Raw genomic sequence first — 72,089 nt, 5'->3', positions numbered from 1 at the left:
AAGAGTCACAGAAATAATTTTCCAAACATATGTCCGACAAATGATTCAAATACAGAAAATATATGAAACTCCTGCATATCACTATGAAAAAGAAAAAGAATCTGATGAAAATGGGCAAAAGGTTGAACTGGCACTTCATATTTCAAAAGACGATAGTCAAATGACCAATGAACACATGACATTTTGATCAACCTCATTTGTTACCACGGAAGTACAAATTAAAACCACATTGTGTTACAATCTTAAAAGGAATGACTACAATTTAAAAAAGGAGGTTTTTGCCACTGTTGGCAAAAATGTAAAATAAATGGACCATTCATATATTTTAGGCATAAGTTAAAATTGATACCAACCACTTTGGAAAATTGTTTCTTTTTCTGATACACTAGATTTAGGCATTCTCTATGGCCTAGTAATTCCAATCTTAAGTATATATAACTAAAATGCATATACCTGTGTACAAAAACACATGCTCTAGAATGTTTATAATTGGATTATCCATATTAGCATCAATCTGGATACAACTAAAATAGCCATTCAAAGTAAAATGAATAAACAAATTACGTTATTGTCAAACAGTGAATATTATACAGAAATGAGAAAAAATTATTGCTAACTTCTATGATCTATATAAATCTTATAAGGTACTGTTAGACAATTGAAATCAGACATAAAATATGATGTAATGTAAGATTCCATTAACTTGTAGTTCAAAAATTGTGAACTAATCCATGGTGGCGAAAGTAAGCAGAGTGTTGAGTGTTGTGAGGAGTAATAACTCAGAAGGAGCACAAGAGGGACTTCTTGAGAACGGCCAATATTCAAACATTTTATCAGAGTGGTAGTTTCATTGATGTGTTTACTTTTTAAAAATTCACCAAAATTTGCACTTAGAAATTTTACTTAGAAACAAAAAGGCAACCTTGGAAAAAAGTTAGCAAAAGCACATGAAAAATGAATGACCTGGCAGTAAAAGATGAATGTAGCAGTATAGTTAATAAGTAATTTTTCTGAAGATGGATGATTACTTTGTTTCTTTTGGCCATATCCTCTGAAAACAGTGACTCGCTATGTTTCGGCATCTTGCCACTTCTTTTTTCAATAATGTCTGTTCAATCTACGGCTGTTAGAACTGGAAGATAAATTTTTCTTGTGAGATAAGAGAAAGGAGAGTGCAGATGATATAATTTCTTTGGAATTTAAGATATATTTCAGGTTAAGGTGCACAAGATAGAATGAAGCACAGCACAAATAGCTCAAAGATTCAACAAATATTGACCAAAAGTGTATTGAGAAGCTAATATTTATGAGGCATTTTTATTGGCAAGCAGAATTTTAGAAGAGTACAGTGAAATGTAACCATTTCCTTTCTGATTCGCATGTCCCTAAGGAGAGTCAAAATTTCTGAAGCTCAAAATCTCTCCCAGTTTCACATCAGGTTAGATAATACTCAAATTGCCTCCAGAATTGAGTGTAAATGGTTTTAAAATACCCTACCACAGACATGGTGATAATACTGCCTGCTGTGACAAATGATGTGTCCCAAAATCTATTTTTCTTGATTCTTGATTGGAGATCTATTTAAACCATAACAATTGAAGTTAACAGTTTCTTTTAAATAATTATAGCTACACTATTAATTCCACTATTTGGCAAGTACTTTTAATGCTCCTTTTATGTCATACGTGCTGTCTTGTGTACTGAGCATAGAGAAATAGGTAAATTACGACTGTAATCAAGAAACTCACATTCTCCTGAGAAGTCACATACAGTGATGTTTATAATGGAAAATGGGAACTTTAACCATCCTGGGGAAAAGCAGATGGGGTATAGGAGGATTTCCGGTTGAAAGATGAAAATTGAGTCTTGTAGATAATTGGGGAATGACTGAGTGAATTTAAGCAGGGAATTAACATGATCAGATTTGCATTTTTAATATCTTACTCTGCCAATTGTAAAGAAGATGAATTTGAGTGGAATAAGAAAGGTACTGGGAAACCAGCTAGAAGGCAATTGAAATGAAGTAAGAAATAAGAGTCCTAACCTGAGAGGTGGTAGAGATAATGTGCCTAAGTGAGCAAGCTCATTCAATATTTCTTTATGTGTTTATTTTGATCAGATGAATCTCAAACAACACTTGCCTCCCCCAGACTGGCCATTGCATCAAAATAGCTGGAGCTGGATAAGATGCACAACTTTCTCCAAAGTGTGTGGTGTTGCAATGGTTGTCTTAGACTAATGTGTTTTCTTCCCGGAGGCTGTAGCAAATATCACTGTTGATGCAAATAATCCATAATCAATCTATAAATCGAAATTGAGGTGAGTATATTATGATCCAATTTGAGGACTATAGCCTGGGAGAACTTTTCCACCAAGGAAGGAAGCTCTCTGAAGAAGTGGGGTGTACAGAGTGGTTATACACTATCTTGGAACAAAGAGCATCCATCACATATGACAGGACTATGTCTTTTACTACAATCACAAGATGCTTTGCTTGCACAGCAGGTCAGTGGTCACAAGGTGAGCACAGCAAGTCGGTGGTCAGCAGGTCAGTGGTCACAAGATGAGGTGAGGCAGGCCAGCAATTAATCCTTAGTTTCTGGGATGAAACGCTTATCCTTAAAGAAATGCTGATAGGCGGGAGGCAACATCCCTATCTTCAAGGGCATCATTCTTGGCTTTGGGACATCATAAATGTTTAAAGCAGATATACAAGGCATGCTCAACAGAACATGTCAGGCCTTTCTGGAAAAACAAGGTCAAGCCAAATTAGTTTTAAACTAAATGGCTTCCTCATATACTCCAATATATCCTACTGCTTTTCGTTTCTTCATCATCACCGTCTCTGAACTCACCTGTGCCTGACCCCTGAGCAATGCTGAGTTTCTGCAAGATTAGAAATGGGGGCTAGGGAGGGACGGCCGCTGGATAAGTTACAAATAACGTCTTCTATATCACTGAAAAGCTAATGATTTCTTAAAGTACCTTCCTAAACTTTTAACTAAACTCAAGGTTGTCTCAAAGTTGAGGCAAAAATTAACCATTTCCTATTTAGTTTCAAAGTGTTCATACTCTCAGTACTTGGAATGAATTGAAATGGAATTAATATCATGCATATAGTCTAAATAAATTTATATGCTCTTATTAGTATTTAATGTTTCTCAACTTTTAAATTTTTTTAAATTAAAAAATTTTCTCTGTACCTGACTTCATTTTAATTAATGGTTTTCTCCATATGTCAGAGGACTACATGATCACTTTTTTAGTTAAGCAAAATAATTTGTGCGTCAAATTACATATTTCTACCTGGCTAGAATTCCTAAGATATCAAGCAAAAATATCGTATTTTTACATCAAATTACACATTACTAGGAGCCTAAAATTCCAGAAAAAAACGAAATGTTTTAATGATCTTTCATTTCTTTCTTTTTTTTTTTTCTGGTGAGGAAGATTGGCCCTGAGCTAACATCTGTGCCTATCTTCCTCTATTTTGTAAGTGGGATGCCACCACAGCATGGCTTAATGAACAGTGTGTAAGTCCGCGCCCAGGATCAGAACCCTCGAACGCTGGGCCGCCAAAGCACAGTGCGTGAACTTAACCACTACACCACAAGGCCAGCCCCTCATTGTATTTAATGAAGGCAGAAGACCAGCTTATAGATCGGTAGTAACTCATTCATGTTTATGCACTAAGTTTGTGTTAATTTGCCTTGATGCACACTGCAGTTGGAAAAAACTTCCACTCCAGCTAGCCACAAAATTGATAACTAACTGGAAGTATACACTGTGCAAGCCAAGAGTATGTTTAAAGGAAATGTGGTGAATATAAAAGAAACTAACAGTGGAAATTTAATGTGTGGCATACCTCATGGTCCATCTAAAAATGTCCCCTGATCTATTAAACTAAGATTTTTTTACCCAGTCACAATCAGGACACTCATGTGTAGCACAGAGAGCTTTGCAGAATTTAAGCAACTCTGGAAACAGCTTCCATTTAAACTTTCACTTTCCTACCTCAAAGATTTCTTCGCATATCATGGTAATTAACAATGACCTCCCAGCAACCTTACTTTCTTTCATTTTCTTTGAAGGTGGTTTCTCAATAATATTATCAACAGGTTGCTATATGTCAGCAATTTCCAAACCTATGGAATACTATAGAGACATTTAATTGGTAGTCTTATTGACTAAGTGACAAAAATTACATTTGTCCCTGGGTCATATATGTTCACTGCTGTAACAGAATGAACTTCCAATATGTAAGTTACATCACTTTCTCTTGCTCTAATACATGACTTACTAGTGTAAAGTTTAACCATGAGGATAGACAGTCATTTTTATGATTGTGTCTTCAAGAAATTGCAGGCTCTTTTACCTGAAATATCCTAATAAAGAAGGAGTTGAGATATTTTTCAAAAAATCACTCAGGAAATAGAGTTAACATAAATTTGAAACTTAGTTTTATAACTTATATTTAGTTACCTAATAATGTATTCACATAATTATAAATATACAACCTAAACTATAGAAATTTTGTAAACAACAAACTAATTATGGAAAATAGGTAACATGGGTAAGTGATATGGAAGGAAAAGAATATAGTATTATTTTCAAAAATGTACTGTTTCAAAATTCTATTTAAATATCACTTCAAATTTTCCTGTAAAAAGAGACATTTGCACAGTAAAGTTAAAAGTATGTATACGGGTAAAGGCAAAATTAAGGCTTTGAAATCAGTGTAATTTCTTTGCTACATTCCATGTCTGATTTCATTATTCATAGTTCTGCTATTTTATGAATATTTGAAGCACTCCCTGTCTGGCTTCCTCGGTGCACAGTTTCTGATGTTCTAACAGGGCCTACAAGACTTGCAGGGAGTGGTTGTTCCATCAAAGTCTCTGGTTTTAATTGATGTCAGCATGAACCACTGATTTATAACAATCTCCCAAAAGGATATGTGATGTGCTGACGACTTAAATCTGATACTGCTTGCTTCATCCCAATAGTTATATTCTTGCCATTTTCATTAGTCTCCTCATATCATATTTAATTTCCTTAATAATTATCATGTCTTGACAAGCATGGGTCAATTTATTGTATTAGAAGCTATAAATAACGGTTAAAAAAATTCTGAAGTGTATCCCAAAGTATCAACATATTTTAATCTGCTTTCTAAAACTCAAGGGTGTTATAAGTTATTATTTGAGATAGTCTTAGATACGACTATGGGAAAAATTCACACTTTTTTGAAAATAACACAGAAATTGATTATCTTTATTCTAGTAAATTTTGATCCACTGAAGAGTGGCATACAACCACTCACAACATATGCACATAATTACAGTGTATGTGTATATTAGGCACCTGAAAAAAAATTATTGCATTTTTAAGCCATTTGTAGATGTTAGCATTTTCAAAACCTCAAACCCTCCCTGTCTCCTTTCCCCTGTCTTCATCCCTAGAACTCACAAAACATGAAGTTTTGGGGACAATTAAATTCCTTTACTCTTACATTATCCATAACTGAATTCTTCTTCATTTGCTAGCCCATATTGTTTGATTTGGACTTTTAAGCATTCTATTCCTTTTTATTTATTTATTTATTTTATTGTGGTAACATTGGTTTATAACATTATATAAATTTCAGGTGTACCTCATTGTATTTCGATTTCTGTGTAGATTACATCATGTTCACCACCCAAAGACTAATTACAATCCATCACCACACACATGTGCCTAATCATCTCTTTTGCCCTCCTCCCTCCCATCTTCCCCTCTGGTAACCACCAATCCAATCTCTGTCTCTATGTGATTGTTTATTGTTGTTTTTATCTTCTATTTATGAGTGAGGTCATATGGTATTTGACTTTCTCCATCTGACTTATTTCACTTAGCATAATACCCTCAAGGTCCATCTATGTTGTCACCTATGGCTGGATTTCATCATTTCTTATGACTGAGTAGTATTTGCATTTCCCTGATTGTTAATGATGTTGAACATCTTTTCACGTGCCTGTTGGCCATCTGTATATCTTCTTTGGAGAAATGTCTATTCAGATCTTTTGCCCATTTTTTAATTGGGTTGTTAGTTTTCTTCTTGTTGAGATGTATGAGTTCTTTATATATTTTGGATATTAACCCTTTATCAGATATATGGTTTGCAAATATCTTCTCCCAATTATTATGTTGTCTTTCCGTTTTGTTGATGGTTTTCTTTGCTGTGCAGAAGATTGTTGGTTTGATGTAGTCCCATTTTATTTGTTTATTTTTTCTATTGTTTCTCTCACCTGGTCAGACATAGTATTGAAAATATGTTGCTAAGACCGATGTCAAAGAGTGTACTGCCTATGTTTTCTTCTAGAAGTTTCATGGTTTCAGATCTTACATTCAAGTCTTAAATCATTTTGAGTTAATTCTTGTGTTTGGTGTAAGACAATGGTCTACTTTCATTCCTTTGCATGTGGCTGTCCAGTTTTCCCAACACCATTTATTGAAGAGACTTTCCTTTCCCCATTGTGTGTTCTTGGTTCATTTGTTGAAAATTAGTTGTCCATGGATGTGTGGGTTTATTTCTGGGCTATTGATTCTGTTCCATTGATCTGTGAGTCTGTTTTTGTGCCTGTACCATGCTGTTTTGGTAAGCATTCTATTCCCTTAGTTAGTAAACTTAATTAGTTCAACCTTTATTTTACATGTATTTTGGTGTTTGGGTAAAGAACTGCTGCTTGTATTTACTAATTGTAGTAAATTATTAGCTTATAATCACAGTGGATATATGAACAACTCCCTGTCACATTTTCTAACAATGAACATGGATCAATGGAAAATTCAACTTCATTTATTCACAGCAGAACATCCATGTTGACAATCAGTCAAATGTTCATTAATTTCTCTGGGAAGCATGGCATTCTCATGTTTTATTCTTTGTACAGGATTAATAATAGTTTTAATGATGAGGAGTTTCTGCTATGTAGGTATTGTAAAAATATAACTGGGACTTCGAGAAAGCCTTCCTATACAGATTCATTTGTAAAAGGAAAATATTTCTACCCGATCACTATACTTAAATTCTCAGAACTTCTTGAAAAGACCATTTTAATATCTCTGTATGTTTTCAATGTGTGTGTTAGCTTTGCCAGGTGAATTTAGCAGTTTCATTAGTGAATACTACATTTAAGTCTGGATTTATGTTTAATTGGGAATAACAGTTCTTTCCTTCATTGCATTCCTGAAATCCCGTTGAGTTTAATTTACACAGAGTTTTGATAAATTTCAGAATATGCAAGTATTTGAATCACTAGTTTATTGAATGCTAATTAACAGTGAACTCTTGTTTGCCCACAGTTCCCACAAACAATGGCACTCAAAGAAGGCTAGGATAAAAGGAAACAAACATGATATTTCCATATTTCTAACACTGGCAAATAAAAGACGAAGAATCATCGCTTTTGATAATTTGATGAAATACATAAGCAATCAGAGTGGCAAAAGAAATATTATAACCAAACAAAAAGCAATCAAGTTCTCCAGGGTCATAGATTTTAAAAAGTCAACTAATATGCCTTTATAAACTCATTTGAGAAAAATAATTCAAAACCTTCTGAGTAGTCTCTAGGGAAGCCTTTGATAGGGCTCTTTAGTAATGTTCCTACAGATTAGAATCTTGTAGAAATCACATTTAAGATAAAGACTAAAGGATGAATAGAAGTTAGACTAGTAGAGTTATCTATATAAAGTCTGGGGGTATGGAGGGCATGATGGTGAGATATATGCAGAGAGAGTTCCAGGCTGAGGGATCAACATAGAAATGAGGTGGAATGACACAGGTCATTCTGTAAACAAAAAAGGTAGATCTACTAGAATGCAAAAAGTGAGAGGTGTACCTTTTAAATTTTGCCTTAAATCACATAGAAAGTAAAGGATAAAGATGTTTGAAAGTGTCTTACTAGATACGCAGCGGAAACATACCTTAGTAACGCTAAATAAATGACAGTTGTAAGAGAATCTGAACTCTTAGGTGCCAACACAACCACGAAGTGCAGAGACCATCTCTATGTTTGACTTCTCAGGATATTTCAGATTGCTTTCATGGCTAATTCCAGTAATTATTTCTAGATGACTTATATGTTTCACACAGATAAAGACACTATCACAACCTGAGTTTAAAACAAAGAAGAAGCTTTTTTATCATATGTGTAGAAAAAAAGGAAAATGAAGTCCCCCTCCACAAAATTGCTACTAGAAGACTCATAGTCTTTTATAAGGCGGCCAGTGTAGGCTTTCAGGAAAGTAAGAAAAAATCTTAGAAACTGGAGGAAGGGGCTCATTGTTAAGTAGTGGCAAAATTTAGTAGCATTCTTATCTACTGGAATGGGTGAAGTAGAAAATGTGTCTACATCCTAGAAGCCACATCTGCACCTAGACCTTATTTAGATAACAAGATTCTGGACATTGAATTGATCTTGAATGGGATTAATCTATTGTGGCATTTGGAAGTATTGCCTGAGAAGGATCATTGAGAGGCAGAGAGTAAATCGTGGTGTCAGCCTCCATTATTATTCTCAATGATCCCCATCTCTTGTATATTCATACCCTTGTGTATTCCTCTATCGCATTGTCCTATGATTTGTCTGTGTGATTAGAAGAATGTGGCAGATGTGAAGTTATATCACTTCGGAGGTTAGGTTATGAAAGTCATTTTGGCTTCTGTGTTAGCAGCTTGCTTTTTCTCTTTCTTGGATTGCACATCCAGGGGGAATTCCTTCGTCATGTTATGAGTGACTAGATGGTAACTCCACATGACAAGGAACTGAGGCCTTGTGTCAATAGCCATGTAAGTGAGCTTGGAAGCAGGTCCTTAAGCCCCAGACAAGCCCTTAGATGACTATAGTCTCAGTTGATAACTTGACTGCAACCTCAAGAGGGATCTTGGGCCAGAAACACCAGCTAAGCTGACTCCAGATTCCTAACCTTCGGAAACTGTTTAGATAATAAATGTTTTTTGCCTGCAGCTGACATGTCCTGGAGTAATTTGTTATACAGCAATAGATAACTGTATCATTCAGGGCTCTCCAGAGAAACAGAACAAATAGGATATACAAGAGGAGATTTATTATGGGAGTTGGCTTACTAATTATAAAGACTGAAATATGCCATGATATACCCTCTATACTATCATGATATACCTTGATAGCCAGGAAAACAGATTGTGTAATTCAGTCCAAGTCTGAAGGCCTGAGAACCAAGGAGGCCACTGATGTAAGTCCTAGAGTTCAAAGGCCCGAGAACCAGGAGCTTCGATATGTCAGGGCAGGAGAAATTGGATGTCCCAGCTCCAGAAGACAGAGAGAGTTCACCTTTCCTCCATGATTTTATTATATTCAAGCCCTCAATGAATTGGATGATGCCTACCCACACTGGTGAGGGGGGATCTTGTTTACTCAGTCTACCAATTCAAATGCTAATCTCTTCCAGAAACACCCATACAAATATACCCAGAAATAATGTTTTACCTGGGCAACCTCTAGCCCAGTCAAGCTAACACATAAAATTAACCATTGCAGTAACTATTACAGGTACCAATATGGCCAACTACAGGAAAGCCAGAGCAGTAGAACCGTCTTGATGTGTTAGCAAAAGGGCACTCACACATGGAGCTTCCTTACTTTTTCTTCTCTTTTCTTTCTTACTTCCTTCTTTCATTTCTTCCCCCTCCCTCCTTCCCTTCCTTCTTTTCTTCCTTCTTTTTTTTATTTCTTCCTTTCTGAAAGCGCTTTTTGAACTTCTTCCATGTGTCAGATGCAGGAAATTCAGTAATAAACAAGGCAGAGATGTTTTAAGCTGTTTATATTCTGGTAGGAGAGATATAAATGTGGTGCTTTCATTCTAGTGAAGGATATGGGAAATATGTGTGTGTGTGTGTATATATATATATATATACACATATACATATACACACACAATAATTAAAAATTTGAGTTTAAGTACTAATATGAAAATTAATATAATGTGAAATGTTTTTTATGATGGGGCACCTAGACAAGAAGATTTAGATAAGGAATTCAGAAATACCTATTTTGATAGGTAACAGATGAATCTATACCTGAATAATGCAAAGAGAGGGAAATGTGACAGCCTCGGGAAAGAGTACTCCAGGCAGAGGGATCTGCACGTACAAAATCTACGATTGTAATTCTATCCCTTTTATGTTTCTGTGGCCATCAATGACCTCCAGGCTTTCCTTCGGGTAAATGTTATTGGTCCAGGAGTAAAAATATGAATTAGCCCCAATGAATTGGAGTCTGTTTTCTCTTGGGCATGAACAAGAAAGCACATTGTCTCCTTCGTTGCTGGCAGCCTTTTTAAAACCATGAGAGAAGTCAGGCTGGGAACAAAGCCAGCATGGTGGAAAAGCAGAGGCCACATAACACAGAAAAAAAGAGAAGAAATCTTGATGGTGTTATACTTAAAACCTACATACTTCTAATGTTCTATTTTGTGAGATAATTAATTATATTATTTTTCTAAGACATGTTTCTATAATGTGGTCAAAAGCATCTATATCTGATTCATTTTTTGTCCATTTATTCTATATCTATAAACTTATCACATGAAAAGAATGATTTCTTAAAGTATATGATTATAAAAGATATGCACAGAATACCAAGAAAAAATTTTAAATGTCTAAGTAGTTTAAATAAATACAATTATGAGAACAATTTAAATATATTCAAAGTATAAATGAAAGTAATTTAACTGGTTATAATTATATTTTTTATTGTTATTATATTATTAAAAATATTTTTTAAGAGCAGTTTAAGGCTCACAGTAAAATTGAGAGGAAGGTAGAGAGATTTCCCATATACTCCTTGCCCTCACACGTGCACAGCCTCCTCCTTTATAAACATCCCCACCAAAGAGGTACATTTGTTACAATTGATGAACCTACATTGACACATCATAATCCTCCAAAATTCATAGTTTACATTAGTGTTTACTCTTGGTGTTGTGCATTTCATAAATTTGAACAAATGTTTAATGACATGTATCCATCACTGTGGTATCATACAGAGTATTTTCACTGGCTTTATATAATTATATTTTCAAATAATGTTTAAAGACATGAAAGAAGGCTCATGATCTAATGCTTTAAAAAAGGATGCAAAGTACTATATATATATACAGAGACATATACACACACAGACACAAAGAAAAAATATTGAAAAGAAATATACAGAAATATTTATTAAGGCAATCCATGGGCCGTGCTTAATTTTTATACTGGGTATATTTTCCATACCTTCCACTTGCCCAATTAGCTCATATAACATCATAATCAGAAAAATTCAATATTACGTATAAATAGAGAATACTCCATTCACCAAACCCAACACAATGTTTACTTACTAATTATCCAGTTTAGTTGCAATTATAACGGATGCCTTGCTAATGGTAACAAGCAGGCTTTTTTCTAATGCTCTTGTAGTAAAAGTAAAATTAACTTTGTTCATTCCAACACTTACAAATGAATGGTAGTCATGACAAAACCCATCCTTTATTTCGAGAATTATTTAATCACTTTGTATTTTATCTTGAATAAGTAAACACAGTCAAACTCTTATAACCATATTGAACATAGAATAGTTCAATATAGGTGGAAAATGGAAAGAGACAGGATTATTTTCAGGATTTTACTTAACATAGAAATATTAACTATAAAAAATCTTAACAAGCTAACAGAAAATGAATCAGCACATTTCTGAACATTATGCATATGTTTAGACCTCTCATCCTTTGACTAATATTAAATTAGGATTCTTTAATGCTTTAATTGCCTGAAAATTCCTTCTGGGGAATTTTTGTCCCAGTTTTCTAAAATGATTTGGGAATATAAATTTATAATTACTTACAATTTTGCCTATTTCATGGTTATAAAGTAAACTATATCAGAGCCTTGAAGTTGAAAAGAGGAACAAAGTAACGTCAAAGGATTAAAATGTTAATTAACATAGGACAAAAACACAAAGACTTTTCAAAAATTCTTTAACACTTATATTTCTTTGACCCCAAAAGAGAGTGATTTGAGGAATATGGTGAATTAAAAGTAGTTGCCTTCCGAAAGTAGCTTTTATATATTGTTCCCCTTATTCTCTCTGTCATTTTATAATAAATTCCACCTTCTCTCTCTCTCTCTCTTTTATCACACACACAATCTAAAGCACAATTTATAAAGAAAAATGAATAATAATTATAAAGTTGTTTGCACCAAATAACATGACAACTAAATAAATATACAAAACAAAATCATTCGGAAATCAAGGATGATTGGAATAAAATGCAACAACTTTGGAAAACATCTTTCTATGACTGGTACAGACCTACTAGACAAGATTTAATATTAGAAAAATTGGGTATTTCAATCAATGCATTTGATGTTATAAACTCTCACATATCCATAAAATTGAGATTCTCTTATTAAGACATCTTTTCCCACCGCAGCTTGGTTTAGTATCATAAGGTATGGAAGGCAGTAAAGCCTAAAAGTCAGCCCTGCTTGCATTGAATCCTCGACTTGTTGCAAAAACCTTTCCTTTTCTTGGCACCATTCAAAGCTGGTAGCCATCTAGCTCATCCAGTAAATAGGTCAGAACTGTATTCTCAAGTTTGGAATATGCTCCAGAACACAAGTTGGCCCTTGAACTACTAAGTTTCCTTCTTAGAAGAAGTTAAGAGATAAATTAACTGGTTCCATACTTTGGAGGGGATGTTAAGCATACCCCAAACCACCAGACCCCTAAAAACTTCACTAAGGTGATATGTTGCTGAATTAAAAATGTTTATCTCCCAACTTCTCAAACATATATGTCTTACCAAGGCTTCCAGTGTACTTCCCAATTCTTGTACTCTGGTCTGATTGATGATCAATGTGATTTTCTGTGAATTGTCCATTATAGCCCAGGTCTGTTGGGATATTTTGTAACATTTTCCTAGACCAAGACTGTGAATTCATTCTACTCTCCATCATGTGTAAATGTGAATTGCTCCTTTTCCTCCTTCTTGGTAGGAATGGGAAAGATTGCATTTGCCAGATGAATTTCAACATACTATGTGTGAAAGGCTAGGTTAAATTGTTCTTTAAAAAGATAGCACTTCTCATAAAACAGCTAGAATTAGGGCCACTGCCTGGTTAAGTTTGATGTAGTCCCTGACATTAACTACCAGGCACTCATAGGCTTATGTGTGACATATGACTCTAATCGGAGATCCAAACGGCACCATGAGTCCTAGGTAACAACGTCAAATTAATATCTGCCCCCCAATAATTCTTGAAAGATCTGAGTATTCTCTCTTTCCTCAATGCATGACTACCTGAGTAAATGTCCATAGATCCCTTTGTGGAATGACAAAGGTAATGACTTCTCAATGTACTTGCCATGGTATTGCAGGGTCCTTCCTCAAAAGAGTCTGACTTTTTCTCAGTCCAAATGGTTCCAGGTCAGAGACATAACTCGAATCTAAAAACTTGGCAAGAGACAGTGACTTTTCACTGGGGCCCCCAGCTTCCTGATCATCCATCTTTGAATTCTTTTCATTATGTAAAGTAAATACCTTTGTTAGCTGCCTGTATATCCTGCCTCTGAGGGTTGCCATGCTCTTTTAACTATTTCCATGGCACTCTATGTAGCAGCCCCTACTGGTTACCCTCTGATTTTGCTGCTTATTATAATATTTGTACCCATTTTGCTTTTGATAGATAAGTGCCACCGCCTGGATTCTGTTATTTAGAGTCTTATCATCTCTTTGGAAATGAGATGATATCTCATCTGGAAATCCAGTTTTATAACAGCACCCCCTATTGTCAGCCATGGCCTACAATAATGGTGGTGAGAAATGATGAGGTGATGAGTAGTGGTGAGAAACTACTCAACACTGAGCTGCTCCATGATACTGGTGTATTCCTCATCATTTTGGTAAATTGATGCTCCTCTAGTCTTTCTTATAGAGCTTTGACAGCTGGTGGTTTTTCCAGCCTTCAGAGTGTTTCTGCCCTGGCATGCTCACCTCTCTGAGTTTTTTGATCCCTTCCTTCACCATCTACCACAGCATTTCTGATTTTTCTACTTTATTTACGTGGCCCATATTTTTTCCAAGTTTCCAAGATCCATCTTCTCAGCTTGCAAACACTATTTCCAGGTCCTTGTCAAAACATCAAATCCTGTTTCGTCGAATGGTGTTTTCATGATGATAAATTCTTCCTTATCCAACTTGATTTGCCCCCTTCTCTATGATTCAGTATCTTTAGGATGCAGCCCCATGTATAATTTCCTTTCTCCTACTGGCACATAATAGCTGTCTCACAGCACCCAGCCTGGCACAGTCTGAGTAAGGCAGAATTTGAAACTTGTTTGAATTTGAAACATTATTGCTCTGGTGTCCAAGAGTAAGGAGGTTACCAAGAGAGGAAGTAGAAGTAAGTGCCAGGAGGTTAACAAGCATTTTCTTATAACATTTGTTTCCTCATTTATTTCCTAACAAATGTTTTCTTGTAGCATCCCTAACTTATACACCTCAAGTATGGAGGGGCTTCTACTATCTTTTAAGAAGGGAGAGTGAACCATATCTGCAGACCCCCATATTCCTGGAGGAGTTCGAGGTTCTCATTTGGATCTTTCCAGATGTCTCCAACACAACTCTAAGAGTTTCATTTCTTCCCTATTATATCTTGATCTTGACATCAGAGACCTGCTAGGACTGAGAATTCTAAATTCTCTGAAGTTTTTTTACATTTACAATTTAATTCTGCACCAAGCCCTTCTCTCTGCAGAAGATTGCGGCTTCCTTATTTGATACAAGGAGGCCCTTGTGCTTTTACTTTTTGCCTTGAACTAGTGATAATCTCCCTTTGCCTGTCATTTTCTCTCTTCAATATATGTATGTTGCTTGGCAACATTCACCTAGTCAATTTTCCTTATAGGTAACATTTCCCTCATGGCTATCAAGAGCCTGTGATATTGCACTAACCAGTGTATCCCCTTATACTAGTATCCCATCACAATTCACCCCTGAGCAAAGTTTTAACAATTGCTAGGTGTGATTCCCTCTCCACCAACCAACAATATCAGATCCTCATTGCCAGATCGCCAGCTAGTGATCTGTCTCCAAACCCCATTTTAGGTTCCATTTCTCAGGATCACCCCAGGATCCAAATGTCTTAGACTGAACTCCCAGAAACAAACTCTGGGATTGAGAGTTGTGCCCAGGTGGTTCATTAAAGAGTGTCTTAGAATATGCAAGTGCAGGAAGTGAGGGGGACAGGAGGCAGTGAAAAGAAGGAGAGGCTGAATCATAATGCAGTTGCCACTGAGGCTGAAGCCAATCCTACATGGAGCTATGAACCTGGGAGGGTCCTTTGGAGGTGTCCAGAATCAAGGCAAGGCGGCTGAGTCTTTGTTTCCCTGCTTCATCCCGGTGTTGGCCTTCTACCGTCTCACGAGAGAGGACACGGACTTCAGCAGGGCAACTTCCTGTGTCTGAAGGCAATTCATCATGAGGGAAATATCTGTCAACTGTTAGAACGTGCTGGGTGAGTTTGTTGTCCCAGAATAAGGGGACTGGTTGGAGCACCACACATATCACTATAGCAAGGAATTTGAGAAACTAGTGGAAAGATTAGCTTCATAGCAAATGCTAATAGATAAAATTAACCCAAAAAGTGGAAAACTTGTTTAAGGCAGCCTAAATACAGAGGGATTTAGAAAGCTGATTTAAAATGTAACACCAATGCGTAAAGATACATGCACCCCTGTGTTCATTGCAGCGTTATTCACAATAGCCAAGACTTGGAAGCAACCTAAGTGCCCATCAAGGGATGAATGGATAAAGAAGATGTGGCATATACACACAATGGAGTACTATTCAGCCACAAGAAACGATGAAATCCAGCCATTTTTGACAACATGAATGGACATTGAGGGTATTATGCAAAGTGAAATAAGTCAGAGGGAGAAGGTCAAATACCATATGATTTCCTTCATTAAGTAGTAGATAATAACAACAATAAACAAACACATAGAGACAGAGATTGGATTGGTGGTTACCAGAGGGGAAGGGGGCAGGGAGGAGGGTGAAAGGGATAATTCGGCACAAGTGTGGTGATGGATTGTAGTTAGTATTTGGGTGGTGAAGATGATGTAATCTATGCAGAAATAGAAATATAATGATGTACACCTGAAACTTATACAGTGTTATAAACCAATGTTACTGCAATAAACAAAAAATTAAAAATAAATAAATAAATAAAATGTATCATTGAAAGACACCAGAACAAGCGGTTTTAGAGCTAGGTTAAAGAACATTTTAAAATTTTTTTTTACAGAAAAATTGGTGATAAAGAATAGCCATAAAAAAGTAGGAAAAGGGAGGGGCCAGCCCCGTGTGGTAGCGGTCAAGTGCACAGGCTCCACTGCTGGCGGCCCGGGGTTTGGATCCCGGGCGCACACCAACGCAGCACTTGGCAGCCCATGCTGTGGCAGTGTCTCATATAAAGTGGAGGAAGATGGGCATGGATGTTAGCTCAGGGCCAGTCTTCCTCAGCAAAAAGAGGAGGATTGGCACGGATGTTAGCTCAGGGCTGATCTTCCTCACAAAAAAAAAAAAAAGTAGGAAAAAGGAGGCAGTGAAGGAGCCTATTTAATCCAATTAATATTGCATTTTTATAGAATATCAAATATATAGCAGGTCAGTAGGATATAATAGAGAATTAAGAAATATATCTCAGAAAATTTAACATACATATACATCTGTATATCTATGTGTGTATTTTAATTCAGTAGGCAGAGGATGGATTGGAAATAATTTGTGCTGGCACATTGGTTACCTAACTGGAAGAAAATGGGAAATGTGTAACCACTTATAATAGAATGAAATCCTTGTGTATTAAGTAGATAAATATAAAAAGAAAATTAAATTCTATCAGGTAAATTTAGGAAATTACATTTGGAGAAATTATCCAAGATTAAGCCTCTGAAATTATAAAGTAAAAAGTATTTATATATGACTAAAGTTTGAGAAAAACTTTATATGTTTAAGTATATACTGCATAAACTAAAAAGACAAGACAGCATTTGAAAATATAAATGTGTAATGTAGATGGCAGAAAAAAGAATTGCCATCTACAATATAAAACACTTGATCACATATTTTCAAGAAAAAGACAAAAACAAAAAAAATTGTTAAGGATATGAATAGACAATTCATAAAAGCTCAAGTTAGAAAACATAAAATAGAGCCAGTCCTGATGGCCTAGAGGTTAAAGTTCAGCACTCTCACTGCTTCAGCAGCCCGTGGTTTGTTTCCTGGTCTCGGAACCACACCACCCGTCTGTCAGCTGCCATGCTGTGGTGGCTCACGTAGAACTAGAAGGACTTACAACTAGGATATACAACTATGCACTGGGACTTTGGGGAGAAGGAAAAAAAGAGGAAGATTGGCAACAGATGTTAGTTCAGGGTGAATCCTTCCCTGCAAAAAAAAAGAATTTAGTGTTAAAATTTGACTGAAGCTAACTTTTTAAAAAAAGAAAAAAACATAAAATAATGCATAATTGAATTCACATTTATTATTAGAGAAGTACAAATTGAAATAGCAAAGATGTAATTTGTACCCAACAAACTGATAAAAAATTAAGAGTCTGAAGATTCTAACGATTTGGGCTTCTTCAGATATCTTTATGGAACCAGGTGACTAAATGGTCTGATTAAGTGAAAAGAATATCTTTTCAGAGATATCATTTATCTCTTACTCATCATGTCTGGGCTCTTCTAACCTATACTTTAACATTTTCCATGGCTTGTCTCAATCTTTTGTGATTTTGTTTCATAGAGAGGTGAGGGAAATAACTTGAATTCATGTCAGTTTTTAGTTTATTAGATGATTTTATTCTGTGCTTATTCTTCCACACAGTAATATTTGTCAGTGCATTGTAAATATTTTTACCAAACAGTCACCAGTTTATAATTTTTTTTAAATGATGACTTAATTCTAGAAAGCAAGTAATTGCTTAGATGGTCCTTTCTGAACCTGGAAATCAGGAAAAGCTCTCCGTAAACTTCCTATGTTTCATCACTGCATTTACATACATATCTCTATCTATCTTCATCTATCTTTTAATCTATCCATCTATTTATCAACATTGATTTTATTCTCTTAAGAGTCAAAGGGGAGAAAAATTTATTCATGTCATTTGATTAATACTATTTTGACCAGAAACCATAATTTTACAGTAAGTTCAATTAGTTCATCAATTTTACTACGTGAGACATAACTATTTTTTGTCCAACATGTACATACAAGTTTGTTCGGCAGAGATCAATGCAATACTTTTTCTTTTTTTGAAGTCTTAGTAGAGGGAACATATGGCCTACAAATATTTGTATTATTACTTATATATTTACATTTTTAACACAACAGGATATTCAAGAGAGTTGTACACTGAGTCCATGGTGCCATCCACAACTTATTGTTAATCCAATGGTAAAATAGGTATTCTTTAGGGCAAAAATCAATTATTTTTAGTGTTATATTTATTATTTTCTGTTTCTATCCTTCTCCTTTAATCTCTTTCAGTTATGGGAGATTGATAGCTAACTTGGATAATCTCCTTTAATAGTTTTCTTAACCTTTCTTTTCTGCTCAAATTTGACCTCCGATTTCTTAGCAAAACCTGTCCTTCAATTCAGCAAATTTCCATTAAAACAGCATTTGTTTAGACTCTAGTATTTTTTTCAGCTTTTTAGAGGTATAAATGACAAATACAATTGCAAGATATTTAAAGTGTACAACATGATGATTTGGTACACGTTTACATTGTGGAAGTATTCCCTCCATTGATAAACTCTAGTATTTTTTTTTGACTGTGACGTGTCTTATTTAAAAATGCATATATGATCATACCATCCAATTATTTAATGTTCTTTAATGATTCCCACTATCTATGGAGAAATTTCCAGACTCTCTGGCTTGATATAAAAGATGCTCTGAATGACCTGACGCTTGTTTACCTTCCCCTTGGCCTTTCTGACCAATCTTCATAGGGAAGCAGACCAAGTCCAATGCCACTTAAAAGTTTTTTCTACTCTCAAACCACGGTGAGTTTGCCGTTATCGTTTCATATTCATGCAGCACTTATCTCCATACTTGTTCTTTGAGGCATTTCCTCCTCTGAGAAACCTTCTCTGATGACTCACTTCCCTTTCGCTGTTTCAGATGCCCTTCTACCCCACAGCTAGGCCACTGTGTCTCTATCTCTATCATAACGATTGTCATACTGTATTGCAACATTTTGTTTACTTGTCTGCTTCCCCCATTAGACTTGGAATTTTTATTTTTATCTTTATATTACTGGTGTCTGGCACAATGCCTAGAAATTGAAAGGTGCTCAATAAGTATTTTGAGTAAAAGGATGAGAAGAAAAAAATAGCGTATCTGATAGCACACCTATAATGTCTTAAATGTATACCTTGTATATATCCATTCATTTTAATCATTCTGTTATATATTTCATATATACATATGCCTATGAAGAGTAAACAAGAAATAATACTTAAAGGCTATAATTATTAATGCTAATAGCTACTTTGTGTTGATTTTAAACTCATTTTTTTATTTTTTACATCCTAAGTATTCTTTTTTATATTTAAAGACTAATAAAATGAGGTTCAGTGATATTATATGCTTAGCATAGCGCTAACCATGTACCACCCATTCAGAGAGATTAAGCTGCTTCCCCATGGTCACACGTTTAGTTTATGTTTCAAGTGGAACATGCTTTCTTTAAATTTGAATCTATAGTCTAATGTAAAATTTGGAAAATGTAATGAACAAATTTTGTTTGGGAAGAAATTTTTATAAGCAGTCAGAGTTCTAAGTTAGCCACACTTGACATTAATATAGTATCAGCTAATTTGGAGCTGAAATTGAAAAGTTTAATAACCAAAAATGATTATATACTCTTTTACATGTGTTTTACCTCTTGTATTTTTGCTCTAGGCATGTACTAAGGAATATACTCCAGGCTGCATCATCAAAAAAGCAAATGATAAACGGAGGATTCTTTCTGCTTCTAAAAGATATGTGCTAAAAATTATATAGGTATTGGGTTAATGCATGCAGTATAGTATATGTGTACACAAATACCTACACACACACACTTATGAGAACACATAACTCTCAGAGACATCCAGCGATCTGGAACATTGTAGATTTATCTGGAGCAGCTAACTTGGATTAAACTAAGATTTCTCTTCCTCTAAAACCCAATATTTTGGATTATATAAATTCTTAGATCCAAATTATATAGTAAAATAAGTGTATCAATTACCCAATTGACTTCTAGGTATAAAAGAAGTTTGAATTTCTTCGGAATCTTCCTTTATAAGGACATTAAATATGTTTTTTCAGCATCTTTGAAACTAATAGAAAAAACGATGATCAGACAGCAGAAATTAAAAAATAATTTTTGTAGTTCAAAAATTTTGGGAAAATTATATTCAAGGATAACAATAAAAAATATTTCTCTGAACTTTTGATTTTGTTGTGTACTGTCAATCTATTAAGCATGAATAAAACTTCATTTCTTTCTTATTTTGAGGAAATATATTAATAATAATTCTTATATTTTATTATTACTAATAATAGCTGTCATTTGTTGATTCTGATTCCTATTTTCTTATATTTTCTTATATTATATTATATTATATTATATTATATTATATTATATTATATTATAGCAATAGACCATATGGAGATTAAAGCCTGTGGTATATTTACCCTAACTCTTCACACTGTTTTTCTTACTACCTTAGGTGTCACCATCCTTAGACGAATTCACTATAAAGTTAGAAATTTTAACAGATGTTTAGATGGAAAAAATGAATGGCTTCCAATCCACGAAATCTTTAAAACCAAGTATAGAAAAGCAGTAGATCAATGGACATCTTGTTATTGTTTATTTCCTCAATAAAATTATGTAGAATTTTTCCTGGTTATTAAACAGTCAACTTCCAGCATGCTACACTATCTGTCAATCAAAAATATTTTTAAGGGTCCAATATATTTATAATATTAAGCATAAAAGCAATACATAAAGTAACTACAGCATATTATAAATTCTTTGGGTCACTAACTGACATTGACATTAAGATTTCAATTCAATGTCTTTTTTAGGAGTATATGTATAACTAATTAAAGACCAGGGGCATACATCCTCATTCTCCTTGAAGGTTACAACATGCCGTAGGGTTAACATATATCCCAATATGTAGAATGGCATTCTAGTTCTCCTTGGACTCCTCACTGTTTCCACTTTTCTGGTACTTGATACAAGCATATAGCCAAAATTTGTAATTATTAGAACAGTTTTATAAATCAATATCTATTTATATTTTTTAGATAATCATGTACACGTAGGTAAATGCTTTTTCATATAGGAGGTTTAAACCTTTATTCAGTTAAAGCACACATGTTGAAAAGCACAGAAATCATAGGTGTACAGATTGAAATTGAATACATCCTTGTAACCAGTATCCAGGTAAAAAACAATGAAACATAACACAACAAAACATCTAAAAACAAAAACAGTAAAGAATACTACTAGCATCCCAGAAGATCCTCCATACCACTTTCTAGTCACAACCTTCCACCCAAGGTAACCACCCTCTGGATATATTATAATAGAATAGTTTGCTTGTTTCTGAATTTTACACAAATTGAATCACACAGTTTTCTCTTCGGCTTCTTTCATTATCATTTTGTTTTTAAGATTCATCTATATTGTTTTATGTAGCTGTGGTTTTCCACTGTCATTGGTGCACGGCATTCAATTGTGTGGTTATACCAAAATTTACTTATCTCATCTACCACTGAGGGACATTTGGGTAGTCTCAAGTTTGGGGCTATTATGAATACTAAGTTTGTGAACGTTCTTGTACTGTCTTTTGGTGACATTTTTGTTAAGTATATAACCAGGAGTAGAATTTCTGGGCTATAGGGTTTGCGTATAGTGAGTGTTTTTTTAAATTTCATCAAAATATTTTTCCAAAATGTTTGATAATTTTACATTCCCTTTAGCAGTATAGGTGAGTACTATTTGTTTCACATCACCTGAATTTGGTATTTGGGGCCATAGTCTTTGAGTAGGACTTCCACAATGAGTAATAAAATTTAGTCCCCACCCCCCCCCAGGATATCCTGTTTTGTGAAATACCTATACAACTATTTTGTCTATTAATCTGTTGGGTTACCTGCCTTGTTTTTAGCTAAATTTGTAGTAGTTCTTTATATATTCAAGATGGAATCCTTTATCAGATGCATGGATTGGAAATATCATCTCCATGTCTATCACTTGCCTTTTCATTTTCTTAATGGTGTCTTTTCACAGTTCAGTTTATAATTTCATAACCTTTGTGGGTAGTGTTTATTGTATCCCGTACAATATCTTTGCCTGCCTTATAATTATGCAGATTTTCTCCAGTGGTTTCTTTCTAAGCCTTATTATTTTACTTTTACATTGAGATCTGCAATGCATCTCTTATGTTTATATTATGAGGTAGGAGTGAAGATTCCCTTTCTTTCTTTTTACATGAATATCTATTTGGCTTGTACGACTCACCACAAATTCAATCCATCCCACATTCCAATGCATGGTCACTTTTGTCATTAATCCCATAATCACATTTTAACTCAATATACATTAAACATCTGAGATGACCAATTCACTACTGTAGATGATAGAAGGGAAAGTTATAAAGATGAAATAATAATCCTAATGAGGAGAGAGTCATGTTAAGAAGTAAATTTAATATAAGACAGATTGATCAAGGCTATAATAGAATCATCACAGGAGTGCTAAAGAAGGACTGCAGTCATTTCTGGTAGATAAGAAAAGAAGTCCTTTTGGTAGCCATTGATGTGTCAGAATGGAGGAAAGCATGAAACTAGTTTCCCATTGTACCTTGAGTAGGGTTTGTCTAGCAGGAGGTAGAAGTCCTTTTGGTAGCCATTGATGTGTCAGAATGGAGGAAAGCATGAAACTAGTTTCCCATTGTACCTTGAGTAGGGTTTGTCTAGCAGGAGGTAGAAGAGCCACTGGGAATAGAAGATTGGATATCACTGATAGCAGAGTATCAATGAAGTCAAGTCTTTTAGATTTAATTCTATAAGCTATCTTTGAAATCTTTTCACAGTAAAAATATTGAGAATTATGTTTTAAGAGTAATTACAGTGGACGGTAGATTTCTAAGAGAAGATAGTAGAAACAGAATGATCAGATAGAGGGCTTTCCAATTGACAAGAAGGAGCGAATTGGCCAGGCCACAGAAGGAGAATGTAAAGGGACAGGCAGATTTTTAGAAACATTTTAAGGTCTTGAGGACTTGCTGACTGATCATTTGTGAGAATGAGAGTGGTAGAATTTCTGGCTTGAGCAAGCAGTAGATTTAATGTCATTAACAAGATACCACAGGATTAAGAGAAGTACGGAATCACAGAAGAGTGAATAGGAAAACAGTGACAAACTCATTGTGACATTGTAATATGAATTTCATATTTAGAAGAGAGCCTATAGTCATAGTGGCAAAGTTTGAAGTCATCTTCAGAATTGATTCTGAAAATTAGCATGAAAGCACACAATGTAAGAGTTTACATTTAAATTCAAAGAGTAAGGGTTGAAGCTTTAGGAAGCCCATAATTCTTGTAGCTTTTAGTCACTAAGTTTTAGAGTGGTTTGTTTTGCCGCAAAATATAAACAGAACAGTTCATTTCTGAGGAAAATAGATTGGTGCATGTTTACGGAATAAGGGGAAGGATGGAACTGAGAGAGAGAAGAGAAAACAGTTGTTATCTCACAAGTAGAATTCTTAAGGATCCTATCCCGGTTATTTTCCCGAATGTTCAATGGTTATCAGTACAAAAATACATAAAACTTGTGGATAGGTCTCAACATGTTGAATTGGGATCTGCTGTCATTTCAGTCTAATGGGAATTTCTCATGCTGATTCATTGCAGTGATGGAGCAGGTGCTGCTGTCTCCACATTAATAGATAAAAGGCTTTCTCCAATTTAGTTATGACCTTTTCACTTCCATTATAGAATGACACTTAATGGGCCCATATTCTTTCTGCAAGTGGATAAAATGTAAACTTAATTATTAAAAAAAGATAGCATTTGATCCAGTAGCTCTTGAAAAAGATGCTATTTAAAATGTTCAGGGTAATTATTTTATTCTGCTTATCACTAATTGTTTCATTTTGCTTATCACTACTCTTTGCTCTTGAATTGGGGTAGTTCTTGTCAGTACCACGTGTGTAAATACTATAAAGTGGAAGTTGAACTTGTGGCTTTCTTAAGAAATTTGAGGTGAGGGTTTGAAGAGATTTAAAAGGAAAACTGGCCCTTATCCAAGAGAATCTTACTTAAATCTGAATCATCTTTGGGACCATAAATTTGTAAGGCATTATTCTGATAAATACATTTTTCTGACACAAATTGTTGAACATCGTGGTAATGCATTTGTGTCTATATGTAGCTCACTTTAAGTTGTTTATTTTCTTTATCCATGAGTAATTTTAAAATAGGGTTATGTTATCTTATACTTTTAAAAAAATGCAACATAAATACATAAATTAGAAGTGAGTGTTCATCCCTTTCCTCTTTCCCTTCCCTTCCCTTCCCTTCCCTTCCCTTCCCTTCCCTTCCCTTCCCTTCCCTTCCCTTCCCTTCTCTTCCAGAAATCAAATCCAAAAGCATTAGATGGAGTCGAGTAAAGTAGGCATTAGTGCGTGAGGGTATGGGGAGCAATGCTGGTCCAGAGCTGGATGTGAGAGTCCAGGCAGGCTGAGAAAAGTGTCTACATGAGGGGTGGAGTTGGGGGACAGGGGTTGGAGCACAGCTTGGCATGGAGTGTCAGATCATAAATTGAGTGTACAAGGCTTCCACTCTGGAGACAGCCCAGTGGGTAGTATCAGAGCCTGTACAACATAAAATGACATTCTTATAAGTCCAGATGGCTGCCCAGCACTAGCAGTCAGATCTTGAGTGGGATGAGAAAAGGGTCCACAATGGTGTTGGGGGCAGAGGGGGCACTGGCACAGGGTGTAGGAGCCTGAGAGGGGTAATGAAGGTGAAAATACAGGGAGGTAAACCGTGCAGGGTCTCGGAGCTTAATTGTGTCAAGAAGGGCATTGTGTGAGAGTGGCAGCTGGCTTGGCTTGTTGGAGTCAGAGAGGGCATTAGAGTGGGGTGTTAGAACCCAAGTGAGGTAGGAAGGGCATCAACGTGGTGAAGAGTTGGCCTCGAGGTGGACCATGGAGTCCAAGTGGAGTGAGGAGGGCTTTCACATAGGCGACAGTCTGGTTTGAGATGTCAGAACTCGTTAAAGATTTTAAAGGATATCAATGTAAAGTATCAGAGCCAATCAGCTTGGAGTGTTGGAAATAGACCAGGATGGGATAAGAAGGCAAATGGCATAAGACGGGTGCCAGTTTCCAGTGTCGGAGACTGAGAGGTGTAGTAAGGGCATTCACACAGTGGGCCAGCCCAGTGCAGAGGGTCAGAACCCAAATGAGATGAGGAGGGCACTCATGTGGGGTCAGCTAAACATGAGGTGTCAGACCACGAGTGCTGTGAGGAGAGTATCTGTACAGGACAGTGGATTGCAGCAGGATGTTGGTGCACAGTAGGGAAGAAGAGGGAAAAGCCTGACAGAAACTGAATTAAGTGATCTAAGGGGATATCTTTAGTAATGGGAAAATTGAAGCAGTGCCACATAATAGGATAAAATGAGAAGAACCTTACTGCCAAAGATGTATAACCTAAATATAAAGGGACATTCTACAAAATAACTGGCCTGTAATCTTGAAAAATTGTCAAGGTCATTAAAGTCAGGTGAAGTAAAAAACTGTTCCAGAATGATGGAGCTTAAATACAACTAAATACAACATGTAAGTCTGAACCAGATTTTTGCTAGAAAGGACATTACTGGCACAATTGGAGAGACTTGAATGGGGTCTTCGGACTAGATGTTAGCAATGTATCAAAGATAATTTTCTGATTTTGATGGTTGAATTGTGGTTATATAGGAGAATCTACTTCTTTTAGGAAATACACGTTGAAGACACCAGAGAAGACGCAGCTTCCTGTCAGTAACTTTTCTCAAATGGTTCTGACAAAAAATTATTCTTTGAACTGCATTCAACTTTTTGGTAATTTTGAGATTGTTTCACAATAAAACAAGTGAAAAGTAAGTGAGAAGCAAAGAGAAAACATGTATAACAATAAAATATTGTGCTAAGCATAAAGGTATTTCAAAAATTCATCACTTAATATGTGTATCTCTCAAATATGGTTTCATTCTTCTAGCCAGAACAAAAAATGAATCTGATTGTTTTAAGCATATTCTAAGGTTTTTTCAGCTCTCCTCAATTTGTCTTTGTTTCGCTAAAGTGCTGTAACATTGTGTGAGCAAATATCAAATTAATATTTCAGGAAATTTCTAAGCAATGTTGATCCAATGTATAGAGGCGTAATTTGTTCAGACTCTTAAATCACATTTAAGTGATATTAGGGAATTTTTCAAATAATTCTTATATTTCTGAATAAGTAATTAATGCCTCAAATATATGATTTTAAATGTGTGTTAGTTTCTATTCTTTATATGTTCATAGATAGTCCCTAGACTTAAGAATAAGAAGTTTGGTATATTTTGCTTTCCCTTCATTAAAAGATTGTGATTTGTATATAAGGAATAGGAGACACAAGACCACGTAGTAGAGAAAATGCAATAAAATCATGAATGCAAATGGACAAAGTTTGAATTCAAATACAACTGTTTTCTTAAAACTCTGCCTTTGGACAAATATTTTATTGTCACTTATCTTTCATTTTTTCCATCATAAAATGGGAATAAAAATATCCGTCTTGCAGAATTTTAATGATAATTAGCTATGGAGATCCATATATATGGATCTGTAATGTGGATATATGTAGATAGATAGATGTGTATGGATATATCCATCTGTATGGATCTATATACAGAGAACCTCTAATATGATATGCCAGGGGATGGAGATAGAAAATAGATAGATACAGATATATAGATATAGATACATATCTAGATAGATCTCGAGAGAGGGAGATATCCATCCCCTGGCACACCACATCACAAGTTTCCATAGCTCATATTAAATTGTTGCTATTTTAAAGCCTTGAATTCCTAAAAATACTGAATGAGACTACATGCAGGGTAACAGACAATTCTGAGATATTATCCAATATCTAACCAAATATTTAACCATTGTTAAAACATCTCCCTGGAGTCTGTGAGGCTGTGTACAGGAGGTCTTGTACAAGAAGGTGGGATTGGAATGACTAATACTCCCAGTGAACTGCCAAACATGCTTTCCTGGGGAGAGAACTTCCATGCTGCTAGCCATGTAGACTTCCTCTAAATGTCATTTTGATTTGTACATAACTGAATGGTCAGAGTTGTGGAGTCTATGGATAAAAATAACACTGACATTTATCTGAATATATACTTATCTCTGAAGATATATGCTTCATATTAAGGTGAAAGTATTTTGCTAATAGGTAACATATTAGTCAAGGTTTTTTTTTTTTTTGTGAGGAAGATCGGCCCTGAGCTAACATCTGTCACTCCTCCTCTTTTTGCTGAGGAAGACTGGCCCTGGGCTAACATCCATGCCCATCTTCCTCTACTTTATATGGGATGCTGCCACAGCGTGGCTTGACAAGCGGTGCGTCTGTGCGCACCCGGGATCCGAACCGGTGAACCCTGGGCCGCCACAGCGCACACTTAACCGCTTGCGCCAACCGATCCGGCCCTAGTCAATGTTTTGAAAATTAACTCACATATTCAATTCCAACATGGTAGTTTGTTTTGAAAAAATTCCTTTGTTTGAAGTCAATAATGAAGTCTTAAAGCATCTAATGCATAACATAAATCCAGACATTTATATACTGAGTTCACATAAAGTGATTCAAGCCAGGATCTATTATATTGTGTTGAAAAGCATTTAGTTTCAGGACATTAGACAGAATTAGATACTAAGCAGATTATTCTTTTTACTATTAATGTATAATACAGTTATGAATTTGAAAATAAACAATTGTCCATTCTTCTTTTTATTCATTTCTTATTCGTGTACAAAATTTGATCAACTTTAATTATATGCCAGGCACTATGGCCTTAGGGTACAATGATGCAAAGTGCGTCTGCCCTCAAAAAGTTTGCTGTGTCCTGGAGAGACAGTCCAGTGGACAGATGTAGAACCAATATACGTTGGTTAGAGAGAGACAGACATGGAACATGCATAAGGTGCAAGAAGGGTCTATCAGAGATGTCACCACTGACCAGGAATAGATAGACACTTAGGGAGACATGGCAGGGAAACTTCTCCTTGAAGAACTGATAAGAATCTCATAAAAAAGAGAGTGGTGAGTAGTGTGTTCCCTGGAGAGGGAGCACTGAGTAGGGTGACAATAACAAGCAGTTCAGTTTAGCTGGATTACTGAAAGGCAAGGGGGAGTGACAGAAGGTGATTCGGAAGCACTAGGCAAGGCCAGCTCATCACAGGTCTTTTATGGCACAATAATAATGATGGCCATATCATTTCTCATCCAAACAAGGACACATCTTAAGAGTAAACAGGGGCACAATTAATGATAATGCTGGCGTAACAAGCTTAAATCAAGACAGTCTTTATCCAACGAGACAATGATCACCAACCTGTTAAGAAGTTTAGGCTTTATCCATATGTGAAATTTTCTGAGGTTTTTATTTGGGAATTAGATTTTTAAGGAGTATCTTGTCTACTCTTAAGACAATAATTAGGCTGGATAATATGTACATAGATCTTAGACCTTTTAAAAAGTTGCAATAAACTGGAAGGTATCTGGAGAAATTTTATAGAAGCAAATTCTCCAGCAGCTAAAAGGCTGATTGGACTCGTGCCTCCAAATTTAAGAAAGTGAGATATACGGGAAAGCGTTGCCTTTTAGGTCACCAGAGTACCATTGGGGAAATTAATCCACTGAAAGAGTTAATGCAGCTTTCAAACTTGCTTAAAAGGACTGTTTTGGGTAGTTAGACACTGGGAAAAGCTGGCTTATCATCACTATGTCTGAAAAACCCTCAGACCCCAGAAATTGAATCACATGAGTGAAATCGTAGAGCCCCTTGGTGTATGCTAGAGATGTCCTGTCATTGCTTTTTATTTTATTCTGTTTTGCCTGATTAGCACTAAAAACTCACAAAAGGCAAACCAGAAAGTCAGTTCTTCCTATGTTTCTGCCGATATTAACTGCAACACCTTTAGGGTTTATTTTTAAAGGAAAGAGAGAATTTGACTTACAGTTTTGCACTGGCAGCTTTGTAGTGCTCCGTATAGCCTATTTCATCTATGGTGAATCTTGATTTTAACTTTAAGCAGTTAAACAGATTGTGGATTTTTCAGTGTCCTTATATGAAAAGTCAGAGAATTCAGTACTGTTTTCCCATTTATTCTATAGGCACATTTATTCTGGCTTTCAGATTCAGTTGGTAAGTTGGCTGGCTTTCTAGCTGGACAATCTCTCTGTAAAGAAGGTTGACAAATTTACTGGATATATGATCAGTAAACAGTTTATAGATCTGCCATATTCTGTTTCATGTATCAAGAATTGTCAGACTGGAAAATTTTCCAAAGGCTCTTACAGAAGAGAAGCAGCTGGTGACCCAGAGCTCTGTTTCCCTAATCCAAGTGTAAAGCAATTTGAAGAAGCTCCTTTGGGTGTATGTTTTTAAAGAAGCATGCTGCAGATAGTTGCCATTAGAGGTTGTTACAGGGACCCCTGTTGCAACTCTCAGGAGGAGCTGCTGGAGAACTTCTGGTAAGAGCTTCTGAGATCTGTGACCCCCAGGGAGCAATGCTACTGACAGCTGCTGGGAAGTGTCACGAGTAACAGAAAGACCTAGTGAGTGACATCGGGAATAGTTACAGAGAACAACTGATATATTTGCTGAAGTGAATAAAGGAGCTGATGAAAACTGCCATCAGTGAAAGAAGAAACTTGGGTAATCAACTGCTTAAGAGACAATTTTGGTTAAACACTTCACAGAATCTGATGGAGGATGGGGATAGAAACTCTTGCTGGGAACATATACAAAATAAAGTCACTTGACTTCTTGTAAAGCATGAGGCTCTGGTAAAGAAGGAAGGACAGTGGCTTACATATAAGCATTACTTTATCAAAATTATTGCCCAGTTCTGGAAAATTCTCCTATTTTGGCCTGTTCAATCTAATTAACTATGTCTGTGAAATCATTGCTGAACAATCAGATAGCCAGGTATACCAAAGAATTTATATATGAAGGAAATAAATCAGTATTTAAATGGTGGTGTAACTCATTTTTACTTTCCAAATAAATAGCTTTAATAATTTCAAGCATATAAACCATTAAACTTAATTCAGAACTATAGTAATGATGATTCAGTTATTCTAATGTTCTAAAACCCCTTCTTGTCTCATGACTTTCATACTCAGTACTCCTTGCATCTAGAACATTCTTTTTCTCTATTCTTTATTTGGTTAATTCTTATTCATCCTTCATGTGTCTGCTTAAATAACACCTCAATATTCAGTGAATATTTCCCTCACCATAATTATTGCTCAGCACTCTTTTATTTCCCCTTGAAGCACCTATTAAAAATACATAATTATATACTTATTTATATCTTCTTTCACTAGATTGGTAGCTGTATAAGGTCAGGCCCCTATCTCTTTTGTTTGACAAAGTTTACTTAATGCCCAGCAGAGTGTTTGCCCGACTTGGTCCTCGGTAAACATTTATTTAACATGTGAATAAAATCTGTTGAGAGAGATGACATAGAAATTAAAATCATCTCTAGAATTTTAGAAAAAAATATTTGAATGGTAAGAATATCATGTTTGGGCCGGCCTCGTGGCTTAGTGGTTAAGTGCGCTTGCTCTGCTACTGGCGGCCCAGGTTCGGACCCCGGGTGTGCACCGACGCACTGCTTCTCCGGCTATGCTGAGGCCGCATCCCACATACAGCAACTAGAAGGATGTGCAACTAGACATACAACTATCTACTGGGGCTTTGGGGAGAAAATAAAAGGAGGAGGATTGGCGATAGATGTTAGCTCAGGGCTGATCCTCCTCACAAAAAAATAAATAAATAAAAAGTTAAAAAAAAAAAGAATATCATGTTTCTTTGTCAAATTGAACATCCCGGACTAAAGGACTATGGGAAGGTAAAGCATGTAATGGTTAACAATCTTGGTCTCCTCAGTCCTCAAATCCACCATTATCGCCAACAGCTGGGCTTGAAGAGACTTGTGTCTAATTGAAAGGGAGATAACTGTTAATAATTGGACTAGACCTTCCTATGAAGATGGACCCTGTTAAAAATATTTACCTCAAGCAGGTCTGAGCTCTTTGGGTGACACCAAGCTTTTCCCTTATTAAAATCTCCTTATTCTAGCTGAGGAAGAGACAGTTGGAGGACACAGGGTTTGATCCTCCACCTTCAACATCCTCTTCTAAAACTCCAAAATAAATACCATGTGCTAAGAAAAAAATAATTTAAAATTAATTATTTTTGTTTGTTTTACTAATATATTTAATGAAGATCTGTCTTGAGAGAGGGTGAAACACAGCTTGGTATGGGACTCTAATCTTATGCTAAATCTCAGGGAACTGTGAAATTATTTCTTTTCATGGGTTTTTATGTTCTCTTTTCTTAACGCTCATATTTTCTCAGAAGAGCTTTGAGATTGAAGCACTCGGTTGGAATTGAGAGCATTGAAGAGCTGAATTATTACTGACAAAATATGATTACACTGAAACCACTAGAAAAAACATACATAGAAATGTATAAAAATAGGTCTCTACATTTATATATTGGGGATGTGTCTGCCTGAAATTTGATCACAAAACTTAGTGAAGGTTAAAGAGAAGGAAAAGAGTGGTTTTTCTGTTTTATATTATTTTCATCCTGAGCTAGAGTTATTGTTTAAGTAATATTTTGAGACTCGTAAAAGTAGGAAAATTTATGTAAAACAACTTCAATTTAATTCTCCTACTCCACCTTTTTAAGTTATTTATTTTGTCAAAATACTACCTTCGTCACTCAAACAAGTTAATCGCTTCTATAAAAATTAGCAAAGAACACACACTTCAAGAAGATTTTCTTAAAAGAAAAACAAAACAAGACAAAAAAATCTCAACCTTTTATCACTGTTTCTTTATTTCACATTTCTCTAATTATAATTACAAAATGGAATAGAGATGATGCTAAATTACTTTGCATTAGCTGGTATGAATGTTCATATGAATGAGGTAATTGAAGAGGTTCATAACAAATCTGAAAATCACTGAGGCATATTGAATAAATACAATCAATATTCAAAATTATCTACTACACTAATTATCGAATTATACAAAATTTTAAGCCATCCAATAATATACAATTATAAATAGAAATTTCTAGATTTTCCATACATTTCAGGTGGTCACTTAACTTAGCAATAATCCAGGAAAAGAAGACCTGTGTTTATAGCTGGTAAGATTAATATGAAACATGAATGTGATTTAATGATACAAATGAAATATACAATTAAGGTGCATTAATAGAAGTATAATGTTGAGATTATCGGAAATATATTTCTGCTTATTTTTAGCACCAATCAGCATACATCTAGAATATTATACTTATTTGAAATTCCACATCTTTAAAAATTATACTGCACAAAAACGAAAGCAATATGGATGATAGAGGGTTAATAAATTTCAAAGATTCAAGAATTATTAACTTTTAGAAAAGACTGAGGAGAGATGGCTTTTTTCATATATTTGAAGAGCTACCATATAGAAGTCTGCAGCAACTCATTATCTATTATCATTATCCATTGTCCATTTGTATTATCACTTCAAAGTACTTAGTATAGTGCTGTATACAGAGCAGGTGATAAGTATGTGAATGAATTAGTGGATGCTAAATACTTGGGGATTCCAGTACTATTTATGATAGTGTAGATCAGCATCAAAAAGGATACCCTTATGTTTCTCTTGATGCCCACAGAGCTTAGCAAGGTCCAAAGACTAAGTGGACTCTTAATAAATACCTGTAATATTGGAATCCCCTTTTTCTGCTTTACCATTTTGAATTAGACATTTGTGGGAGAGACTAAAAAGACAATGGGGTAAAATGACTAAAAAGATGATGGGGTAAAATTCTATTAGAGACAAGGGAAGTTTTCTTAGAACTGGAGTCAGGGTTTAACAGCATACTGAAAGCTTGATAAGGCAGGAGGCAATAAAGTATCAGGCCAAATGATGACACACTTATGAGAGAGTATCTTAATCAGAGAAAGAAAAGGGCAGGATAGTCTGAGTGGGAAAGGAAAGAGAAGCCAAAATATAAGAAAGCCAAGGATTAGGGGGAAAAATTTAAATCAGTGAGAGAAAATGTGGGATATTATATTTTCTTCAGAAAGCTATGACACCATTTGATATGTTATCTAAATCTGCAGAAGGAGATGAAAGTACTTTATAGATGTGTGATATTGATAATAACACTAAAAGTACTTAAGAAAAGCTGCTAGTATGATTGATAGTAAAGAACACTAGATTTAACCACACCACTGAGCTAGCTGAAAGTCACAAAAATACATAATTATCATTCAGGTCTTTAGACTCAAAAGTTCTTAGGCAACTGTGTGAGTGTGCATTTTGGGCAAGATGAGCCCTGCTATCTGGAAATAAAAGATTTTGCTCAACAGCAGAACAACTAAAATTTCTTTATTACTCAAAATAGGCATTTTGCCTCATTTTACTGGAAGTCTCAAAAGGAAGGGAAATTGACTAAGTGTCTTTATATTTTATATCATTAGCAGCTCTATGAGTAAATTTTGTTTGGAAAAAAAAGCAAAAGTTTGACAGTGTGAAATTGAATGTGAACGTCTTCCGTTAAATATTGATTGAATTGATTGCTGATTTCCTACATACTGACAAGACAGAATTTACAGTTGGATTTTTAAAAAATGTAGCCTGCAGATTTATATCTGCTTGAACGTCATAGTTTCAGATTTTCTAACAGTTTGGAAAATTACTTTTCTTTACTTTTAGCCACTGGAAATGGAGTCTGTAAAAGGTCTAGTATAGAACTGCCCACAGTAAGAGTACATACAGTCTTTTTACAACCACGTATTTGAAATTTATTTAAAAGTGAAATATACAATGACAAAATGCTCTTTTAAAGCACTCAGTTCTTAGAATAAAGAAGGAAAATGGCTGAGGCCAAGTGAGGATTCAATTGAATTCAAAATAGCTTCAAATCTGAGAAATAGCATCATTTATTGAAGCCACACCTCGTAAGTATTTGTATTGTGTTGGAGAAAGCACTTTTAACTTGGGATGTAATTGTAAAGACATAACCTTTTAATAACTGTTTTTCTACCTCCTTTCAGTGGCTACACTAAGAAATTGATGATGCAAAACAACATGAACGTAAGAAAAAGCCTAGTACACATGATTATAAAATATCGTTCCTCTACCCATTAGCCACACTAGCTGAGAAGATCTCAACTATACAATTTTCCCCATTATGTTCTTGGTTCAGTCACAAATATAATATATGATTGTGAGGTAATTTAAGTGAAGAGAAACCAAGTGAGGTCCAAAATGGGCTTGGAAATACCCAAGAAGTTACTTGTACTTATCATATTGAAAGGGATACCATGAAGCCACATACTTTCATTATCACGGAGAATGTAGCTATAATATAGTTATAGTAAGAATGACTATATACTTCCTCTATTCAAATGCTAATGAAGATACACAATTCTTGCAGTGACAAAATTTTTACATAACACTTCACTTGAAACTTGCTTAATGTAAACATAGAAAATACATTCACTTAAAAGTAGGCTTGTGGTGTAGCATGAGGGAGACCGTGGTGATAGAACAGTTGTGTTTCATGATTATGGTGGTAGTCACAGAAAACTACACATGTGATAAAATTTCATGGAACTATACACACACAAGTGGATGAAAAATATGCACATGGAGGCTGAATAAGCTCTGTGGATTAGAGCAATGTCAGTGTCTTGGTTTTGACGTTATACTGGAGTTCTGCAAGAGCCTAACATGGGGGCAAGCTTGGTGAAGAGTACATGGGTCCTCCCTGTACCTTTTTTTGCATCTTCCTTTGAATCTATAATTATTTCAAAATGAAACTTCAAAAAAGAGGGAGAAAGACTGAAGATAATAATCATCAGAAGCAAAAGTTTGACCTTGTTAAGAACCTGACTAAAACCAACTGGAAAAAAAGAAAAAAAAACAAAATTATGTGAGTGATCGACAAAATTTAACATTGATTAATTTGCTATTATAGCATTGAGGTTAATTTTTTTAAGATATAAGTGCTTTTGTTTATTTAAAAATGCTATTACAGGGGCCGGCCCTGTGGCGCAAGCGGATAGGTGCGCGTGGTCCACTGCGGCGGCCCGGGGTTCGCTGGTTCAGATCCCGGGCGGGCACCGATGCACTGCTTGGCAAGCCATGCTGTGGCAGCGTCCCATATAAAGTAGAGGAAGATGGGCACGGATGTCAGCCCAGGGCCAGTCTTCCTTAGCAAAAAAAGAGGAGGATTGACAGATCTTAGCTCAGGGCCGATCTTCCTCACAAAAAAAAAAAAATACTATTACATAAAGCAAATCATAATTAAGCATTTTTTTCTGTGAAATTAAAAGCTAAAAATCAAACAAAGAAAAAACCCCAGTCCTTTACGTATTTGAAGATTCATCAAGTTCCCCTCAAAAGTTTCTTTCAGGGGCCGGCCTGGTGGCGCAAGCAGTTAAGTGCGCGCTCTCCGCTGCGGCGGCCCGGGGTTCGCTGGTTCGGATCCCGGGCGCGCACCGACGCACTGCTTGACAGGCCATGCTGTGGCGGCATCCCATATAAAGTGGAGGAAGATGGGCACAGATGTTAGCCCAGGGCCATCTTCCTCAGCAAAAAAAGAGGATTATTGGCGGATGTTAGCACAGGGCTGATCTCCTCACCAAAAAAAAAAAAAAAAAAAGTTTCTTTCAGGCTAATTTAAAACTTGGCCGACCCATGTTGATTCCCATATATATGACATTTCAAACCATAACTTGTTTGTGTGTTTGGGGCAGCTTGGCAACAATTGGAGGATCTCTCTCTCTCTCTCTCTCTCTCAGGTTTTGGCAGGTTTTTCCTACATTTTGTTTATGGACTTGAAATTTGTTTTGGATATTATGGTTTATTTTTTTACTTCAATTCTCTACTATTATCCTCTAACTTCTTAAATGGAAACATTGACATCTCATTTATTTATTCTTACCTAAATGTAATTCATTGGCTGTTAAGTGCCTTTTAAAGAGGAAATTATGAGCTGGCAACTTTAAAACCTTTATCGATTCGCTCTGCGGCAACTTCTCGTCAGCTATTTCGCTCCCTGTGTGTGAGGCTGTCATTGGCTGTCATTGTCAATCTAGACTCTCCTCTGGATATGAGTCAGTACTAAATTTAATGACAAAATTCTCCTCAGGGTTATAATCAACTGTTTTATCCAAACCAACACTTAAACTCATTTTGTTTGTAATAAATCTATCATAGATTTCTGAAGTTGGACAGATACAGACATAAACCTGAGCTCAGCCACTTAATAATGGTGTAACCTTGGGCAAGTTACTTAGTATTTGTATCTTTAAATCTAGAGTTTTCCGTCTGTATATTGGAATGACAAGACTACTTACATTATATTTTCGTTATAATTTATGAGGATTAAAGAAAATATTTCATATAAAATGCCCAGCCCAAGGACTACAATATAGTGTGTGTCTGTGTGTGTGTGTGTGGGTGCGTGTAAGGGCAATTAAGTTTCAGTATACTATGCAGAACCAGTTCTCATCAGTCCTGGATATTTAGAGTTAGTGGGTTTGTCAACACAGAACAGAAAGAACCACTGACCTAAAATAGACAATCATTTCTATTGGCAGATGTGATGGTTAAGTTTATGTGTCAGATTGCCTGGTGTAGGGGTGCCCAGATAGCTGGTAAAAGAGTATGTCTGGGTGTATCTATGAGAGTGTTTCTGGAAGAGATTAGCATTTGTGTTGGCAGACCAAGTAAAGGAGATCAACGCAAGCAGGCATCATCCAATCTGTAGAAGGCCTGAATAGAACAAAAAGATGGAGGAAGAGAGAATTTGTTTTCTTTGCTTGAGCTGTGACATTTGTGTTTTGCCCCCTGTCAGCGCCCCTGGTTCTCAGGCCTTCGGACTCAGATTTAATTACACCATTGGCTTTCCTAAGCCTCTAGCTTGCAGATCGTGGGACTTCCTGGCCTCCATAATGAGCCAATTCTTATAGTAAATCTCCTCTTATATATATCTCTATATATCCTGCTGGTTTTGTTTTTCTGGAAAACCCTAATACAGCAGAGAATAGTAATGGTGAATCTAAACTATTTATATTACTATGTCTTTGCTTGAGATACCAAAAACAAATAAACAACAACAACAAAAAACCCATTATTGCTATGCAAGGAAGCTCTCAGCAAAACATTCAATAAGGGTAATTGATATAACTAAAATCTTACAAGAAGTAAAAGTAAATTCTAGCCTTTCTTTTAGTCTATAAAAATGATATATGCACAAAATAAATAGCTATAGCAAGGTACTATACCGGGATATGGATTCTGGTACCTCATAAAATTAAACAAACGTACATCCCCATACAGTTGAGAGTTTTAGGAAGACTTCACACAGGAAAAGGAATTTAAAGATATCTATGGGAAAAATTACCTTATTTTTCATTCTCTTTTGATAAGAGGCAAATATAGACTATAGTTTCTCTTTTTTTTTTCCTTTTCTTTTCTGCTGTTATATTACTCTATTTGCTTCAGGGAAGAGGAAAATAGCATTTTTCTATATAAACTGCAATCGAGGACAAGACATTCTTGCATTACTGTTGAAACATAAAGGACAAAAATGATCAAAATAAGAAAAGCTGAAATAGCCTCAGCAAACTAATTACAGCCATTGCCTCTGGCAGATAATATTTCACATTTACAATGGATTCATCTATTTATCAATATGGCTATAGATTTTGGATGACCTATGCTACTTTAACATAAAAAAGTTTTATTCTTTCATAAATGTATTTATCACATTTCCTGCGATATGAAATTTTTTTATTGATTTTTAAATAGGAAAAATTGAGCCTAATGCTTGGCAGTACATCTTGCTGTGATAGATTTTTCTCTGCATATCAAATGGATGTTGGACTATCAGATAGGATATTTGATGGGCTTAGATAATCCTTAAGGATCTTCCTGCCATAATTTCTATAAACTTATTTTTTAGGTAGGATATAAAGACCTTCTGTAATACATGAATTGAAAGCATTGATGCATTGTTTTTCACTCCTAAATGATTGGAATGGTTAAGGTAATGTATCAACTACCTTGCTCAGTGCCTTGGTGCACTTATCAGGCCAAATATGAGTGATACAGAGAAACATGCCACTGTCGCTGTCTTCACAGAGCTAATGCTTTAAGTAGAGCAACATGATTAATGTGGTGCTTGGATCTCTATTTTCAAAGGATATCAACCTAACTCTGCCTTCCCTCCTACTCCCCATTTACCAAATAAAACTGCTTTGTGACTCATAGAAAAGGAAAAGACATTGGGCATAAAATTCTTTAATTGCCAAACACTGACCACTAATCTTCAGTGTATATCCACAAGCCACTCTCCCTTTTCCCACATCTCAGTGGAAGAGGCATATCCCTTACTCTTCCAGCCTCTCATTGCCCCCAGTGCCTTTCTCTCTGTGAGTAAAGTTCATAAGCCTCTCCGAACATCAGAATATTTATTTGTCACTTTGCCTCTTCCAGATACCACAACATTTTTCTCCTCTTTTCAGATAGACTTCTTGAAAAAGGAATCTACACTTATGGATTATACTTTTTCACCTTCCATAACTTCTTAATCAATGGGAATCTGATGAAGGGTGCCATTCAGCTAATAAAATTGTTCTTGCCAATATCATCAATAAGTCTCTATTGGTGAAACAAAAGAAACTTTATAATTACTATCTTACTTGTGTTTTTAGTAACATGCAGAAGTGTTGACCATTCTTTCCTTGAACTCCTTCTCTGTATCCTTTCTTGGCCACCGTCATTGCCTTAATTAATAACTGTTATTAATATCATTGGCCTTTCTGAACCTCCTTCAGTATCTACACCTTCTAGTCTTTTGTACATAACTTTCAGAGTCTATTTTCTAAAAATTAAAATCCAATAATTCCACTTCCTTGCTTAAAATTCTTCAAGGATTTCTCTATCCTCAGAAAGGTAAAAGGCAAATATCATGCCAAAGAAAATACTTTATGATTTGTACCAAGTCTATCATTCCATTTGCATCTCTCAAGACACCCTTACATTTACTCGTGCTCGAGACTTCTTAGACTGTTTCATAGCCAAAGACATCAAGCCATGTAACAATTTTATCCTATTCACAGGAGAGTTTTCATTTCTTTTAATTTTCTATCTGTGATTTCCATTTGGACCTCATTAGACTCCGAGCTTCTCAATGACAGGAAATATACCCTATCATTTTCTTTTAATATCTAACGTCTGGCTTAGTGTGTGTCATATAGCACATTTAAAGTATATATAAATATAATATTCAATTGAAGTTAATGCACATGATACAAATGGTATACATAAAAGTGAATTTTAATTCGATTCCTTTTTCCAAATGAAACTGATGGCAATATTATTTTCTCTTATTTATTATAAATCTATAGCAAATTGATAGCAGTAAATGTATAAATTAAATTTACAGCAGTGAAATTGCTGGGTGAGAGAGAGTGTGCGTGTGTGTGTGTGCGTGCACACATGTTTATGCATATTGGCAAATTTCTCTCTCTCAAAGAGGAATTTGCATAAATCTATGTTTCTAACTACAATTTCTCTTCAAAAAACAAAATTTCGCAAATACCATACGTGGCAAATTGATAGCAACTTTTTCTTATGTTTCTTTAAAATTTATATTTCCTTATTGTAAACATATTATTTTTATTCTTCAGTGTTCTCTTGTATTTTATTTATTATTGATTTGTAAAGGCTCTTTGTGAACTGTGGAATTCAGAACTTTTATCCTGTAAATAATTTTCTGACACTTTTAATTATTTGTCCTCTGACTTCAATTATGATTTTTTTTTTTTTTTAGTGAGGAAGATTAGCCCTGAGCTAACATCTGTTGCCAATCCTCTTCTTTTTGCTGAGGAAGATTGGCCCTGGACTAACATCCATGCCCATCTTCCTCTGCTTTATATGTGGGATGCCTGCCACAGCATGACTTGATAAGCAGTGCATAGGTCCGTGCCCGGGATCTGAACCTGCGAACCTCAGGCCGCCGAAGCAGAGTGCGCGAACTTAACTACTACGCCACTGGGCCGGCCCCTCTGATTATGATATTTTTATCATGTGGAAAGTTAGTTGTGATATTCTCAAATTTATCAAATACTGTTCTTTACTTTTTTGAGGTAAGTGTTCTGATTAAGGCTTGCCATACAAGTGAATAAATAACTAAATAAATTAATGAATTAAATAATTATGGAAGTGGATAAGAATAGTGTATTTGTCAGCATTCTCTAGAAAAACAGATCTGATAGGGTGTGTGTGTGTATGTGTATAGAGAGACAAACAGAGAGACACACACACACACACACACACAGAAATCAATGATAAGGAATTGATGTAAGTTCTAGTCTAATAGCCGGCAGGCTTGAGATCCAAGAGATGCCAGTGTTTCAGTTTGAGTTCAAAGGCTAGAAAAGACTCCTGACAGCTCAAAGCAGTCAGGCAGGGAGTGTTCCCTCACTCAGTCTGTTTTTTCTATTCAGATTTTCAGCAGATTGGATGAGCTCCACCTGCATTAGGGAAAGCAATCTGCTTTACTCAGTCTACAGATTCAAACATTAATCTCAGCCAGAAACACCATCACAGACACGCTCAGAATGTTTTTTCCGATATCTGGGCACCTCGTGAAATTAAATATCTTAAAATTAACCAACACGAATAGCAAGTGTATATTTCTGTAATACACTAAGTTCACATGGTTTTCTAGGTTTAAATCTTAACTGCACACTACTTATGTTTTTGTGATATTTGATGTTATTTAATCTCCCTGGTCACAGCTTTTATATCTGTAACATAGAGATAATACAAGTAGGCACTATCCTATAGGCTGTTATGAGAACTAAAGGAATTAATTTGTGTCAAGTACTTGGAACCATACCTGCTTGACACATAGTAAGTGATCGATAAATGTTACCAATTAACATTTTTCCTCACAGTGATATTGTAAATTGCATGCTAGAGTAACCTTTAGCAGATTAGGTAAAGCTCAAAAGTTAATTGAATACAGCTGTGACATGTAACGAGCTTACAATTGTCACTCCTATCCCTACAATAATAGAAAAGGTGAAGAAATTAAAAATCAGGGGCTGGCCCCGTGGCTTAGCGGTTAAGCGCGGGCGCTCCACTACTGGCCGCCCGGGTTCGGATCCCGGGCGCACACTGATGCACCACTTGTCCGGCCATGCTGAGGCCGCGTCCCACATACAGCAACTAGAAGGATGTGCAACTATGACACACAACTATCTACTGGGGCTTTGGGGAGAAAAAGGGAAAAAAAAGGAGGAAGATTGGCAATAGATGTTAGCTCAGGGACAGGCTTCCTCACCAAAAAAAAAAAAAAATCAATAATTTTTCTTGGATCCATCTGAGAATTGACCTTCAGGGAAAACCACCATGGGAAAATATGGAGAGACAGGTGAATCCCGAGATTGTAGACAAAATTTGATTACTTTGGGGAGAAGTTGCTGGAACCATAAGCTGGTAGAATATTTTAATGGTAATTTTGATGAATTGCTGAAGGCTGAGTGCAGACAAGAGCAAAAGAGAGAAACTCCTAGAGCTGCAGTCTTGGAGACCTTTAAACTTTCATGGACTTTATTCCAAAAAAATCAAATTTCACATAATGAGGAGCCAAGACACATACCCTCCTGGCTCTGGCAGGGTGGAGAATTTGAGGGTGCAGCGAATATTGTGAAATAACTCTAGGGCATTCTTTGTAACAAAGACCTACACTTCAGGGGAAAAAGCTTTACCTGAGCTTTATCCTATGTGCAGAAAAGACATTTCTTCAATCCGGACAATTCTAAGCTATCTCTCTCTCCTAAGCGCTTGTCAAGGTCACAGCCTAGTGACACTGGCCCACTAAAAAACTGAGGTTTAATCATAAGAATGCTTTTTGAATGCTTTAAAATTATAAAATGCTTCTCTTTCCCTAAACTTTACCCACTCACTAACAGAGATCTAGTATAATAAAAATGGATTATTTACCCCTATGAAGAGGAATATTTAGGGAAGCACAAATTCAACAAAAGAGACAAAAACAAATTCACTAGACGAACTTGAAGCCTCTCACACCTACAGCTACAGGAAACATTAGGCACAGCTAAATTAACCATAGCTAGATTAACATTAAACCTCACATCAAAGGCCTATTTACCTATGTTCCTATTACTCAATACGTCATGAGCAGCTTCAAAAAAAATTAAGAGGCTGGCCCAGTAGTGTAGTGGTTAAGTTCTCACGCTCCACTTCCACGGCCTGGGGTTCCCAGGTTTGGATCCCAGGTGTGGACCTATGCACCACACATCAAGCCATGCAGCGGCAGTGTGCCACATACAAAATAGAGGAAGATGGGCACGGATGTTAGCTCAGGGCTAATCTTCCTCACACACACACACACACAAAATTTATGGGGCATAATGAAAGATAAAGGAAAAACAGAGTCTGAAGAGAAAAAGCAACATCAGAAACAGACTCAGACATGACATAGATGTTGGAATTATCCAATAGGAAAGATAAAATAACTATGATTAATATTTTAAAGGCTCTAATCGAAAAAGTAGATAACACGTAAGAACAGATGGATAATATAAGAAGACAGAAGAAACTCAAAGAAGGGATCAAAAAAATATATTAGAAGTCAGAATGGAAGTCAGAAACACTGCAACAAAATTGAAAAGTGCCTTGGCGGTATGGTATTGGTGAACAAACAGACGTGTAGATTAACAGAACAGAAAGAGAGCCCATAAATAGACCCACACAGATACAGTCAACTAGTCTTCAACAAAGGAAAAAAGACGATATAAAGGGGAAAGGATAGTCTTTTCAACAAATGCTGGAAGTTCCCTTCCAACTGAAGGAAACAATTGGAAGTCCACGTGCAAAAATTAAGTCAAAATGGATATAGACCTAAATGTGAAAAACAAAATTATATTATTTGGGGGAGAAAAATCTATGTGACTTCGAGTTTGACAATTCGTTTTTAGATACAACAACAAAAGCATGACTCATGAGAGAAAAAAATTGGTAAGTTGAGCTGTATTAAAATTAAAAATGACTGCTCTGTGAAAAATACTGTTAAGAGAACACAAGCAGTAGACTAGGAGAAAATATTTGCAAAAACTTATGTGTTAAAGGAATTTTATCCAAAATACATAAGGAACTTTAAAATCTCCACAATAGGAAAACAATCCAATTAAAAATAGTCAAAGATGTGAATAGACACCTCATCAAACAGGATATACAGATGGCAAAAAGCATGAAGATATTTGTGTTTTATGTGAATTCTCACCAAAAGGTGACCTCAGCAGAGGAGGATTTTAATAATCAAGAGAATAGAATGACCTTTTCTTTGAATACCAGTCAGCCTCTTTCCCCAGCCATTTCTGCGATTGCCTGGTGGGTTCAGGAACAAAATGGCAAGAGTTGGCAGGGTTAGAAGTTGTACATGTGTTCAGCAACTTGAACGTCCACTCATCCATGCTGTTCTGGCTATGGCCATCCCTGAATGTCTAATCTGCCAGCAGCAGAGACCAACGCTGAGTTCCTAGTATGGCACCATTCCCCAGGGTGATCAGCCAGCTACTGGTTGGCAGGTTGATTACATTGGACAGCTTCCATCATGGAAACGGCAGCATTTTGCTCTTACTGGAGTAGACATTCTGGGCATAGATTTACCTTCCTGGCACACAGTACTTCAGCCAAAACTACCATTCGTGAACTTATAAAATGCCTTATCCGCCATCATGGTATTTTGTACAGCATTGCTTTTGATCAAGGAACTCACTTCACAGCAAAAAAGTGCTACAAGGGGCCCATGCTCATGGAATTCACTGGTCCTACCATGTTGCCTGTCATCCTGAAGCAGCTGGTTTGATAGAATAGTGGAATGGCCTTTTGAAGATTCAATTACAATGCCAGTTAGGTAGCAATACCACGTAGGGCTGGGCAAGTTCTCCAGAAGGTTGTATACGTTTTGAATCAGCATCCAATGTATGGTACTGTTTCTCCCATAGCCAAGATTCAAGGGCCCAGGAGTCAAAGGGTGGAAATAGAAGTGGCACCACTCACTATTACCCCTAGTGATCCACAAGCAAAATTTTTGATTCCTATTCCTATGATCTTATGCTCTTCTGGTCTAGAGGTCTTAGTTCCAAAGGGAGTAATCGTTCCACCAGGAGAGACAACAGTGATTCCATTGAACTGGATATTAAGACTGCCATCAGGCCACTTTGGGTTCCTCAAAACTAAATCAACAGGCAGAGAAGGGAGTTATTGTACTGACTAGAGTGATTGACCCTTTACAAAGGGGAAATTAGACCACTACTCCACAATGGAGGTAAGGAAGAGTATGTCTGGAATACAGGAGATCCCTTAGGATGTCTCTTAGTATTGCCATGCCTACAGAAAACTACAACAACCCAATCCAGGCAGGACTATTCATGGCACAGACCCTTTAGGAATGAAACTTTGGGTCACCCCACCAGGAAAAGAACCACAAGAGGCTGAGATGCTTGCTGAAGGCAAAGGGAATACAGAATGGTTAGTGGAAGAAGGTAGTTAGAAACACCAGCTACTACTATGTGACCAGTTACAGAAACAACACTGTACTTGTCATGAGTATTTCCTCCTGATTTTGTTATTAACATGTTTGTATGTATGTGTATATATATATATACATATCTGTATAGTATATATATATATATCTGTATAGTATATATATACATAGATGGCACAGTATTCATAGTATACATAGTAGTATACAGAGACTTCACAGCATAGTATTTATGTATTGTTAATTTTACATCATAGTATTTAAATTATAGGATTTCAAGGTAACTTTATGTTCTCTTCTGGGAAAGGGGTTAGTTTTTGGATGTAGGCAGGATAGATGTATTATATTAGACAGAATTATGATCTTCTTATTGTCTTTATTTGGAATTAAACATGGTTTAAGGAGATGTGTACTCCTGAGATTTACATTACCAGCCTTCTGGTTCTCAAAACTACACCACCAGCTTTCTTAAGTCTGCAGCTTACAGAGGGCAGATTGTGGGATTTCTCAGTCTCAATAATCCCGTGGTCCACTCCCTTACAATAAATCTTCTATTATAGAAATCTCCTGTTGGCTCTGTTTATCTGGAGAACCCAGATTAATACTATAACCTTTCTTTTAAGAAATAGCTCTGAAATGTTATGGCATAAGGAAGCATACTACTATATGCGCTCTTCTCTCAAATTGTTCGGAAAAATAAATGTACATAAATATATAAAAATGTGTGGATATCACGCATGTACATGCACATATACATGTGTCTATATAATATATAAATATAGTTATAATCTATATATATTTATATGTATGTGTTAATAACTAAGGAATTGGGGATCTGGGAATATTGAAACATAATTATATGATAATTATATTATATAATTATAATAGATATTACACTTTAGAATTATACTTGCAAATTTCTGTAAGTTTGAAATTATTTCAAAATATAGTTTAAAATGTAGTTAAATTATTTGGGATTATTTCACATCTAGTAAATTAAGAGCCAAGAATCAAATCTTAGTTTTCTGGTTTGGTTCTAATGTTCTTTTTGGTACACTAGAGTATTTTTGTTGAATTTTCCACTATAAGAAAGACAGTCTAGGCAATAATATGGAAAATGTTCTTAAATATATTGATTTAATACCAATCTCAAATTATCAAAATAATATTTGAATAAAAGTGGTAAGGAAGCTCCATTTGATATAATAGGACAAAATATAATCAGAGGTGTATTGAAGTCAACACACAGGCAATCCTTCAAGAAATGTATTTGGTTAAATAATAAAAGTCATATATTGTTAAATTTGACTTACTACATGGTTAACAGCTAGGCCTGGATGATTTATTGCCTTAAGAATATTTATCTCATACAGAAGTGGTCATGGAAATGAATAGTGATTTGCCAAAATTATTTTAAGAGCACATCTTTTTGTTTTTTTTAATCTTTTCAGCTGACATTATGTTTCCAGACACCACCCTGTTATTTTGCTTAGTGCTTAATGAACTGGATTAACAAGATGCCTAGCGTGATCAAATACATGAGTCTGATCTCTTCGAGCTAAGAAAGCACATTGTTCGCTCATCCTACGCCAGTGTAGTATAGGGAAAAGAGCAACAGATGAGACAGCAAGGGACCTGAGTTTTATTCCCAACACAGCTGCTTCTACCTGTGGGACCCGTAACCACTCAGTTCCTCCTTTGAGATATTTTGCCCATTTGCAAAACAAGATGGTAAGACTAAAAATCATCTGGAGTGTCTCTCTTCTTTCTTTTCTTTTCTCCTCTTTTTTTTTTTTAAATTTATGCTCTTACAATTATGCAAACAAAATGGAGATCAGATTCTCAGTGCATGATCTATTAGATTAGAACAAAATATCCAGGTTCTCTGGGGTGATACCTACTTACTCCAGGCCTCTAAGGGAGATTATGTTGTTAGTATCTTGGTATGCTTTCTGTTATGGACTAAATGTTTGTGTCCCCCTAAAATTCATGTGTTGAAATCCTAACCCACCAGTGTGATTATATTAGGAGATGAGGCCTTTGGAAGGTAATTAGGTCATGAGGGTGAAGCCCTCGTGTATGGAATCTGTGCCCTTATAAGGAGAATCATAGCGCTTACTTCCTCTCTCTCTCTTTCTCCACCATATGAGGAAACCTGGAAAAGGGCCCTCACTATAACCTGACCATGCTGGCATCCTGATCTCAGACGTCCTGGCCTCCAGAACTGTGAGAAATAAAAGTGTGTTGTTTAAGCCACTCAGTCTGTGGTAAATAGTTATAGCAGCTCAAACTGACTAAGACATTTTCCGTGCATATTTTGGTGTTATTTTCATTGATATAACTTAGTTGATTTTCACAGCATTTGTGTGAGTTAGACAAATATTTTATTCTATTCATTTACATTTTGGGAAGCTGAAATAAGGAAAACATTCACACATCTCTCACAATCAGTGCAGCAGACATAGTCCTGACTCAAATAAGTCAGAATGCCATGAAACTCACATGATGTGTGTGCATGCGTGTACACACACATATGCACACGTGTGAAACTGGGTATACAATGGAAAGGAAGATGGACACATATTCAACTTTTTAGGGTTTACATTATAACAACGAGTGATATTCACACAATAAGAACATTACAGGTACCTTGAAGAAAATCATGGAACAGTATAAATTTACTGGAGGTCTACTTTATTTTGGGTGGTGAGAGAAAATTTCTGGGAGAAGGTTACTTTTAACTTGAGACACAATGTTAAAAGACATCAGTCATACAAAGGTCTGGGTGGTGGGGTGGGGAAAGGGGACCATAACGTTCTTGGAAGAGGAAATATTGTGTTCTATGAAGAGGGAATGTCCTATAAAGTTTAGGCTTCAATACTAGAATGAACAAAGTGAGTAGGGTTAGGAGTTGTACAAGATAAGGCTGAAGAGATAGGCATAGACCATACATTGTACCCACTTGAGGAAATAGCAATTAAATTATATTTTAGCCTAAGTATGATAGAAAACCTTTTGAGAGTTGTAGGCATGGAATAATATTTATTTATTCAACAAATGTTTATTGAGCATTTACTATATGCTAAACCTTGTTCTAAAAATCAAAGATATAGTAATGACCAAAACCAGGTGAAAAATTATAAGGTCTAATTTATGTTTTAAAAAGACTCCCCTGTCTGAATTATGAAAAGTGGATTTTAGGATGTCAAGAATGGAGAAAGCAGGCAGTGGGAAGTCTTTTTGTTAATATGCTCTGGGAGAAAATGATGGTCTTCAGATAAGCAAGGTTAATAAATTTTGAAAATATTTTTGATAGATTTACCAGAACTCTCCATGGAACTCCGGGGAAACACAGCAATACCTCAGTAGATGGCTTACAGAGTGAGCAGAAAACTCATATGCCAGGATCTGGGCCCCTTTTTCTTCCTCAAAAAAGTAGCTGATTTTTCTTTTAATTAATTAATTTTTTTTTTATTTATTCATTTTGTGAAGAAGACCAGCCCTCAGCTAACATCTGCCAATCCTCCTCTTTTTTTTTTGCTGAGGAAGACTGGCCTTGGGCTAACATCCACGCCCATCTTCCTTTACTTTATATGGGACGCTGCCACAGCATGGCTTGACAAGCAGTGCATCGGTGCACGCCCGGGATCTGAACTGGCGAACCCCGGGCAGCTGCAGCAGAGCGCGCACACTTAACTGCTTGCACCACCGGACCGGCCCCAAAAGTAGCTGCTTCTTTATCCTTTTAAACATCTGGGGTTTTCTTTTCAAGTTTATTTATTAAAAAGTGTTTTGCAGATTTAAAAAGAAATATGGAGACCACTAAGACAATATATGTAAAGTACCTGCCACTATGCCTGCATCAAAACAACTCAAATTATGTGCTCAAAGTAACTGCTGGCTATCTTTATTACATTTCATATTTAACCATTCCTTTATTTTCATTGAATCAGGGGTATGGAAGCTGCTTGAATCTTCAAATATTTACACTTATTCTTAACCATTTCGAGAGCTACCTCCATTACTCAGTAGAATTAGCTGTTAATTTTAAAGTTCTATGGATTAGAAATGGATTTAAATCAATCAAATGTTTTCCTCATTTACTCTGCACTCCCCAAACCACCCACACACATCCTGCAGCACACCCCTTTATAACCTGTACTAACTTATAACATTTTCATCTCATAAATGAACATTGTATTTATGAATGTTAATTTTCATTGTAGAGAATGGTATATTGTATTGAGGAGGAAGAAATCTTCCTCTACCCCTCTAGGTTCTTCTGGCTGGTCTAAGAATTAAATTGACATGAGACAGATTAACTGGAGAAAATAAAATTTAATTGAGCATGTACAGGAACCCTACATACATAAGCGCATCAGATACCACACATACATGAAAGGTTCAGAGACAAAAAGGTAAAACGAGGTCTATACACCGTCTTGAGTTAAGGAAAGGGATAGGGGCCTGAGGCTTCAGAGGAGAGGACGATAATTCACAGGACAATAAGAAGAGCAGATGTCCAGTAATTAGAGGTTTGCCTTGCCATACAGATAGGTAATAAAAGTTTATTTTGAGTAATAACTCTTATTATGGGCAGGGGCCTCAATTTAAATTCTTTAAGGGATGGGGAAAAGTTCCTCTTGGTCCTGTGAGGTCTAGATTCCTGTCAGCTCAAAATATTTCACATGCCAAAGTGGCACATCCTGGGGAGACCTGTTATGAACCACCTTCAGTTGCTAAACCTGGATCCCTTTTCAGAACTGAAGGAAAATTCACTCAGCTGCTGGGAATGGTTTTGGCTATAAGCCTTCAGCAGCAGTCCTCTCTGGAAATTTCCTTTGACCACACAGAGCAGCTTCCTAAGGTCATTCTATCTTCTTGGGACAACCTACTTAAAATGACTGGTCTATGTGAGAATATGTAGGTTTGGCCCGCTTACTGCCTGAGGGTAACTCTGAAGGGCTATCCTACGTTCACAGATGCCTGTGGAGTCACCTAAGGCACTGTGACTACACTGCAGCCCATCTTTTCTCTCTGCCCAATTTTGCTTCTTTTTCTTACCCCTTGGGTATTGTTTCTGAGAACCTTTCTAGATAAATCCACATGTTGAGGATCCCAAATCACAACAGCATTAAAGAAGATTATACAGTAGCAGTTTATTTAAATAAGTTTTTCCCTGTTTATAAGCATCTCCATATAAGACCTAAGAGGAAGACAGAAGGTCCATAAACTAAAACAGTTCCTAAATTCTAAACTGAGATAGTGACTCCTCCAAATTAGCTGTAATTTTGAATAAGAACCATCTGTCAAGGCAGTAGGCCCAGAATATTCAGGTTTTAATAAAAGGACACCAATAGCTTAGCGGTCTGTGCAGTCACTCCCGCTCTGTCCTTCCTGGTCTTCGCTTTCTCTCACGTGGTCCCTGAGGGCTTGCTCACTGAAGGATTGTGGTCTACATGTTTGTTTTCTGTTCTCCCAAAAGGATGACAATATTGGGAAAGTAAATTTTGTGTTTGTCTGAGACCACAACTATCCTCTTGTCATTTGATCCCAAGAAATGACTGAAGAAACTCCAGAGAGAAGGCATGGAGTGTTTTTTCCTTTTTAACAAAAAGCAAGAATTCTTATCTCATTTTCTGTGCCTCAGTTTCTCATGCCTAAGTTATTTTATGAACAAAAACCACATAAATAAAATATTTTTTAACATTAAACACAAAACTCAAAATGATGTAAATTTTTTAATAAAATATTCAACAGAGACTATTTTTCTTAACGTTTAACATTGCCTCATCACATGGATATATTTTGCGATGTTTAAGGTGAAGTTATTTCAAAAAAATTCTCTTGAGAAATGTCTAGCTGGAAGACTAAAGTGTGTCAACATATCTGACAAAATGCTTGTATCTAGAGGTTTGCTGCCATGAAGAGAAAGTTCCTAAAATCAAGACTACAGGGGGAAAAGGTCCATAAATTTAAGGTTTGAACACAGTGATGCTGCATGTAATTTGACTTTTGGAATGTTAATAAAAATATACCCAAGGTAGATTTGTGTCTCCACAATCTATAAGAATCAGTCCTCTTTGCCCTAAATATCTCATCAGAAAAAAACAAAAAAAGTGTTAAATATTTAAGCTGCCTGGGGAAAAGAGAAGTGGTGGTACTTAACAATATTTAGTGAGCTGTTTTATATTCCGTGGCAATTGAAGTTTAGCGTAACCATATTTGTAAGAAATTTGTGAAATGTTTCCTTGGGCAAATCTCAATTAAACAAATACCTAATTTGTTGTATAATTATAATCAGTTAAATAACGCCACTCAGCTATCATGAATAATACAGTGTATTGCATTCTTATGCACTGAAATGAACTGATTTTCCCTGATTTCTCTCAGCAATCTGATTTTTAGTCAGCTAAGGAAAGTTTCAAAAAATTTGTTCAAATTTTGATTTGGAAATAAGAATAATGCTGATAACGTTTATATTATGAGGAGACAACTTTATTCATTACATCAGCTTTTAGATTTTGAGAATAGGGGTTCTTTCCTTTTCGTTTCATTCACCAATTTTGTGTTCTAAAATTGAGTCCTCTGATCGATTCTATGTGGCTGATCACCTCAATCACTTACGAGCTGAGATCTGAGCACTGGATAAGTTTATGAAATGGGCAATTTGAGTCACAAGAATAATCAAAATAACTGGACTGTAAATGATGGGTCTGGTTATTAGGTCATCATAGCAACCAGATTGGCTAACCCAATCAGCAATCAAATTTCTCTGCTCAACCGCCCAAGCAATTGGGCAAAGCTAATCAAGGATCCCAATGACCAATTCCATGTGCTTTATAGACACTCACTGTGTTTCTAATCATAGGTAGCAGTATCGCTTGTATTTCTCTTCCTACTTCTGGTTTTTCATGTAGTTCATTTTTCCACCCTATTTATTTTATTGTACTTTGATTATTTTGCTTCAATATATAAGTAGCTGCTTTAAAAAGAGTACCATTAGTTTACTGTTTTAATGTCTTCATGTAATAGATATTTATTTTGCAACATTTTAGGGAACATGTAGCATTCAGAATAATAAAGATGACACTTTGTATCTAGCTGAAATTTACTCACTTGAATAAGAATCCCAACCAGGCTGATGACAGAACAAATATTCTGCTTACTCGAAGGAGTGCTCTGATGGTAATGCAGCACACTGGGGATCTTAGGCAGCTTGATCTTTTTACTTCATCCCAGAAGCAAACACACTGGCAACCCGAAGTGATAAACTGTTACCATCTGCGCACTAGGGATTGTTAATGTGATTTATCCTGAAAAGGGTTTGTTAATGCAACTTTTGGCATTGGCAAGGAAAATGGAAATGCATCTTATGCATAAACTTCTTTTCCATTCTGCTGAAAATATTTTCTTTTCTTTACTCTTTGCCATTATATTTTCACAAAATACTTCGGAAAATGGAGAGCAAAGAGAAAACGAAAATAAGTAAGTACACAAGTATATAAATAGTTTTAGGTGGCAACTGGTTTGCTTTCTTGGAGAATAATTTAAGACAGAGCCCATCAGCTGCCACCTAAAACTATGACCCAGTTGGTTGGGTTAATATTAGAAAATGGTTAGATTCATGAAGACAATTATGAGTAGTATCATCTTGTATTATTAGATTTTCACTGCTTACTTCCTTGAGTCATGTACGTATTTTTATATGTGAATGTTACTCTCCCCATAGAAAACGTTTGTCATAGGTAGGAACTTATTTTATCATATTGCATTCTCTTTCTTCTGTGCTGTGTTGGATCAAACTTGATGAATAGTGATCACTGAAAAATTGCATCCAGTCATAAAGAAATATTTTAAGAAAGTTATGAATAATTGAATACTGTTTTCCTATTAGAGGATTGCTTAGTGGTCACTCATTAGTAACGAAAAATTAAAACTTAAAACATCATAATGGTTGACCTAATTGGCTTTAGAATTGCTGTTGCAGTGGCTGATTCTAAAGAATATATCCATTTTGAAATCAAAAGTGATTTATATTTCTCTTTAAATTTTTTGAAATTCCTAAAATATACATTCAAAATATAACAATAATATGCAATAATAATTTATTATTTTTTTTTTATGAGGAAGACTGTTGCCAATCTTCTTCTTTTTGCGTGAGGAAGATGGTCCATGAGCCAACATCTGTGCCAATCTTCCTCTACTCTGCATATGGGACACGACCACAGCATGACTTGATGAGTGGTGTATTGCTCCATGCTCTGGATCTGAACCCGAGAACCCCAGGCCGCCAAAGCGGAATGTGAACTTAACCACTACATCACCAGGTCGGCGCCTGCAATAATAATTTTAAAAGAATACACAGAACAAAATGTTGCAAAAGGTTGATGTGAATTTAGCTTGGACATGCTCTCATGTTTATTTTCAAAACTGTTTATTAAAGCTTACCTCAGGGATGACTACTTCTGAAGAATTGTGATTCTGTAAAGTCATAGAGAATTGGTAAGGAAATAATTACCAAAATAATTAAAATAGCTCTCTAAAACATTTGACAGTTTGATTTCTCTTGAAAACAGACGGAATTCTGTGGAGTATCTTGAAAAAAGAAATAACCTGCAATAGCTGATCAGTATCACTAAGGAAGCTCCTAAATTGAATATCAATCTATTATCATTTCTACTCTCCCTCTCTCTCTCATGTTTTCTTTCTCTCTCTATCTCTCTCTTTCTCCCTCTCTGTCTGTCAAAACAGACACACACACATACCCCACAAGACTAAACGTCATTAATTTAAAAATAATAATGTGAGTGTGGTGTATTAAAATAATCAGAACGTCAGAAATTCACATCTTGCAAAATTGAATTGGTTCTGTGTATTTTGATCTTCTATTAAAATTCTTATCATTATTTAATTTATTTTATCATCATATAATATTATTAAGGTTTTTTAATTCCATATTATCATGATGAGTTCTTTTTACATAATAAAGCCACAGTAAAATTATTTTAATATCATCATAACCACCATAAACACTTTGGTAAACTAGCTAAAAAAATTATCATATCAATATAGTGTCCACCAGGAATTAGAAAGTACATGTTATTTTGTCTCAAATTATTATATGCCCTGGAAAGAATTATTGGCTGCATTAGGAAATAATTTGGCACTTGTTCATTGCTATTCCAGGCATTTTGTTTCTGTTCTGTAAAGCAGACTTTTGGGAATATCTCTTATCCCTTCAATACCATGAAATGCTTGGATAATTAAGTGACTGACCATTTATTTTGTTATTTATTGCAAGGCACAGAAAGCATATTTCAATAAATGTAATTGTATGATACATTTGTGCTAAAGACAAATTTAAATGCATCCAAAATTTCATAATAAAAGCTATAAGAATTTGAAGAGTTTGTTGGAGCACTTGTTTATCCCAGAAAGGCATCCTGGAAAGGCACATTATTGTATCTGGTGGAAATTAAGTGAGAAAATAAAATGCACAAGGTGTGAGGATAATTAATGTGTGATTTTTCATTAAAATTCTCTCCTTTTCTTAAAATATTACAATACTCTTTTACCTTTTCTTATATATAAGTAAGTGTTTATGAGGTATATATAGATTACCCTCATCATTTACTCTTGAAGCTTTTTCAATAAAATGTCCAAATGATATCAGAGACACTTGAGCACTTAACAACAACAAAAATCATCTAATATGCTATATTAGGTAGCTTCTTTGCTCATTTCTTTCATATAAATTCACTTCATGTTCTAATCTAATAACACACAATTATAATCAAATTGTAGATGTGGACCCAAAAATTGTTTTCATGAAATATATAACACATTCTTTTTAGTTTTGTGTCCTGACTCTCAAACAAAAGAAAAATTCATTAATAAAGAGTGATTTATTTTTGCCTTTTTAAAGAAAATTTTAAACTGCGTACAAAAGGAAAAAGAGTAGTAAAATAAAACCCATGTACCCCTTACAAAACTTCAAAAATTATAAACCCATAAACAATATACTTTCCCTTCTACCACCAGCCGCAAGATCCTCTATATTATTGTGAAGCAAATTTCAGAAATTATATCATTTTATCAATAAATTAACTGTTATGTATTTACAAATGATGAGGACTCCACTTTTTTTTTTTTTTTTTGTGAGGAGATCAGCCCTGAGCTAACATCCGCCAATCCTCCTCTTTTTTTTTTTTTCGCTGAGGAAGACGGCCCTGGGCTAACGTCGGTGCCTATCTTCCTCCACTTTATATGGGACGCCGCCACAACATGGCTTACCAAGCAGTGCGTCGGTGCGCGCCCGGGATCCGAACCAGCGAACCCCAGGCCGCCGCAGCGGAGCGCGCGCACTTAACCGCTTGCGCCACCAGGCCGGCCCCGAGGACTCCACTTTTTAAAGATAACTCCAATGCTATGGTTGCCCACATCCCAAATCAGCAATAAAACAGCAGCACCTTACTATGACCAATATTCACATTACTCAAATTGTTGTATAAAGTTTTACTTTTGGTCCATATGTTAGAATTAGCTATTATGTCTCAGAGTCTGTTTTAATCCTTTGCATTATCTTCTTTTTATTTACCCTTGCAATTTGTTGTTACTGTTTTTGTTGAAAAAGCCAGGTAATTTTTCTTGTAATGTTTCCCATGATTTGAATTTGCTTTCCTATATTATGGCTTGCCATACTTTTCTCTTGATGTATTTGCTGAAAACTGGCATTTAAATCCAGAGGAATGAGCATGGAGTTTAAGATTTTGGCAAAACTACTTCATAGGAGATGTTATATATTTCCATCAGAAGGTATAAAATGTCTTATTTCTTTTTGTGTTCTTATCAGCCTTTCATGATCATTGTCTAGATTCATTAATTCATCTGGTACAAAATTCTTTCTTCAGTTATGAGCTGAAATATTTCTATAAAGAGAAACTTCCTCTCTTCAACTACTTTTTTTACCCTTAAAGTTCATAAGGGAAAGGCAAGATAAGAAATTCATTCTTTCCAATCATTTGTCAGATTTCCGAACAATGAGTTGGTTTCCTAGTATGTCACAAAAATCACCAAGGAATAAGTTTTTTTTCTCTTTTTTTTTAGCATCATTATGAACTTAACATGTTTGATGCATTACGATCCCTTGCATTTACAAACCTAATTGGTGATCAAAATGTCCCTTCTTTAGTCAGTGGGAACTGATTCTATTTGGGTATTCTTAAAGTGCTTAAGTAAAGATTGAAAACATAAGGGTTGAGAGAATGAAAATTTGAAACTAAATAATTGTCACAAAGACATTGCCTTAAAAAAATCATGGAATTTAAAGATAACAAAAGAATATCTTAGACCATTGTAAGGAAGAAGCCAGGAAATAAGGAAGAGAGTTTAGGCTAACCTGAGATTTTTTCATTGTATCAATTAATGCTGTAAAAACCACAAGTCCTTAAAGAAAGAAAGTGACCCAAAAACTGTGTATGCATTCAAACTATCATTCATTCGAGAGGCAATAGATATACATTTTCGGCATGTGATAGTTGAGGATGTAGTTTTCTCATGAGTTCTTGAAGAAATATCTAAAGTTCAAACTTCAACTAACTAATTTGTTAAGAAGAGCACTATGGCAAAGAGGTTAGAGGTTACCCCAAAATCAATTCAAATATTAAATAAAAACTTAAATAAGACTAAAAATATTAATAATATTGTTATATAACAAAAACTTAATGTTATAACACCTAAAGAAGAGGATAAACTACTAACTAAAAAGTATTCAGAGTACAAGGGGGAGTGAAAGTGTGGGATAGTATAAGAATGATGATTTCCTCAATCATATTGATAGAAATAAAGAACATTTCCCCAGAGTACTTGTCAACCAGGTCGAACAAAATTGATGTAAAAGATAAGAAAGCCATTATAACCAACTAAATTTGTATTTTTGCAGTGGAAAGGAATAGGAGGAGAGTGAAAAAGAAAATATACTTATTGTACCTGAGCTCATATAAGAGGTTGATAGATATTGTCTAAAGAAATAGAGAATTAAAAGATAACATGTAAAATTAGGTTTATGAAGTTAACTTCTAGAACAAGGAAGAGTACAAACTCAACAATGAATTAGAATAAATGTAAACATACACATAAACACAAGAAGGTAAATTTTTGTGAATTTTTAAAGCTTTGAAAGGAGAAATTATAATAAAACCATATGACACAATAAGACAACGTCTATCAAAGAACATACAAGGTCTAAACTCACCTATTAAAAGTAAGTTTTTCATATTATATCTCAAAGCAAGATGTCACTCTTCCTCTGATTACAAGACTCTCTTAAGGTACTTCAGAAAATACTGAAAACATGGGATTGGGAAAAGTATAGCAGGCAAATGTAAAACAGGACACAAAAAAAATCATCATTCAATATGTTAAGATTAGACAAAAATATTAAATACACTTAAAAATGGCACTTTATGGGCCAACCCGGTGGCATAGTGGTTAAGTGCATGTGCTCCGCTGTGGTGACCCGGGGTTTGGATCCTGGGCGCGCACTGACACACCACTTGTCAAGCCATGCTGTGGCAGTGTCCCACATAAAAAGTGGAGGAAGATGGGCACAGACGTTAGCCCAGGGCCAGTCTTCCCCAGCAAAAAGAGGAGGATTGGCGGCAGATGTTAGCTCAGGGCTAATCTTCCTCATAAATAAATAAATAAATAAATAAATAAATAAATAAAAAGGCACTTTATAAAAATATTACAGAAAAATTATCAATTGAGTGGAACAGTCAAGGATATCTATACAACACACTATAAAGCATTAGATTCCATGAAAAAAAAGACAGGAAATACAAAGAGAAATAGAAACACATTACTAATATATTTAAAAGCGTCTATTGATCCTTGATAGATTAAAAAGGTTAAAATGAATAAAATCTAAAGGACATACATAACATATTTAAGAGAACTGACAATTAAAATATACTGATATATCAATCTTGATAAAAGAAAATATAATATTACATTTGATCATAAACATTGACAAAATGCTCAGTAATAACAAAAATTAGAAATTATGCAGACAGCATTCTTTAATGACAATGTAGAAAAATCGGTAAGTATAGTTATCAGTTAAGAGAGAGTTTGCCTATCTCTTTGTGTTAATTCAATATCCTGGGTTCAAGAGATATTTTTAGCTCTCCTTCAGAGAAAAAAAAGCTTTTGATTTTTACCCTTCACCCAGGAGCAATAGATCTTTGCCCTGTTCCTTGGGGTAGAATATCCAGTTTTTTCTTGTCTTTAGGATGGATATGATATTCTTGAGATTTCTACATCCTAAGCAGAAGCAAGTCTATAAGCAACTATGTTTGATCTTGTTTTGGAGAAATAAAGGATGGAAACAGTGTTGAAAATAGAGAAGGAATAGTGCTATAGTGAATTATATTGTTTAGTACATTTTTCTTAGTATGGTATTTCTTCATTTGTTATTCATTCATTGTGCAGTCATCCTGTGGAGTCAGTGGATCCCACCACCCAAAATATAGTGTTAGTGTCAAGACTGATGATACTACCGCACATGCACCAAGATAGTAGAAAAAATTTTATTACTCACAAAATGAGGTTTTGGGGGAAAGTAGAGCAGGCTTCTAAGCAGGTCTGAAAATGGCTCGAGAGAGCAGGGAGGGAAGACTGGCTTAGGTTTTATTTTGTTTAGGAGGTAGGGCTGGTGAGTGTCCCATACATGGGCTGGGGTTTGCATGGTTCACTGGCACCAAAAAAGGGGTGTGTGGGCTTTCTTACCAGTTTGCCTAGATGTGGAGCGAGAAGTTTTGAATAAGTAGTCTAGTCTTCTCTGTACTAGCTTTTATTTTAACTCTTCCTAACTTAAACCAAAGGTCATTAAGCAAATGGCATCACAAGGACTCGAGGCTCTTTATGAATACTTCCAGAAACTCCTGCAAGAGCTGGTAACACTCCATTATAATAACTACCTCCGCAAGAGCACTTGAACACCCTTCACAAGCATCTCAGAGACACCGGAACTGTTCTAAATACAGCCGAAAAATTTCATTGATATACTGCACTATGCAGGTTTTGTGGATGATTCCAAAATATTATGGGGGTGCCTGAAGTTTATGAAACAGTCTATGTACTCAACCACTTAGATTACTACCATAAGTACCCATGGGGAATTAAAATCCTTGTGTAATTCTGCCTCCTAGAGGTTTCTGATTTAGGATACCTCCTGCCATTCTGACATCACGTTGTTAATTTTTTAAATGTTTAATTATAGGGATATTACAATGGCATCAGTGGTAACATACCAATCTATCATCTAACTTCAACATGCCTTCTACTTATTCTACTGTTTAAGTTTTACCATTGTTTTATCACCATATAAACACATATGAACCAAAGGCTTGAAGGAATTAATTGATTTGCCAATTGTCATACAAAGACATGACTTAAGTTTGCTTCTTAATATTGCTCATAAATAAATATTACTTATTTATAATTCCTTTTTTAAAAGCACAGAAGAGTTGAGTACATATTTAACTTATAACCTTAGAATGACTTCAATATGCTTACGTAAGTAGAGCAACTACAGAAATTACTTGAAAATTAAGTTCATGTATTTCCCAGGCAGGAAGTTGTATTAAGAAGATCAGAGAATCAGATGGATCAAATGAATGGTGTTGATTTAATCTCCTGTAGAGATACATAAGTATACTGTCATGATTCATTATAATATTGCCCTCACATTTAGAAATAAGTTTAGTAAAAGTATTTTTTTCACTATATTATTTCTTGATCATAAACTTTATCATAACTTTGAATCTTTCCCAGCTTTGGTATTGTTTAGTCTTGCTTTTGTAAGTATACTCAACTCTATTACTATTTGGAATTATAACATATTTATCCAAAAGTCCTTGGAACCAGTTAGTTTAAAAAAACTTATATTGGGGCTGGCCCTGTGGCTTAGCGGTTAAGTGCACGCGCTCTGCTGTTGGCGGCCCGGGGTTCGGATCCCCGGCTTGCACTGATGCACCGCTTCTCCGGCCATGCTGAGGCCGCATCCCATGTACAGCAACTAGAAGAATGTGCAGCTATGACATACAACTATCTACTGGGGCTTTGGGGGAAAAAAGTAAATAAATAAAATCTTTAAAAAAACTTATATTGGATATCACATAAAAACATGTTTAGGATTGCATAAACAACTATGGAAAATTTATTGCATAAACAACTATGGAAAATTTATAGAAAAGTTTATTTTTTCTAAATACACAGGGCAGATCGTAGACCACCTAAGAAAAGACAAGAGCTCCCTTAGTGTATTTTCAATCTACAGCAAAAATTTAAGTTTTTCTATTTGTTATCTTGTGGCCCTGATGGATGATATATTCCAGAATGTTACTATGTGCTTAATGTAAGTTTTAGAAGTTGTTTTTTTTCTTTTTTTTTTTATATTCCTCTGTTACAACTATTTCAACACTATCAAACTATAAATAGATCTCACCACTTATTTTGCCTCTTATTTTTTGAGTACTGCTGGTTATTTCTGAAGAATATCACAAAACTTTCTTTTTTCCAAAATAACTTTATACTTACTGAAATCAGCCATTTCCTCATCTCCCCAAAAGCTGCTAGGCAATTTTTCCTCAGTTCGTTTATCTTTATTTAACTCTCGGTCACATTTCCTATAGTATATATTTCTTCCTTTTTAATTTTTTTTCTTTCTCAATCCCTAGGCTCAATACCTTCATTTGCTAAAGCTGTCGGTGACATTCTGTATAATCTTGATCCAATATATATACGTGTGTGTTCTGATCATCTTCTGTTCACCCTGATGGTGTAGGAGGGTTTCCCCACCAGAAATAGTATGAGACAGCCAAATACACACACTCTACACTGGACACGTGAGATTGACAGTAGTTTATTAGTCAAATATATGCAGAGCCTGTGGGGGAGGAGAACGTTGCTCGGCACAGAAGGCCACAAGGAGGTTGCACTCAGGATTAGAGTGAATCAGCAGGGGCTATGGGAGGCAGGTTTTGTAGTAACAAGGTGTTGGGTTATCTCCTGGTTCCTGTGGGAGAGAAGTGATTGGTTTGCTTGAATATCAGGGAGGTAAAGTCCATCACATTGAAGTCTGGGTGAGGTGCAGCTGGTTGGATGATAGGAGAACTAGACTGGTGGGGAGCCTTTCCCTGTGGGTGGGGGAACATCTGGTGAACAGGGCAACTCATGATTAGGCCTTGGGGGCTCTTTGAGGCTCAAAGACTTCAAGGCAACACTTGAAATTTCAGGCCTTATAATACAGTGTGCATGTATCTTTAACCATCCCTTCTTTTAATTTGTGCACGGATAAAATAAAGTGTTCCTTTATTTTAAAATCCAAGTCCTTTAATGTTCCTCCCTTTTCATCCCTTACCAAATGCACTGGACCTCTTTTCACCAGTTATCTCAGTTCTCTCGCATCATTAGTCTTTCCAAGATCACACATATACCTACATGTCTCCTCCTAACTCTATGATCACTTCAAGAACAGAGGAAAAAGCATGGGATTTAAATTGACAAGTTTGACAAGACAAACTTTCATGAAACAGCTCCACAAGTTATTAGGTAGATGACCTCATCTTTGGGTATTCCTTTCAACCTCAGATATTCCTAGGTGTATTAGTGAGGGTAAACTGAGCGACTGCAACGAGAACAAACCTGACTTAAAATATAAAGAATTACTTATTCCTGAAGAAAAAACCAGATGCAATTTGATGGGAAATCTCCATTCAGTGATTTAGACAACCGAGACTTCCTTCATTCTGTAATGCCCAATCTCAACATAAGTCCTCTACCTTGTATAAGCAATAAATAAGAAGAATGGAAAAAACATCACATTTTATGACCTGTCTCTGCCAGACAGTGACACACAACTCGTGCACTCCTAGTTCATTTGCCCCAAACAGAAACCTGATTCCAGCCTAACCAGAATGGAGGCTATGACATGGAGGAACACATAGAATATTTGCTGAGCAGCAACATTGCATTTATTGTTTTCTACTGCAAACGCAACTCCAGAGATTATCACATTCTTTCAGAAGTTGAATTTTTAGTTAATTTTTATAAAATCACATTTTCTGTAAATTGAAATTAAGCATAATACTGTGTGAGATTTTTGAGAATTTTCCCAAAGGATTAAACTGCACTTTTTCACCTAAGAGAACCATTGTGGAAGCTATGCTACCTGGCATACTCAAAAGAGTGTTTAACATGATGTTATCAATGATAATGAAAAGCAAATGCTTTTCAAAGGAAAACATGAATGATTATCATGATAATGGTTGATTGTTTTCCCTGACCTACAAATCTCGTTGGCTCATTTTATTGAGTATGATTAATTTGAATGTGGATATTGTAAAGAAATCTAGAACAATTGTTCTTCACACAAATTTCTTGATTGTCTGGAAATTCCACAGAAAACTTTTTATCACAATGTTAGAACAGCAAGACAACATTCACATAATGGGACTGCTTTCATGAAGCAAAAGGTCACTACTTTTTTTTCTTCTTGCTGAGAATGCTTCGTTCCTCAAACTGTTTTCAGAGTTACTCATTCATCAATTTTCTTTAATTTACCACGGAGTTGAATATTGAGGGCTTAAAATACAGATAAGTGAAACTGTTCCCTTTTTATTATGGTTGGGGCACAAGATAGACCCTCAGGGGGCACATAAAAATTCACCCAAATCTTATACTTAAATACAACTCATCCTCATGCATCTACAAACATTGTGCTAAAATAACCTAAAATAAATAAAGGCCTCCTGTCAGTTGTTAATTGCACATGCTGTTTGTAAGTGGACCAATGCAATTAAGTATCCCAAATCATCAGAGTTTTGGGACTCTATTGAATCAATAAAATATAACTCTTAGTGAAGTGATTCTCTTGATGAAACCGAACATTTTCTAAGTATAAATCATGTTGCTGGGTCAATTATTGCATATTCGTTATTTCACTCAATTGTGATGCTCATTGTTTTCCAGATTAATTACTTTATTCATTCTAATTAGCACAAGGCAAATTATGTTTTTTTCCAGACTTCTTAAGATAATATATACATCATTTTGTACAAAAAAAAAAAAAAACTTTTCTTGCCTTGAAAGTGACAGTTTAAAATGGGTGCCATCAAACTTGGCTAAGTAACAGTGAATGTTTCCTCTTAACTGCAAAACTGATGGGTTTAGTTGTCTTCTTTCCTTGAAAGTTCACAGTCAATTATTTTGGCTATGATATGATTTAAAAACATCTATTAGAACCAATAACGATTGTTTCAACACTATTCAGTTTGGCTTTTTTTATTTGATCAGATTATTCAATGTGTCCTAAGTTACTGTGTTGGTTTTATCATATTCTCCACAAGTCCGCCATGTGCCCTTAGTCAAAACTAAGTACAGTCAGGCATCACTTAATGACAGGGATACGTTCTGCAAAATGCATTGTTAGGCAATTTCATCATTGTGCAAACATTATAGAGTGTACTTACACAAACCTAAATGGTATAGCCTACTACACACCTAAGCTCTATGGGACTGATCTTATGGGACCACCATGGTATATGCAGTCCCTTATTGACTGAAGTGTTGTTATGCAGCACATAACTGTAGAGACTTGTGAAATATGTGGTTCACTTGATTTACTCAATAAATATTTTAGGCGTATACAATTTCCAGGATAACTTTGCTAGGAAGTAAAAATCTCAGATATGTATAGCATATGTTCTGTATCCTCAAAAATGTCACCATTTAGTGTAAGGCATAGTTGTAAGCAAATAATTGCAATAGAGTGTGATAAGTCTTACAACAGCATTCGGGACAAGATTTTAGGATAGTATGAAGAGGGATTGTGGAATCTGTTCACCAAGAGGTGATACTTGAATTTTGTTTTAAGGGATACAGAATAAGAGTTGACCATGCTGACAAGGTAAAGAGATGTTTTGCTCAGGAAGAAGTTAATACAAGAAGTCATAAAAGAGTACCATACTTGTTGAGAACCTACCGTCTTTTGTCATTGTTAGCTCATTTAATCGTCTCAGAACAACATGAATTTTGTCCACATTTTAGATATCAGTAACTGAATCTCAGAGATATTAAGTAATCTCCCCAAGATTGCATGCATTGCAATTGCTCGGGTTGGTTGAGTACCCACAGTTCTCATGGTCTGACTATAGAATTCCTGCTCTTTCCACCCATGCTTCCTTCTGGAGATGACACATTTTTGTTCTAATCCACAAAGCACTTACATATTTATCTCACTTAATGCTCTTAGCACCCTTTAACAAGGCGATCACTCATGTTTCCCCTCCCTCTGGGGCAGCTGCTTTTGCTTCTGAGGAAAGGCTGTCAAATGCTCAGCAGGCCAATGTCTGTTATATTCAAAGAGCCTCTGTAACATGATCTGCAATTTCTTCTATTCATGACACACATTTCCAAATTTAGGCCACTCACTCTTGCCATCCTAGGCTACAACTCAAGATGGAAGTCCTCTGTTCAGCAGCCTCTTACAAGCTCTGCATTTGCTCTTGCCAGAGCTTCCCTTGCACTATTTCTCTAAGTCTCTTTCTGTTGCACTGTGCCATCTGGAACCTTCAATTCATTGTGAATTTGTGAAATTAGCTCTCTTAATAAATCCCATTCCTCTACCTTCACACAACCATTCCTCTACCCTCTTGTACTACATGTAACTCTCTCCAGAGTATTGCTTTTCTTGCAGCTCTGGAAAGGCTAATTATTTTCCTAGAAGCCCCATAAGAATGGGCCAGGAGGTAATCGCAACGTTTTATTTTATTTAGCTCACACTGATCCTCCAAAGCTTTCTACAAAGAATGCTACCTTTTTGATATTCAGATCATCTTATGTTCTTTCCTAGTTCATATTATCTATATATTTTGTTTGTTTCTCTTAACACATTGAGTAGTTTTATACATCGTTTTTATGATTCTTTCTTATCTATTATCCTCCATCTCCTACCCTCCATTCATGCATTCTCTTTCATTTCTAACCTATTTAACCTAGATCTTCCCAAAAGTGTCTGTATAAATCACCTATTCATTGGATGATTTTCCACATTCGTTGTCATAAATATTTTATGATAAAGACATGTTTAGCAGAGAGATAAGAGTTGATACCAATCATAATGTAGTTTAAAGAAGACCAAGGAAGAAACAAAGAAATGTTTGTATTTGGCATTGTAGGTAATACATAGCCCAGGAATACACCTTTGTTTCAAGTGAAGTTGTGTAAAACTTTGTTATTCTCTCAAACCAGCTGAAAATAAAAGGCTTAATATAAAGACAACAAATCTTATAATCTTGATTTTCTCAGATCTATTTGACTATACAGTTCCTTTGTAATTCCTGATATACTGTTTTCTGATGCCTCTTTTTTCCTACTGTAATTTAATACCATATTACTGTGTTTATATTATATCTGGTAAGTTCTTTAGATAAATAATACTTTCTTATAAGACTTTTAGGTAAATTCTTAATAAATGCATGTAACCTTTTAATTAAAATATGCTGGAACTCATTTATTTTAATTTTACTACACTTCAAGCCAAAAATTCTCTCTCAAAAAAAGTAACCTACCCCAGTTCTCTTGAAAGACTTAATAGCCTTGTGCTACTTAGAAGTCTTATATTCTATCATTAATTTCATACACTATATTACAGGACATTAATTGGTGTATTATGAAGTATTATCATAAATAATTAAAACTAATAAAAATAAATGAGCAAAGTCTATTTTGTAATGGTGTTTTCTTCCTTCATTTTACTGCTTTTACCCTATTAATTCTAAAAATTCAATATTTTTCCATGGACCTCCCAGACATTAAAGAAAACTATTCAGATTCCATTGAATACTTAATTGTCTGATTTTAGCTTCTCTTTCTTGCCACCTAAGCTCTTAATTTGTCCACTGTTCAGTTTTCTGGCTCCTTTAATGGCCCAGATATGGTAATTTCTAAAATTCTTCCATTGTTTATGGAAGTTTTGGAACATTATATAAATCACTGACTATATATTAAAAATATGTTTATAACAGAGTCTGCCAAGCAGTAAGTTCTCAACAAACATTTTCTGTTATAAATATCACTATTTCATTGAAAATAGTGACGCCAAAAGGAAAATAGCTTGTTCAAAGATGAAGCTGGAAGTTGACAGACAGATAAGATTCCAAGTCAGCTCTGATTCTTCTGAGTCCAGGTACTTTTAAGTAATTCACACATAGGGCCGGCCCCATGGCTTAGCGGTTAAGTGCACGCGCTCTGCTGCTGGTGGCCTGGGTTCAGATCCCGGGCACACACTGACTCACCACTTCTGCCGCCATGCTGAGGCCGCATCACACATACAGCAACTAGAAGGATGTGCAACTATGACACACCACTATCTACTGGGGCTTTGGGGGAAAATAAATAAATAAATAAATAAATTATTAAGTAATTCACACATATTCACAATCAAGAGTGAATATAAATTGGTTCCAAACTTAGACCAACCTAGATTTATGCTTTTATCTTTTATTTATGATTTTTCTATCAAGAAATTATACAAATGAGAATCTAGCAATCACCTGAATGATTTGGTCATTGTCAATCTGTATCAGTCAAGATCCTATATACATGATTCTTCCATAAGTAGTCCAATTGATCCCACTGCTCTACTTTATATAATGTGTATTAACATTTTGGCGATCCTTTTTTATTTTTAGCTGCTAGAACTATCATATGCAAAGAAGATGCTCACATTTTCAGTAATCAGTTTATATCCTTGTTCAAAATAATGAACATCATTGTGTAGGTAGATATAGTGGTGCATTCAAATTCCTGTCTATTTTGTCATTTCATTCAAATAAAGAGAATTCCTTCCATTGTACTCTACGAGCCACTCCATCTCAAAGATGCTCAGACTTCTTACATATGAGATAGTTACATAAGCTAGAACCCTGCTCTAGAAATCTCAATTGGTTTTTATTTATTTAAAGTAAAGTACATTTATGTCAGGTGTGGATCATCCATCAAACATACAATTTTAACATAAATATAACAAAAAAGCAATAATTGAAAAATAGTACCAAACACTTATTTCAAGTCAATTATTTAAATGTTCTAAAACATGCAGTATAACATTTCTATGTACATGGAAACCTTAAGAATGAAGGTTCAGACTGACTTCTGGCACAGGACTCACATCAGTTTTAACCTGATTTCTTCTGTCTGGTGCAGCCCTGCTCCTGCTTCTCAGAAACAACCATTTTGTGGCCACCATCAAGTTATCTTTGCTACTAATATATACCTAATTTTCGTGGAATATTTGTTCCTTGGTCTCTTTAGAACACCCAAATACTATTTCAGTTTTATCCTATATAAACATCTGTGATTGTTCCATAAACTAGAGCGTTACTTTTGAAACTGGTTTTATATTTAAAGTTCTACTATAGTTGGATAAGTAACAGCTGACTTCCCTGATGCAATTGCATACCTGCCTGCCTGCCTCGAATCCAAATGATGCAGTTACTTGGCTTAGCTTGGCAACACTGAGTGATAATTTAGTTTGTGGCTCGTTGTCAAAATAATGTGTCCATGTTAATTTACAAGTTATCTAATTTGGTTGTTGTTTTTGTTTCTAGCACTTTAGATGTATTAGTTTCTGTAGAATCACTTTTGACCCAATAAAAATGAATAATTTATGATGCTTTATATCCCAATCTATTTAAAATAATAGCAAACAGTGAACATTAATTTTGTGTCTGACTTCAACTTAGGTTGTCTAGTTGTCTTTTTACAATAACTCCATGAAATAGCTAATGCAGTTCTTTCCAATTTATAGATTAAACATCTGAGAAATAAGGAGGTTAAATAGCTCAACCAATGTCATACAGCTAGAAATGTTTGGAACTTAGATTGCTATGAGGCAGTCTAACTTCAGAGTCATCTCTCTTAACCATTTCATCATATGGCTGCAAGTAATCAAGTGGGTCCTGGCTACATCCCAAGATATGAAAGTAATAATATAATAAGTTTAACAATAAGACTTTGTATTCTATCTAGAGGAGTTTAGTTTCATTGTAAAAAGTAGTCAATACTGTATAATTATCATAAGGCATGAACTACATGGGTCATGTAATAACAAAGATTCCATGAAAAAGCGCTTATAAAAATAAAGTTTCATAAGAGAGCCTGGTATTGAGTAAAATGCTGTTTTTTCAGTGGAGTCATGTTTTGTTCCTTTCAATATACAATTGTTCATAGAAACATCAATGGTAACTTTATGAAGAAATGTTAGAGGCATTTCAGAAATGCTAAATATCATTAAAACCATTTTACTCCCATTAAGCGTGAGCTTATAGAAAGAGAAGGAAAACAAAGTTTACTTAGAGTTTATAAATGGAAAAAAATGTGCTGTATGAAACATTGGATAAGGAAAAGATTCCACATCGTGTTTATTTAAATGACTGTCTAACTTGATCAAGAAATATTTGTCTGAAAGTAAGCCGCCATCATCAAAAGTATCTCAGTCATTTTTAGCAGCCATTTACACTCCACCCTGGGCATTGAGCAGAAGCCAAGGAGAATGCTGCTCCTTTTCTTTTTTTCTTCTACTCAACATTCCATCCTGTCACTTAGGTATTATTAGAATTGTAGAAATTCAATACGTAGTACAGTTTCTCCCTTTCTATATTTTTAACCAACTGTTAAATAAGACATGGGAGACAGGCAAATGGTGATAAACAGTCGATCATCATTTTGATAATCTCATTGGGGAATAAAGCTTTATTCTGTGGCCAAAAGGGCTGGCTATCACTACCGATTCTCATGACTCGCCTCAAACTAGACCTAGGGAGAGCTCACCCAAACAAAAGCTTACGTCAGCAGAACCGAAACACGTAGCCGGGATTACTTCCTCATGGCAATCTAAAGTAAAGAAAAGAAAAAAATAGTGAATTTCCCAGAGGTTGGCTCTTTTTAATAGTTTAACTCCACCTAATTGGATGTCATTAGAGACCAAGGCCAAGATCATCCACACCCTCTTGTTCCCAACTACTGTATACTGTGAAAGCTGGACAGGGAAGAAGGCTGACAGGAAAAATATTGATTCATCTGAAATATGGTGTTGGAGGAGAGCTCTACAGCTACTCTGGATGGCCAGAAAGATGAACAAGTGGGTCCTACAGCAAATTAAGCCTGAACTGTCGCTGGAGGCAAAAATGATAAAACTGAGGCTGTCCTACTTTGGGCACATCATGAGAAGGCAGGATTCTTTGGAAAAGACAGCAATGCTGGGAAAAGTAGAAGGCAGGAGGAAAAGAGGAAGACCAAATATAAGATGAATTGACTCTATAAGGAAAGTTGAAGACAGGACATTGTGGACATCTCTCATTCATAGAGTCACCAGGAGTTGGAGATGACTTGACGGCACGTAACAACAATTGAATGTCAGCTAAAAATCATATCCTTCTACATGAGAAGAAAACGCAGAAAGGAAAAGGACATTCTCTCTCTAAAAAGTTTAAGGCTTATACTCAACAAACAGAGTAGGAAGGAGTTGGTGCAATATTATTTCTGGTTGAGTCTGTTATGATAATAGAGGTGGGATCAAATTTTGTTGAATTAGTTGAATGGATAGAGACAAATGGGTAGATATCCGGCTAAACATTTTTAAGTACATAAAGGTTACTGAAAACTAAATTATCCCTCATCTCATTAATTATTCAGAAAAGAGAAAGACTAGGTATTTAACATAGAACAAATAAGTGACTACACAACTGTCTAAATTTTGATGATCTTAATAAGTTTGAAATATTTGTTTGATCCTTCACCCATATTTTAACACAAAAACTCCTATGTTGTGAACTTGGAAATCGGCTGTAATAATGAAATTTATTTTTATTATAATGGTACAAAATAAATATTTTTTCTTTTTAATTAAATTCTATCCTTTCATTATTTCAAAATATATTCAAATCATCTGGTTGTTCTGTAATAAAGATTTGTTTAGGAGTTAGGTGAATTGGCCAAAGTAGGTCATCCATTTTGGTAAGCAATTTTCTATCTGTGAGTTTAGTTCAGTATCATGCTATAACTAGAAGCTTCATTTATTATAAAGGTATTAATATATAAATTATTAAAAATTATAAAAAAGGTATTATTATATAGAAAGACAGTCAGGAAAAAATACGTTTTAAAAAAGTGAAAAACTTCTTTGAAACTGATGAATGCTTGTAGACCATTTAACTAGAGTAGCATGGAGAAATGCTACCTAATGCACTCACTGGTACTAAGAATTTCAGTCATTCAATTCAACTTGGCAGACATTTTTAAGCATGGCTAGTAGTCAGACACTGGAAATTGAAAGAAGTGCTCTATAAGAAAGGTAAATATCTAGAGGGAGACAGAATAGCTGGAAAGAGGAACGATAAAAATCAGTGAAGACTTCAGGTTTCTGGCCTGAAGATTGAATGGATAGTCGCCCTAACTATAGACAATAACAAACAGAGAAGAACATACATGTTTGGAAGGGGGAAATAAAATGAGTTCAAGTCTGGAAATGGTGATCCCACTCTAGATATCCAGTTGGCAGATTTGAAATTCTATATAGAGATCAAATCATAAATACTAGTTCTAGAGTAATCAACACGATAGAATAGCGAGAGAGAATGTGAATATCTAGGAATGAGAATGGAAAGACAGAATCTATGACCACTAACTTTTAGGAGAAAGCATTGAAAATGAATACTACTGAGAAAAAATGGTGAGAAAACCAAGGGGGAATGATGTCATGAAAGCCCAAAGAAGTAGTTTCAAGAGGAAAAGTCAAGGGCTTTAAGTTGAGACAGAGGTCAAATAAGAAAAGAATGGAAAAAAAATGTCTCTCACATTTATCAATTGTTTAATTATTGGCATTGACAGTTCAGATTTGAAATTATGGAAAGTCTCTGTGGTATGGTTACTCTCCAACACAAGACGTTAATCACTACTGTGGTTTTCTGTGGAAGTAAGCCCAGTTTGTTTCTGCATCCAAAATGGACAACAGAATGTTCCATATTGAAAATAAAACAGAAAACACTTTCCAATCATTTTGTAAAACTGATGGATTAGCGTTTAGAATAATGTAAAGTTTTTCTAATGGTGGCACTTCAGTGTAATCTTTGGAATAATGATTCAAATTATTCCATTTGTCCTGATTCTTCTTACCTGTCAAGTAGTCATGGTATCTGCTCTCCCTGTTTTCCAAGTGTATTGAGAGGATTTTTACAAATCATAATGCAACTAGAGTATAGCTTGTAAAGGACAACTAAAATAATTTGCAACCTCAGTGGGTAAAACCAGGAGTGATCATTTAAGGAGAGAGTAAAAGGATACACCAATTCTCTTTGAAAGGTGAAGACTGACAATTGACACGAGCAAAATGTCTGAAAACAGAATAATACACAGCATCCAAAGTACTCATTTACACAGCAGATAATAAATCTATGGAATTTGTTACCCTAGGAGATATTTTTGGCAGAAAATATGAGTAGGAACCATGTCCATTTTATGCACTGTCCACTTATTCTTTGGAGTTTTGCATAATGTCTGACACCTCGCCAGTGGATAATAAGTAGCCTAGGCCTCCATGTCATTCCTCATTCCCTGTATTCACATTCCCATAAAACTCTATTTGTTTATTTACCTAACTCATACTTCTCCTAAATTTAAGAAACCATTCTACCATGCCTTCTTTAACCCAGGTCATTTTTCAGCAAAATATCCTATCTAGACTCAACCTCTTGCCTGAAGGTTTCTTTCACCTTATTCCTCCAATTGAAACATGGCTCTTCTTTGAGAATGTGACTTTCTGTTCAGCCCTCTCCAGGAATGGATATTTTCTTTCTCACACATCTTATTCCCCTGGAGCTCATTGCCCGTTCTAGATGCTAGAATCTAGAATATTCTCTTTCTTTCCTAAAATGTCACAGCTTTG

The sequence above is a fragment of the Diceros bicornis genome, chromosome 8, assembly GCF_020826845.1.
Source record: "Diceros bicornis minor isolate mBicDic1 chromosome 8, mDicBic1.mat.cur, whole genome shotgun sequence".
Taxonomy (NCBI): domain Eukaryota; kingdom Metazoa; phylum Chordata; class Mammalia; order Perissodactyla; family Rhinocerotidae; genus Diceros; species Diceros bicornis.
The sequence above is the reverse complement of the archived record's forward strand: the minus strand, read 5'-3'. Positions refer to the sequence as shown.